The sequence below is a fragment of the Eulemur rufifrons genome, chromosome 30, assembly GCF_041146395.1.
Source record: "Eulemur rufifrons isolate Redbay chromosome 30, OSU_ERuf_1, whole genome shotgun sequence".
Classification (NCBI taxonomy): Eukaryota; Metazoa; Chordata; class Mammalia; order Primates; family Lemuridae; genus Eulemur; species Eulemur rufifrons.
This window is the reverse complement of record NC_091012.1, coordinates 87,358,891-87,420,103: the sequence shown is the minus strand read 5'-3', so window position 1 is coordinate 87,420,103 and position 61,213 is coordinate 87,358,891. Positions and strand designations below refer to the sequence as shown.

The 61,213-nt window shown below is 41.4% G+C and overlaps 1 protein-coding gene and 2 long non-coding RNA genes across 5 annotated transcripts; 2 read left to right on the top strand and 1 right to left on the bottom strand.

The window, feature by feature from the left end:
* Positions 1–838: 838 nt before the first annotated feature.
* On the bottom strand, positions 839–6,276 carry LOC138378142 (uncharacterized). The gene is made up of 3 exons (XR_011231933.1): positions 5,016–6,276; positions 2,205–2,426; positions 839–1,328 (listed from the first exon to the last, which is right to left on the bottom strand). It is a non-coding gene; the product is annotated as an uncharacterized lncRNA (long non-coding RNA).
* A 61-nt stretch (positions 6,277–6,337) lies between these two features.
* LOC138378013 (uncharacterized) lies at positions 6,338–16,394 on the top strand. 2 transcript variants are annotated; one of them, XR_011231918.1, is made up of 7 exons: positions 6,338–6,694; positions 9,282–9,503; positions 10,380–10,614; positions 11,515–11,632; positions 12,530–12,592; positions 13,598–13,694; positions 15,958–16,394. It is a non-coding gene; the product is annotated as an uncharacterized lncRNA (long non-coding RNA). The 2 variants fall into 2 exon arrangements; XR_011231919.1 differs by lacking the exons at positions 10,380–10,614; positions 11,515–11,632.
* Positions 16,395–25,316: 8,922 nt separating this feature from the next.
* On the top strand, positions 25,317–29,492 carry PBDC1 (polysaccharide biosynthesis domain containing 1). 2 transcript variants are annotated; one of them, XM_069463689.1, is made up of 6 exons: positions 25,317–25,394; positions 25,486–25,551; positions 26,862–26,921; positions 27,448–27,588; positions 28,530–28,641; positions 28,960–29,254. In XM_069463689.1, the coding sequence occupies exons 1-6, from the start codon at positions 25,365–25,367 to the stop codon at positions 29,187–29,189; spliced, it is 639 nt and encodes a 212-aa protein (XP_069319790.1). In that variant the 5' UTR covers positions 25,317–25,364; the 3' UTR covers positions 29,190–29,254. The 2 variants fall into 2 exon arrangements, with proteins under 2 accessions (XP_069319790.1, XP_069319791.1); XM_069463690.1 differs by lacking the exon at positions 28,530–28,641 and having other exon boundaries at positions 28,960–29,492.
* The last annotated feature ends 31,721 nt before the right edge of the window (positions 29,493–61,213 follow it).

Below are 61,213 nucleotides of genomic sequence, written 5' to 3'. Positions count from 1 at the left end.
GCAGGGATGGAGGCATGAGAGAATTGAGTAGTTTGAGGATTTGGGCTAAAAACCTGGTGGAAAGACGTTTTTACTTTAAACTGATAGAGACACTGGGTGTTCCAAGATCAGATAATGGTCATTCTTCATGATGCAGTCAGAAAACTGTGACTTTTGCTGGCCTTCCCGCTTCTGAACACAGGTTTGCTCTTGCTGGAGAGGGTGGCACGGGTAGGTCTGAGTGAGAGAAGTGAAGAGGCACAGATAGGCCTAAGACATAACAGAACACAATCCACTTGGACTTCCAGCTTACACAGAACTGCACTTTGAGTTTTGCTTATAAAGGGCTCACACAATCAGGTAATTTGACCCAAATCTGAAAGTGACAGGCCAGAAGGGGCACTCAGAGGATGAAAAGGGAAAGCAAAAAGCCCCACTATCAATGGGAGAAGAGTAGGAGCTGGCTTATGAACAAGGTTCAAAGCCCTGCTGGCCTGGTTGGTCCAAACTGCTCTATAGCATTTACGGCTCCTACAGAGTACTTCATTCTAGACCCAGAAGCCAGTATTAAGGGACCAAGAGCCATTCTACATCTAGAGGAGGGAAGAAATCTCTATCTACTGTCACTAGGTACCTCAGACAGTGGGAACTTATACCCTTTCCTCAGACTGGAACTTTCTTCTAAACTGGAGAAATACAGAAAATCTCTTGGGGGAAAATTAAACACACACACACACACACACACACAGATTTCTATACATATATACGCATACAAACATACATAAATACACACACATATGTATATACATATAAATATCGTATGGATTTTTCTTCCAGACAGGGCCTCCCTGAAATCTTTACCTATGGGTTTGCTGGTAGCAAATTAGATGCCAAGAAGGGTGGAGGTACTGCCTGAAATACACTTGAACTAAGGCCTACAGGCAGACCCCCACACACAGTGTATCAAACAAACAAAAACTCAAGGGAAGAGATAAGGCCATTGGACTCACTGTCTACCCAATTTCCCAAGGTAGTCAATGTTGTGGCTGCAAAGTAGCCTGGAAAAGTTCCTCCCACTGCTCCTCCTCCCCTAAACCAAACTGAAGCCCGGTACCTGGGTCTGCAGGTGGAGGGGCAGCCATGCCCACCAGCTCCTCAGTGGGTGGGAGATTATATCTAGCATCACACTGAGTCTGTTCAGTCTACTCTCTGCCTCTATGCAGTACTCCAGGCAGTGTCTTCTTTCCTTCCACCACCAGATGGAGATCCTCTGCCTCTCTTTAACCTGAGTTTCATTCGCCAGGAAGGCTGGGCATTCCACAACAGTTCTGAGCCCTCCCTTACAGCTCCTGGCATGGCAGGGAGAATTACACAGATGCTTCTGTCCGTCTGCACTGCTGTGAGCTACAGCAGTGGCCAACGTGAGTTTCCTGTAGTTTCCCTCTTCCTTGAGCTCCGTGCAGTGTCGTGCTTCCTAGTCACCATTCCCATCAGCAGCCCCCCAAAGCAGAGATCCTTGTAGCCACTGAACCCCAATGAGGACAATTTTAATACCTGACAACTGGGGGGCTGTATCCTGGTGGTGGCTACAAGAGCTATATCCTTTTGGATACTGGCTGCCCCACAGATTCTACAGAGGCCTTAAGGCACTGGAACCTACGAAGCTACAATTTTAGAAACACTTCGGCCAGGAGGTCTGGGGATTTAAAGAGAGGCATCTCACACTCCTGTACTGTCTGGCCCCAAATAAGGGTATCCTGCAGGTATACTACCTCCTCTAGGTGTACGTGTTACTCGTCGCCTTCTCCACAAAGTTCAGGAAGACAAAAGGGGCCGTGGAGATGCCCAGGTGCCCTCTCCATTCAACACAGCAGCTCTCCACCCCCACCCCAGCCACTGGTCAGAGACAACCCGTTTGCTCCGTGTCCTCATTTGCCATAAATACAAGAAATGCATCCCAAACATCTTACACAGTGAACGGGTAGCTTCCTAGCAAGCAGTCCTATATGTCTTAGAAACCACGAATATGTGCTGTTTATTAGCACTTTGTTTAGCAATCAAGAACATACGGCATTTTCCAAATACAAATTTCTTAGGCCTCCTACACACGCATTTGGAGAAGCACATCAGCCTTATTAATCAGCAGTCTGGTCATAGGATCATCTGGGTAATTGATTCAGAACAAAGCAATCCCCTCCAATATTTCAGAAAAGCATTTTACTTACGTTAGTTAAGGTGATCATCTGTTGCTGCTCCCCTTGGCCAGTTAGCACATCTCATCTCATTCAGGCAGAGAGTATTCTGAGACTGCCCCTCAGCTCTCTTTCCACTCAAGAAAGACAGCCTGCAACTTAAGTCGGTCTGGACTCAGCATCTCTGGAACGACGCTCAGGAGGAGGAGGTAACGGGGTCTGGCACCTGATTTCTCTCCTTATCTCCTCTATGTTCTGGCAAGTATTGAAAAAGATAAACAGAGCGGGGGCAATTAAGAATCCTGTAGCCTGTCCGCTCTCAGAAATCAGGACTTTAAAGAGGCTAAAACTTCACTTAATAGTTCTGCTCGCCTAAGACACACAGAAGTGTGGTATAGCATAGAGCCTTGGTACTCAGAAAGTGTGGTCTACAGACCAGCCCACGAATCAGACTCTGCATGTGATTTGTAAGCACATCAAAGTTTGGAAAGTTCAGCTCTGGTGGTTGGTTAAGAGCTGGGGCATTGGCTAGAGCAGTGGTTCTCAAATTTGAGTGTGCATCAGAATCACCTGAAAGGTGTGTGTGAAAACACAGATGGCTGGGCCCTGACCGCAGAGTTTCTGACTCATAAGTCTGGGATTTGCATTTCTAACAAGCTCCCAGGTGATGCCCACGCTGCTGGTCTGGGAACCACACTTGCAGAAATACTAGGCTAGAGACAAAGCTGGACTGAAACCATGGCTGCATTTGTTTCATCTCAGGTAAGTCCCTTAAACTATCTAAGCCTTAGTTTCCTCATATGTAAATTGGAGATAATTAACAGCGTTCCCATGTTACTGTGAAGATTAAATCAGGGGATATGGAGAAAGTCCTTGGCACGGGCCCGGCACATGGTAAATCCCGAATGGATGTAGGCAATTATTACTACTATGGGTCTAGACATACCATGGCAGACATTTCATCCTCCTCTAACCTCCCTTTTCCCGTGTCTCTACAGGGAAATCTGTCCCCAAAATAATGTCGCTAAATTATATGCAAAGTATGGATAATCCGAAATCTCAGTATTCAGAGCAATAGAGGACGAATCCTGTCATGGCCTGTATCGGGAGGCAGGTGCTGATGGAGAAAGAATTGAAGATCATAGTCAACTGCAGCCCCCCATCCAACACAATGGAGCAAAGACTTGCCACTGCCCTGGACTAAACCAGCTGGGTGTCCCCGATATTCCAACTCAAGGCACGTAGGTAGATGCCTGCTAACAGGGCATCAGGAACTCTTTCCAGGCTTTACCTTATACTACAGAAACCTACCAACACACCTGCCAGTACCACCCCCTCTCCTGTCTTGTCTTCCATCCCCCTCTTCCTGTCTCGGCCCCCCCCCCCCCACCTACTCAGGCCATTCACCTTGCTTTGTCTAGTTACGTGTCTTTTGCCTCAGATCCAATTTTCCCAGGTCATTCGGTCAAGGACCCCAGAATATTAGCTTGGACTGTCAAACCCTGGATCTTATTGTGGCCATTCTTTCTGGAAGCCTATTTTCTGGATTTCCCTTCACTGTGCACCCCATGCCTACAAAAGGAGAACCACACCTAGTGATGGGTCTATAGCTTTTCAACTCCCCTCTTTCCTCCAGACTTGGGATGACTGAGGGGATCCTACCGCTGCCCACCACAGAATATGCATGCATGTATGTATGTATTTATTTTCTACTCAATTTATGATACTATTATCATCATGGTTTTACCTTCATGCGGAGCCACAGAATTCCTTAAAATATCACAGTCCTGATCACTTGTGCCAATTCTATGAAGTCTCCAAAACTACGAAGGACATACTCTACCGTGGGCCCATTCCAAACTCTTCAGTTAAAATTCCACTGGCTTTCCATTGATAGCACTGGAGGACTGTCGGTGACACGTTCCTCCATTACAGGAAAGCAAAGCCTCATAGTGACCTAATGTGGAAGGATAAGATCCCAGGACCCAGAGAAAAAGGAGGCCAGAAGGGAAGGCAGGCCACGGAGGAAGGGAGTCTGCCTTTCCCACCCCCTCTGGACTCTGGACTTCAGTGGAAAGAGGCCTTTAACCTAAGTACTCAAGGCCCTAACCTCAAGCAGCTGTTGTTGTCCATGCTCTAGTGCTGGTGCTCCCTGACCCCACTAAGCCCTTCTATTAAAAATTTTCTGTTCTTATGCTAGTTTTGAGAGTCTAGAAGCAACTGCAGGGAATGAAGCACCAAATATATCTACATTTTGTGATAATCTAAGTCACTGTTAATAAGGCATGAGACAACGCAAAACCAAGAAGAAGCCTTTACCCTTACACCAAGGTCATCAAAGCCATACAGGAACATTCCTAATGTCTGCAACTGTCCTTTCTGGAAGAAGTCAAATCTGACCAAGTCTAAATGGGTATAACATCCACCGCATTCCTTCGTCACATCACCCCGTTTTGTTTTCTTACTATCACTTATCACTCTCTGAAATTAAATCGATAACGTGCTTATCGTCTGTCTCCACCCACCGGAATGAATGGTCCCCGAGAACAGGGCCCTTGAGTCCTTACGTGTCTTGGGTCCCCAGGGTCTAAAACTGTGTCTGGCACATAACGCGTGCTCGCTCAGTGGATATTTGTTTCATGAATGAACGGATGTATGGATGGCTGGGTGGAGGACGCCCTTAGAAGGGGTTCCAGGGCTAGCTGGCTTTCTCTTTCACCCACTCAAGCACCCAGGCCCTGACCCACAAAGTAAAAGAACAGGAGAGAAACTTCCCACCAAACAGCTTCAAGGCAGAGAGAACACAGCCGGGTTGGGAATTCCGTACAGCTCTAATGCACATACCAAGCAGGACTGAGCGTGTGCATCTTCGCATTCCTCCTCCAGATGACTCTTCGAAACGGTCCAGGGACTAATGTCTTCCTCTTCCTCGCTCTCATTCCTCCCAGTAATGTCCGCTCCCGCGGGGAACAGAAGAAACCGCCCACAAAATAAACTCAGGCCGTGAGCGCAGAGGGGCGGGCCGAATTCCGCACAGCCTTGACAAACACATCCACGCTACAGCCCATCAGCCATGGCGCTCCCACCCCCGGAACGGCCGCTTGAACAAAGGGAACTTCCTGCTGCTGTTGCTATGGCTTCCGGGGGCGGGACTTCAGGAGACCGCCAATCTCCCCGTTGCAAATCGACTTCCGGGGCAACCCCTTCCTCCCTTCCCCCCCTCCCCGCTGCAAATAGACGTCCGGGGCAACCCCTTCCTCCCTCCCCCTCCCAACTAGCTGCCGGGTGGGCTCCCTGCTCCGCCTGCCGTCGCTTTACGCTTCCTATTTGTCTTGCTCAGGTTCCTCAATGGACTACTCCGGGTCTAAAGAGCGGAAATCGGGCGCAAAGAGAACGTCTTCCCAGGACTTCTGCATCGCTCGGTGAACTTTTCGCCGTTTGGTGGCAGTATGGATCCACAAATGCGCACAGCTCCGCTCTTCTCCCGCCCTTCGCGTTTGGAAAAAATGCGCACTCCTCAGAGTCAAAAAAATGTCTTCTCTATAGAGGTACACATCTTTTAGGACTACCTTGTAGCTCCCACCTTTTTTTTCCATAAGTCTGTGCCAGTCTGAAGGACAGAAGAGCGAGAGGAAATATTTGTAAATGCGAGTTTCTTGGATTCCTGGCCTGCTTTGTAAACTTTCTCGCATATGCATATGTATGGCTTTGGTGCCAGATCTCCAGTAGGGCGTATTTTAACGTTGTTGTTCATTAAATGAATCTCGCCATGCATACGAAAAAGGTGGGAGCTACAAGGCAGTCCTAAAAGATGTGTACCTCTATAGAGAAGACATTTTTTTGACTCTGAGGAGTGCGCATTTTTTCCAAACGCGAAGGGCGGGAGAAGAGCGGAGCTGTGCGCATTTGTGGATCCATACTGCCACCAAACGGCGAAAAGTTCACCGAGCGATGCAGAAGTCCTGGGAAGACGTTCTCTTTGCGCCCGATTTCCGCTCTTTAGACCCGGAGTAGTCCATTGAGGAACCTGAGCAAGACAAATAGGAAGCGTAAAGCGACGGCAGGCGGAGCAGGGAGCCCACCCGGCAGCTAGTTGGGAGGGGGAGGGAGGAAGGGGTTGTCCCGGACGTCTATTTGCAGCGGGGAGGGGGGGAAGGGAGGAAGGGGTTGCCCCGGAAGTCGATTTGCAACGGGGAGATTGGCGGTCTCCTGAAGTCCCGCCCCCGGAAGCCATAGCAACAGCAGCAGGAAGTTCCCTTTGTTCAAGCGGCCGTTCCGGGGGTGGGAGCGCCATGGCTGATGGGCTGTAGCGTGGATGTGTTTGTCAAGGCTGTGCGGAATTCGGCCCGCCCCTCTGCGCTCACGGCCTGAGTTTATTTTGTGGGCGGTTTCTTCTGTTCCCCGCGGGAGCGGACATTACTGGGAGGAATGAGAGCGAGGAAGAGGAAGACATTAGTCCCTGGACCGTTTCGAAGAGTCATCTGGAGGAGGAATGCGAAGATGCACACGCTCAGTCCTGCTTGGTATGTGCATTAGAGCTGTACGGAATTCCCAACCCGGCTGTGTTCTCTCTGCCTTGAAGCTGTTTGGTGGGAAGTTTCTCTCCTGTTCTTTTACTTTGTGGGTCAGGGCCTGGGTGCTTGAGTGGGTGAAAGAGAAAGCCAGCTAGCCCTGGAACCCCTTCTAAGGGCGTCCTCCACCCAGCCATCCATACATCCGTTCATTCATGAAACAAATATCCACTGAGCGAGCACGCGTTATGTGCCAGACACAGTTTTAGACCCTGGGGACCCAAGACACGTAAGGACTCAAGGGCCCTGTTCTCGGGGACCATTCATTCCGGTGGGTGGAGACAGACGATAAGCACGTTATCGATTTAATTTCAGAGAGTGATAAGTGATAGTAAGAAAACAAAACGGGGTGATGTGACGAAGGAATGCGGTGGATGTTATACCCATTTAGACTTGGTCAGATTTGACTTCTTCCAGAAAGGACAGTTGCAGACATTAGGAATGTTCCTGTATGGCTTTGATGACCTTGGTGTAAGGGTAAAGGCTTCTTCTTGGTTTTGCGTTGTCTCATGCCTTATTAACAGTGACTTAGATTATCACAAAATGTAGATATATTTGGTGCTTCATTCCCTGCAGTTGCTTCTAGACTCTCAAAACTAGCATAAGAACAGAAAATTTTTAATAGAAGGGCTTAGTGGGGTCAGGGAGCACCAGCACTAGAGCATGGACAACAACAGCTGCTTGAGGTTAGGGCCTTGAGTACTTAGGTTAAAGGCCTCTTTCCACTGAAGTCCAGAGTCCAGAGGGGGTGGGAAAGGCAGACTCCCTTCCTCCGTGGCCTGCCTTCCCTTCTGGCCTCCTTTTTCTCTGGGTCCTGGGATCTTATCCTTCCACATTAGGTCACTATGAGGCTTTGCTTTCCTGTAATGGAGGAACGTGTCACCGACAGTCCTCCAGTGCTATCAATGGAAAGCCAGTGGAATTTTAACTGAAGAGTTTGGAATGGGCCCACGGTAGAGTATGTCCTTCGTAGTTTTGGAGACTTCATAGAATTGGCACAAGTGATCAGGACTGTGATATTTTAAGGAATTCTGTGGCTCCGCATGAAGGTAAAACCATGATGATAATAGTATCATAAATTGAGTAGAAAATAAATACATACATACATGCATGCATATTCTGTGGTGGGCAGCGGTAGGATCCCCTCAGTCATCCCAAGTCTGGAGGAAAGAGGGGAGTTGAAAAGCTATAGACCCATCACTAGGTGTGGTTCTCCTTTTGTAGGCATGGGGTGCACAGTGAAGGGAAATCCAGAAAATAGGCTTCCAGAAAGAATGGCCACAATAAGATCCAGGGTTTGACAGTCCAAGCTAATATTCTGGGGTCCTTGACCGAATGACCTGGGAAAATTGGATCTGAGGCAAAAGACACGTAACTAGACAAAGCAAGGTGAATGGCCTGAGTAGGTGGGGGGGGGGGCCGAGACAGGAAGAGGGGGATGGAAGACAAGACAGGAGAGGGGGTGGTACTGGCAGGTGTGTTGGTAGGTTTCTGTAGTATAAGGTAAAGCCTGGAAAGAGTTCCTGATGCCCTGTTAGCAGGCATCTACCTACGTGCCTTGAGTTGGAATATCGGGGACACCCAGCTGGTTTAGTCCAGGGCAGTGGCAAGTCTTTGCTCCATTGTGTTGGATGGGGGGCTGCAGTTGACTATGATCTTCAATTCTTTCTCCATCAGCACCTGCCTCCCGATACAGGCCATGACAGGATTCGTCCTCTATTGCTCTGAATACTGAGATTTCGGATTATCCATACTTTGCATATAATTTAGCGACATTATTTTGGGGACAGATTTCCCTGTAGAGACACGGGAAAAGGGAGGTTAGAGGAGGATGAAATGTCTGCCATGGTATGTCTAGACCCATAGTAGTAATAATTGCCTACATCCATTCGGGATTTACCATGTGCCGGGCCCGTGCCAAGGACTTTCTCCATATCCCCTGATTTAATCTTCACAGTAACATGGGAACGCTGTTAATTATCTCCAATTTACATATGAGGAAACTAAGGCTTAGATAGTTTAAGGGACTTACCTGAGATGAAACAAATGCAGCCATGGTTTCAGTCCAGCTTTGTCTCTAGCCTAGTATTTCTGCAAGTGTGGTTCCCAGACCAGCAGCGTGGGCATCACCTGGGAGCTTGTTAGAAATGCAAATCCCAGACTTATGAGTCAGAAACTCTGCGGTCAGGGCCCAGCCATCTGTGTTTTCACACACACCTTTCAGGTGATTCTGATGCACACTCAAATTTGAGAACCACTGCTCTAGCCAATGCCCCAGCTCTTAACCAACCACCAGAGCTGAACTTTCCAAACTTTGATGTGCTTACAAATCACATGCAGAGTCTGATTCGTGGGCTGGTCTGTAGACCACACTTTCTGAGTACCAAGGCTTTGTGCTATACCACACTTCTGTGTGTCTTAGGCGAGCAGAACTATTAAGTGAAGTTTTAGCCTCTTTAAAGTCCTGATTTCTGAGAGCGGACAGGCTACAGGATTCTTAATTGCCCCCGCTCTGTTTATCTTTTTCAATACTTGCCAGAACATAGAGGAGATAAGGAGAGAAATCAGGTGCCAGACCCCGTTACCTCCTCCTCCTGAGCGTCGTTCCAGAGATGCTGAGTCCAGACCGACTTAAGTTGCAGGCTGTCTTTCTTGAGTGGAAAGAGAGCTGAGGGGCAGTCTCAGAATACTCTCTGCCTGAATGAGATGAGATGTGCTAACTGGCCAAGGGGAGCAGCAACAGATGATCACCTTAACTAACGTAAGTAAAATGCTTTTCTGAAATATTGGAGGGGATTGCTTTGTTCTGAATCAATTACCCAGATGATCCTATGACCAGACTGCTGATTAATAAGGCTGATGTGCTTCTCCAAATGCGTGTGTAGGAGGCCTAAGAAATTTGTATTTGGAAAATGCCGTATGTTCTTGATTGCTAAACAAAGTGCTAATAAACAGCACATATTCGTGGTTTCTAAGACATATAGGACTGCTTGCTAGGAAGCTACCCGTTCACTGTGTAAGATGTTTGGGATGCATTTCTTGTATTTATGGCAAATGAGGACACGGAGCAAACGGGTTGTCTCTGACCAGTGGCTGGGGTGGGGGTGGAGAGCTGCTGTGTTGAATGGAGAGGGCACCTGGGCATCTCCACGGCCCCTTTTGTCTTCCTGAACTTTGTGGAGAAGGCGACGAGTAACACGTACACCTAGAGGAGGTAGTATACCTGCAGGATACCCTTATTTGGGGCCAGACAGTACAGGAGTGTGAGATGCCTCTCTTTAAATCCCCAGACCTCCTGGCCGAAGTGTTTCTAAAATTGTAGCTTCGTAGGTTCCAGTGCCTTAAGGCCTCTGTAGAATCTGTGGGGCAGCCAGTATCCAAAAGGATATAGCTCTTGTAGCCACCACCAGGATACAGCCCCCCAGTTGTCAGGTATTAAAATTGTCCTCATTGGGGTTCAGTGGCTACAAGGATCTCTGCTTTGGGGGGCTGCTGATGGGAATGGTGACTAGGAAGCACGACACTGCACGGAGCTCAAGGAAGAGGGAAACTACAGGAAACTCACGTTGGCCACTGCTGTAGCTCACAGCAGTGCAGACGGACAGAAGCATCTGTGTAATTCTCCCTGCCATGCCAGGAGCTGTAAGGGAGGGCTCAGAACTGTTGTGGAATGCCCAGCCTTCCTGGCGAATGAAACTCAGGTTAAAGAGAGGCAGAGGATCTCCATCTGGTGGTGGAAGGAAAGAAGACACTGCCTGGAGTACTGCATAGAGGCAGAGAGTAGACTGAACAGACTCAGTGTGATGCTAGATATAATCTCCCACCCACTGAGGAGCTGGTGGGCATGGCTGCCCCTCCACCTGCAGACCCAGGTACCGGGCTTCAGTTTGGTTTAGGGGAGGAGGAGCAGTGGGAGGAACTTTTCCAGGCTACTTTGCAGCCACAACATTGACTACCTTGGGAAATTGGGTAGACAGTGAGTCCAATGGCCTTATCTCTTCCCTTGAGTTTTTGTTTGTTTGATACACTGTGTGTGGGGGTCTGCCTGTAGGCCTTAGTTCAAGTGTATTTCAGGCAGTACCTCCACCCTTCTTGGCATCTAATTTGCTACCAGCAAACCCATAGGTAAAGATTTCAGGGAGGCCCTGTCTGGAAGAAAAATCCATACATATTTATATGTATATACATATGTGTGTGTATTTATGTATGTTTGTATGCGTATATATGTATAGAAATCTGTGTGTGTGTGTGTGTGTGTGTGTTTAATTTTCCCCCAAGAGATTTTCTGTATTTCTCCAGTTTAGAAGAAAGTTCCAGTCTGAGGAAAGGGTATAAGTTCCCACTGTCTGAGGTACCTAGTGACAGTAGATAGAGATTTCTTCCCTCCTCTAGATGTAGAATGGCTCTTGGTCCCTTAATACTGGCTTCTGGGTCTAGAATGAAGTACTCTGTAGGAGCCGTAAATGCTATAGAGCAGTTTGGACCAACCAGGCCAGCAGGGCTTTGAACCTTGTTCATAAGCCAGCTCCTACTCTTCTCCCATTGATAGTGGGGCTTTTTGCTTTCCCTTTTCATCCTCTGAGTGCCCCTTCTGGCCTGTCACTTTCAGATTTGGGTCAAATTACCTGATTGTGTGAGTCCTTTTTAAGCAAAACTCAAAGTGCAGTTCTGTGTAAGCTGGAAGTCCAAGTGGATTGTGTTCTGTTATGTCTTAGGCCTATCTGTGCCTCTTCACTTCTCTCACTCAGACCTACCCGTGCCACCCTCTCCAGCAAGAGCAAACCTGTGTTCAGAAGCGGGAAGGCCAGCAAAAGTCACAGTTTTCTGACTGCATCATGAAGAATGACCATTATCTGATCTTGGAACACCCAGTGTCTCTATCAGTTTAAAGTAAAACGTCTTTCCACCAGGTTTTTAGCCCAAATCCTCAAACTACTCAATTCTCTCATGCCTCCATCCCTGCCTACCCTTCTATTTCACAACTTAATTTCTCTCCTCAAGCCTCCAACACTGCCTCCCCCCTCCTCACGATTAGCTGATGACCTTCCTTCCTAATTCATTGAGAAAATTGCATAAGAGTCAACCCAAATTAACAAGCCCAAAATTGAATTCTCCCATCTTCCCCTAAAAACCTTCTTCACCTGCAGTATCCCCCCCGCCCCCATCACAGGTAAGGCCACTCTTTTTTTTTTTTTTTTTTTATTTCAGCATATTACGGGGGTACAAAAGTTTAGGTTATGTATATTGCCCATGCCCCCCGCCCCCCAGTCAGAGCTTCAAGCGTGTCCATTCCCCAGACAGTGCGCATTGCACTCATTATGTAGGTATGCACCCATCCCCACCCCCCCACACACACACATCTGCCCAACACCCAATTAGTGTTATTCCCAAATGTGCACTTAGGTGATGATCAGGGAAACCAATTTGATGGTGAGTACATGTGGTGCTTATTTTTCCATTCTTGGGATACTTCACTTAGTAGAATGGGTTCCAACTCTATCCAGGAGAACATAAGAGATTCTGTATCCCCATTATTTCTTATAGCTGAGTAATACTCCATGGTATACATATACCACATTTTACTAATCACTCATGTATTGATGGGCATTTGGGTTGTTTCCACATCTTTGTGATTGTGAATTGTGCTGCTGTAAACATTCAGGTGCAGATGTCTTTTTTATAGAATGTCTTTTGTTCTTTGGGGTAGATGCCCAATAATGGGATTGCTGGATCAAATGGTAGGTCTACTTGTATCTGTTTAAGGTATCTCCATATTGCTTTCCACAGAGGTTGCACTAGTTTGCAGTCCCACCAGCAGTGTATGAGTGTTCCTGTCTCTCCGCATCCACGGTAAGGCCACTCCTATCCTTCCGGTCATTCGTGCCACAGACTTGAGGGTGATCCTTTACTCATCCCTCATTTCCCTCTGTCAAGAAATCCTACGAGCTCTCTTGTCAAAATAGATCCAGAATCTGACATCCGACCACTTCTCACCACCTCCATGGCTACCACCCTGTTCCAAGCCAGCAGCCGTTTTCCCGTGGATTGTGGGAATTATTTTCTGACTCTTTCTCTGCTTCACCCTCCCCCTCCCCCCACTGATAAACAATCCAGCAGCCAGAGTAATGCTGTTAAATAGATCACGTAATGCCTCCGCTCAAAATCGACAGCTCAAATTTTACTCAGGGTAAATCAGGAGTCCTTACGATTGCTACAAGGCCGTATGTGATTTGGACACTAGTTGCCTCTCTTACCTTATCTCCTTGTACTCTCCTTTCTCATTCCCCTCTGTCTGTAGTGACCTCCTTTTCGTTCCTAAAGTAGGGGCTTTTGCCCTCCGTTCTTTCTGCCTAGAACATTCTTTCCCCCGGTTTCTGCATGGCTACCTCCCTCCTCTCTCTCATGTCTTTGGTTAAACGTCTTCTTTCAACGTGGCTTACTTCTAAACATCTTATTTCAAATGCCACACCTCCCCCGCCCACACACCCAAACGCACACAATTCCCATTTACCCTGCTTTTTGGGTGTTCTTTTTTAAATATATTTTATTCTTTTAACATGCTTATTTCCTTATTATGGTGGTTTGCTTGTTTCTGCCCACTAGAAGGTCTGGCCCACAGGGCCGAGTTTTGTTGTTGTTGTTGTTTTTAGCATGTGTGTCTGATTGTTCACTAATTTATTCTGATAGTGACTGGTGTGTAGTAGGTGCTCCACGAATGTCTGTTGAATGAATAAATATATATTGCCAACATTATCTGTCTTCACTTGATTTTTTTTTTTTTTGATCCAGTGAAGAATGAGAGTGAGATGTTAATGTCCTCCACAAAATTATGTTCCTCTCAATTTCCCCTTATAGGCATACCATCATCGACAAAATCTCAAGGCAAAGAAAAATATTTCCTAATACCTATAACAGGCAAAGGGGAAGCAATCCTAAGAAACAAACGCCAACAGTAAGTAACATGCCAAACAGCCAAACACACCCACAAAGAAAACACATGAATACACCCATAAATAAATGAACAATGTTCACAAACAATTTGGTGGTGGTAGTGGTGGAGGGGAGTTTTTGTTTAACTGTGCTCACACTGAGGGCCCTGTAAAAAAAGATCTCCATGAATCTCCTTGTCGTATTTACCGTTAGGACAATGTTGAAGAGGAAGTTCACTCATTGTACAATATCCTCCTCAGGGTGACTCATGGGAGAGACTCATCTCAGGGAAAAGCATAGTTGTCCCTTCTGAGCCGTTCGTCAGGTTTGATCTCAGGGATCCTGTGTGTCCTGCCGGGGAGGAGCACGTTTCCCTCTTTACATTGTGGCAGCTAGAAAACTGAGATCCACACCTGTGGCCAACTGGTAATCAATGTATAGAGCCTTATGGCGTGCATTTTGTATTAGAATCGGTCATCTGATTAGACTTCCTCATTGTAATTTGGACTTGATTTCCTCACCCAATATGGTTTTTAAAACTTGAATTCTCTATGTTGATGTATTCTGTGAGCTGTATAATCCCTCAGCTCAAAGCCCTCTGCTGGCTTCTCATCTCACTCAGGGTAAAAGCCCAGTCAGTCCTGGGCTGGTAAGACTCTGCAGGGTTTAATCCCTGGCTAACTCTCTGGCTTCACCCACCAACGCTTTGCCCCCCTGCCCTTCACTCACTCTGCCCTAGTCAAACTGGAATCAGCTTACACTTTTAACAAAACCTTCTGGGGTGGTTGAGCTGCATCATGCATGCCCACAGCCACAGATGTTTTTTTTTTCTTTTTTGCCTAGCTTTTGATGGCAACATAGGATGGCTTTCTAAGTCTGCTCACCCCTTGTGCGTGGCAACATTTGGCAATAGCTTGTCTGCCAGTCACATCCTCAAATACTCTGTATATTGCTATACTTCTCACCAGTAGCATTACTCATATACCTGTCTGTTCATTAATAACTTATTGTTCTAAAGCTCGCCATCTGTGAAAAAATACAACCACAAACCGCAGGTGAGATCATTATATTGGTGATGACAACTACCCCCCATCTTAGCACATCCATATCACTTGCCAGAAACATAAGCTGTGAGACTGCCCAGGGGTGGCCATCCATCTCTTATTTTTTTCTGTCCACGTGAATCCACCAAACTTCCACAGCTCCCTCCTCCTGACTGCCCATTTTGACTGTACCCTCCCCATTTGTATTATCTCCAGCAGCCTAACCAGGATGGGGAAGTGGTGTATCAAATACAAGAAGTGTTAGACTTTCAGTGGCACTGGGGCATCTCCAAGCCTTCTCTACTTTGAAAGATCCTGCTTAATGTACTGATCCTCAGAACCCCTTGAAGAATGCCCTGGTCAGTTCAAAACATTCCAACCAGTAAATCCTTGGAAATCCTGGCCTCTAGTATACACATTATGATATTTCCTTAATTTAGTGCTGCTCTAGGTAGCCTCGGGGCATGGATAGATTAAGGGTCAGGAATTATTACCTGCTGGTTTAGGGTCAAGGCCCAGAAAGTTTCTCTCTCTTGCTTCCTTTTACTTCAAGCGATGGCTTCAGGCAATGCTGGAACCAGTTTCCTCAATCTTCTGTCAGTATTGCCAGCCCTTCATTCTAGGTATTGTATTTAACCTGCCACATGAACTTGACATCCTTACTTGAGAAAACCTGGAAAGTTGTGGACAGTTTCCACAATAAATGAAAAATTTGCCATAATTCCACAACAAATGTATAATCATTCTTTGTTTTTAATTTACTTCCAAATCTCTTTTCTATGGCAATAAGATAATGTTGTATGTATTCTACAACCATGAGATTAAATGGTGTTGCTTCCTGCATTCCGGGCATTGTTTTTTTTTTTTTTTTTGGTTTTTTTTTTTTTTGTTTGTTTGTTTTTGAAAGTACTCTCATTAATTTTTTAAATTTTTTTATTATAATACACTTTGAGCCATTTTTCATTGTGGGGTCTTCTGTTACGGCAGTTATCCTACAATACTAATACTGTTTAATAATACTAATTATACTAATTATTATTAAAAGTAATTATTAATGTAATAATGCTGACATTGTTTAGTTTTTTCAGCATGTTTCAAAATATTTGAACATTACATGTTAGCCAAAAAAAAAAGAACTGAATACTTTTCCTTCTGTGGGAACATTTTCAAAATTAACATGATATCCAGAGTTTCCTCCATGTTCCTGGAAACTAACTCTCAGGCCTTTTGTTCCTTTCCTAGGGCTGCTTTGACAAATAACCACAATCTGGGTGGTTTAACACAACAAAAGCTGATTCTCTGGCAAATTCTGGATGCTAAACGTCGTGGGAAATCAAGGTGTCAACACAGCCTTCTCCCTCTGAATGTTCCAGGAAAGAATCTTTCCCTATTTCTTCCTAGCTGCTGGTGTTTGCCCTCAATGCTCGGCATCCCCTGGCTTTTAGCTGCACCATTCCAATCTCTGCTTCTGTTTTCACATGGACCCTGTGTGCATCCCAGGCATTGTTTGACATATGTGGTGACCCACAGAAATGGCCCCACTGCCCTCTTTCATCAACCCTATCCTTCATGGAAGATGATGCCTAAAATCAATGTTAATCAAGCCAATAAAAATTATAATCACAGTGAGATACTATTTCTGTCAGAAAACTGATAGAGGGACTAAAAAACATGCTAAGAAATGACATCCTAAGGAAGATATAGCCAGGCAGCCCAACTTGGCCCATTAACAACACTGGCTGTTTGGTGATTTTGGAAATAGGAATATATGACTTACATTTTTCTCCTGGCCCAGCTCCCATAGGATCAAATGTGAATCCAATGAGGGCTGAGAGTAAAAGCTGAAAGAGTTGTTTTCAAAAGAGTGCTGAAGCAGTGCAAGTCACTTGGCACAACCTAAACAATTACATCTTAGGGCGAGTGATCAGTGCAACTGGTTAGCCTGTGGTCAAAACAAAGATTATCCTTTCGCTACCAGCACCATGGAGTCATTCTCAGAGAAATCTAGTGATTCCTGAGTCCAGAGCCCTTAATTATCCTGTAGAGGTTGCTGAATCAGAACAAAATAAATACCAGGTCAGCAGGACAGTCTCATTACTAATCTCATTTCTACACTTGACCTTAGCCAAAAGGCCGAGAAGCGATACTACTAATCTCGTTCCTACCTTTCCTTTGGATTCTCAAGGACTCCTAGTGACCTCTGTGGCAACATACTCAATAGCCCCAACCCGAGTGTAAGAGCCACCAAGCTTATCACGAGGCTCAGGCAGGGGACAGGCTTGATGTCATATTTTGACACAGTTCTATATTCTCACCCAAGAATGGAATGAAGTGAAAAAGGAGATCTGAGATACGGATATAAGCAAGGCTTCAGAAGGTTCTAAGTAAAGAATTCATCCAAGTCTTAAATGACCAAGTTGTTCTGATTAGTTAGAAAACACAACAACTGAGGCAAAAACTTTTCTACATTTCTACCTGAGAAAATTTCAATATGGGACTTGAATTTCCAAGTGTTAATTACATTAAAGGTTGTTTTATGTTTGTATGAAAAACTGTTCTGTGATTACAAGAAAGCAAAACAGGAAAGAAGGAAGAGAGGGAGAGTAGATAAATAAAGCAGAAAAAGGAAAGGAGGGAGGAAGAGAGAATGAGTATATATAGAGACAAGCCATGGGTTCAGTTCATTTTTTTCTTAAAACACAGGACTGCCTCTAAAGCCTAAAGTCTTGTCTATAACATCCTGGCATTATGCTTTCTGAGTGAAGCTTCCAGAACTTCCCTAAGGGGAAAGCCTATGATGCATTGCAACAAGACAGGCATGACTGGGGTCTATGCCCATCCAATGTGACAACCCCGGGTCACCATAGTACTAAGGAGTTGCAGCTGGACTCACAAGCACCAGAGCTAACATATGCCTTTGTCTCCCCCTTGCTCAACCCAGGCCTCTCCCTTAGCAGATGTGAAACAAAAAAAAAACTGTTGCAAAAAAATAATCTCAGAGCTTCAACCTGAGCTAAGTCTAGAAAGTCCATGGCATTCTGAATGATCTAAAACTTACTGAGCATTTGCTATGTTCCAGGCCCTATGCTAAGAGCTCATGCATTCACTTATATATTAATAATTCCATCATTAAAACACCTAAGAAAGCAAAGTGTGAACGTAATCTTCACTTTCGAAGTGAGCAAAACAAAACTCAGTTTTTAAGAAATCTGCCTAAAGTCACATAGATAATAAAATTCAGGTGCCTCTCAAATAAAAGATATAACTTTAACCATAAACTGTCATGGCCCTGAGACTAGGAGAGTAAATAGGATTGGTAACTTCCAAGAAAGAGGTGAAGTTAAGGCTGACCTGATTTCAGATCACTTGTACTGCCCCTGTTGTGCTTGGAGAGGTGTTCTCTTTCTTAAACACATTCACATGCACACACACACACACATATGCATATAGTAACACACAGACGGGTATGGGACAGTCTGAGTGCCCTCCCCTGTGATCCATACTCAGCAGTTAACAGAATAATTATTTCTCTACCCTTACCCACGGGTGATATTAAGCAAAGGTGGCAACTGCCAGGGTTTTCATTGGAACTGAACTTAAGGTGTGTTCACTTCAGAAGTCAAGCAGGTTTTACCATGCCCACATGATAGCTTAGATATCTTTCTGTGTCTTCCCATGATGCCCTGGATGTGTTATCATTAATCCATTCATCCAGCAAATACTCAGGGCATTCCTCTAATGTGTGTCAGCCATTGTGTTACTCCTTGGAATCTCTATCATTCTGATTACTACTGTCTTTTTTTATAATTGTCAGTTTTAGTATAACAATATATCTCTTCATGGTGGAGCGGGGGCAAGGGCAATATACGTAACCTAAACTTTTGTACTCCCATAATATGCTGAAATAAAAATATATATATATATATCTCACTAGGATGAACGCATTGTAATAAGGTACTATGTATTATTCATCATTACATATCTAGGGCTTAGCCACATATGAACATAGCTCTGCGTAGGCTGTCAACAAATAATCAGGGATTGAATGAAAAATGTAGTGAAGTATATAGTGTGTATAAAAAGTGAGGAACACAAGGAGATAAAACATAAAGTAAATGTAATACAAACTCCTCTAAGGGTAAAGAGATGGTGGAATTCCATCGAAGGTGGAATACCAAAAGGAAAGCTCTTCTATCCCAAAATAATCGTTGCAAAATAAACCATGGTCTCTACACTCAGATAAAAATGCATCTTAGGTAGGATGACAAAATAACATCCTGCCCTCTGTTTTCAACCTTGGGCCTGCTTTATTGGGCCTGGTCTGCCTATCATACCATTACTGATTGTGACACAATCCCCTGGAAAACCAGGGACAGCACAAGTGAGATGTGAAAAATGAATATGCAAGCCCTCCCTTCTAGGAATAAATATTAAATATATTCTATTCTGATTCAATGGCCTTTCTTGCCTGTTCCCCAAAGTATTAGAAGTTCTGAACCCTCAAAACCTACTCAGAAGAAATGTTTCCATGCTCCCTAACGATGCACAGAGTTGAAGGGCTGACTTTGCTTCCCAGTTCTCCCAGAGATAGCAGATTATATCTGTGAGTTCTGTTGATGGGGCTCATCTCATATTCTTCAAGTTCCATTCATTTATGAGACATTGCTACTTTGATTGTTTTACCCTTTTTTTTTTTTTTTTTTTTTTTGGTGGCTAAGGAGCCTGAAATGTCTTACGGTCCCTGGCACAGTGTTCAAGGACCACGCAGGACTTCTGAATTTCAGTTGTGCTACAGATAGCATGAGGGAGCAGCCCATAGTTTCTCTATATGGCTGCTTATTTATATAATGGTAAATAAAAGCATAGTATCTTAGTCCGTTTGTGCTACTACAAAAAGTACCACAGACTGGGTAATTTATAACCAATAGAAATTTATTTTTCACAGTTCTGGAGGCTAAGTCCCAAGCTCAAGGCACCAGGTGGTCAGGGCCTGGTCTCTCAGCTTCTGAGATGGCGCCTTGTGGCTATATCCTCCAGAGGGTAGGAACGCTGTGTCGTCACATGGTGGAAACGACGGAAGAGGGAAAAATGGGGCAAGCTCCCTTTGTCAAACCCTTTTATAAGGGCGCCTAATCCTATTCACGAGGGCTCTGCTTCAATCACTTCCTAAAAGCTACACTTCCCAGTATGATTGCTTTACGGGTGAAGTTTCAACATGAATTTTGGAGGGAACAAAAACGTTCCCAGTGTAGCGCATAGCTTCCATTCATTGAGCAGCTCTCCTAAATTAGGTTATGTTCCATACTACATCACTGATTTCAGAATAATGCTGCAAGTATTTTTGTTCCCAGTTAATTTTTTAAAATGAGACCCTGTTCAAAAAGAGTAAATGGAGGAATTAGGACTTGAATTCAAGGTCTAAATTTATCACTAGTTGGTATCATGGATATTGGGTGGTGTTACTTGAGTTTTCCTTCCTGAGAAGCAAATCTGTTCACCACTACAAAAGAGCAATAGCTGGAGTTCATGACCAGCCTGGGAGCACTATCTTACTACAGCACCCTTGGGAGCATTAAAGCTACTATTAGTGGCAAGGGGGCAGGATGGAGGTGGGAATTGTGGACATGACACAACACTGAAAGGGGTTTGTGGAGACTAGTGAATGTGAAAAGGAGGGGTACTGGTGGCATCTGTGTCATGATGTCAACCCTTCTTGGCCACTGCACTCCAAGACAGAACAAGATCTTCATGGGTTTGTGAGTCCCTATGTCAAAATTGGGGATGGAATACATCGTGTCATCTCCTGTAACAACTGTGTTATGTTGACCAGAATGGCATCCTGAGGAACTGTTGTACTTACTTCTGACCACAAAACAATCCTGGAATATGATCACCATTCTCATGTGTACCAGCTTCAGCAAGATGGCACATCTCTTTCACCTGTTCCTTGTTACATTTTGGTAACCAGGTTTTCTGCTTTCATGGAATACTGTCACAAGATTTCTGACCACAGCCTCATTTTTTTTTCTTCCAGCTTTTGGTGACAAGTTTCAAGACCAACTGAGTTTGCTTTCTTGTCTGTAGTCCAATTGCCAAACAGACCATAAGAACCATACCCCTGAAGAGTGTCTACATGGCCTATTTTCCTATTCAATTCATGTTCAACAACTCAGTGGCCTCATCATCCCTATTTCATACCAGGCATGGTTTTTACCCTATCTGTATGAATTGGACTCTTTATTACTTTTTGGGACATACTTTATCACATATTATAATGTAATTATTATAACATTTCCATGAATGCTTGAAAATAGTGCATATTATATAATTGTTGCATTCAGAGTTTAGTATCCATTAAATCAAGTTCATCATGTTCAAAACTTCTAAATTCTTACTAATTTAGTGGCTGTTTGAGTGATCAGTTGCTGAGAAATATGTTAAAATATCCCACTCTTTTAATGGATTTGTTTATTACTGCTTAATTTTTTAAGTTTTTACTTCATGTATTTTGAGGCTATGTTACTGCAAGGTGTCTGGGACAAGAGCCAATCTGGAGAGGCATCCTGAGGTCACCGTTGCACTCCCTCCTGACTGTAGGACATACCCTATGAACATGATCACTAGAGATGTCCTCTTTAACATCCTGCTTTTACACTAATAAGCTTTATGAGATGATAGGAGTCATCATCCCCTGTACATATCATAAATCTCACGTGTCACAGCAAATACCTTTATTATCCATATTATATATTTTCATAGTAGACTAACTTACATGATTTCTGACTATAGCCCAATTTTTCCTCCTAGCTTTTAATAACCAATTTCAAGGTTCTTCAAGTTTGCTTTTCCCATATAATCTGACAGCCACCAAGACCATGTTCTTAAGGAGTATTTACATGGTTTAACCACCTGCAAATAGTAGCACTCATCTAACTGCCTTGCCACTGACAAACTCGTATTCAATAACTCACTGCCTTCCTCTACCCTATCTCCTAGCAATTGTAGCTTTCACCTTCTCCACACTTCCGGGATTCCTGTCATTACAGATACCTCAGCACCTTAATCTGGACTGGTGATGCCTTCTGGTTCCACCCATGGCATGTTCACATTACCTTTCTAAGAAGGGAGCTGAAGAACAACTCACTGGAGCCCTTCCAAAAAATAGGGGGAATCATCTCAGTGGATTTCCATCTGGTTTTCTTACCCCACACCAAAAGGTCTTTCCTTGATATAGTTCTTAAAGTCCACCAAATCTCTCCTTTTATGTACTACCTTTTGTTCCTGGCCAATTCCTTTCTTCCCTTCTTTTAATAGCTAACTACTTGGAGTCCACCTAAAACAATAGGTGTGGGTGCAAGGGCAAACACTTATTCTGATAACTCTGACTGGGCTGGTTCCCTTGCCTGGCAATGAGAAAAGCTCTAGGTGACAGTTTTATATCCTGCTCTTTCAGGGTACAGAAGCAGTTGGCTTTTCCAATATTGAGAAGACCCAATTCTTGGTCTCTGAAAGTATGTAAGGTTGTGAGTAGTTGAGTAGTGATTAATCACCTTATTTAAAAAAATTAAAAATAACCCTGACAGTGCACATGTATTTTAATGCGTTTTTAAAATTTAAAGGCAGTGAATTTCCCCAAGATATTAGACAAAACAAATTACCCACGTGCTTCCTCAAGTAAAAGGCCAATAGGGTCTCCTGGATGTATTCATGTCAACTTGTTACACACCAATTTGGCCAACAGCTTGGGTCTACCCCTCTATGTTACTCTGTTGACCTCTTGTTCAGGCCTCTGCATTCATTAACATTCAGCATCCATGTGGATGATTCATCTTACATTCAGATCTCTGGGCTACGTACAGACTGCAACCCATGCAGAATCATGTCCTCCAGCTTTAGCTGTTTCCTGAAAACTTCCCTCCATCTTTCTGTTAGATTGGTTCTTCCACTCCTCTGAGCTGCTATTCAGGACTTCTCAAGACAAGACTTTAACACATCCCTTCTTGCTCTGAGCTGTCCTCTTCTACTTTATAGAGAAAGCAGAAGGCATCTGGAGAAAACACCTCAATTCCCTACCTTTGCTGCCTCTCTTCATTCAGTTTCTTTGGATATATACCTAGCTCACCCTCCAGGACAGTATTTTGTATAAGGCCAATTCCTCAGTACACTTAAGTCTCTCCAAACCTAAAACAACAATTTTAAAAGTCCCCAAGTTTCCTCAAAAAATTACAATCCCTTAACCATATGATTAACTATATAATCCAGCAATCCCACTTCTGGGTATATATACAAAAGAATTGAAAGCAGGGTCTTGAAGTAATATTTGTACACTGATGTTTATAGCAGCATTATTCACAATATCCAAAAGGTAAAAGCAACCCAAGTGTTTATTGATGGATAAACAAGATGTGGTATTTACATACAATGTAATATTATTCTGCCATAAAAAGGAAAGAAATCCTGCCATATGCTACAGCATGAGTGAACCTCAAGGACATTATACTAAGTGAAATTATCCAATCACAGAATGACAAATACTGTATGGTTCCACTTATATGCAGTATCTAACGAAGTTAAATTTATAGAAACAGAAAATAGAATGGTGATTTCCGGGGGCTAAAAAGTCCCTAGACCTCATGTCTTTTTCTAGCTGCAGCTCTTTGGAAGAACAATGATCACTGTCATCTCTTGTTTACCTCTCACTTCCTCTTCAACCCACTGCCATCTGACTTCTGCCCTCACCATTCCTCTAAAACTGTTCTTGCTAAGGTTATCAATGAATTCTCTATATTTCTGAGCTTAGTGTACTTAACCCAGGGTACTGGGCTCTGTTCACCACTTCTTCCTGGAAGTTCTTTTATCCTTTGGTTTTTGTGAGACTCTGCCTTGTTCTTTGCTGATGTCCAACTGACAACTTTTTTAAATCTTTTTTAAATATTGCTGTCATTTATTCTTCATAAATGGTTCTGCCCCTAACCTGCTACTCTTTGTGTTTTTACAGTTCTTTATAGTTGCCTTGGGAAAGCTCAACTAAACCTGAAGTATCAGCTGTAAAATTTATATCTCTGATCAGATCTCCCTCTGCCTGGTCAGTTCTGTCTGAATGTCTCATAGCCTTTTCAAACTCAACTCCTCAAATTAAACTCATCATCTCTCCTTCAGTGTTTTCTAGCTCAGTGATATTCATCCTCAAATCCTATTCTGAAATCTGGGAGTTACACAAGAATCCTAATTATCCTTTATCCTCCACATCCAATTAGTCAAAAAGTCCTATAGGCCGGGCGCGGTGGCTCACGCCTGTAATCCTAGCACTCTGGGAGGCCGAGGTGGGCGGATCATTTGAGCTCAGGAGTTCGAGACCAGCCTGAGCAAGAGTGAGACCCCATCTCTACTAAAAATAGAAAGAAATTATACAGACAGCTAAATATATATATAGAAAAAATTAGCCGGGCATGGTGGTGCATGCCTGTAGTCCCAGCTACTCGGGAGGCTGAGGCAGGAGGATTGCTTGAGCCCAGGAGTTTGAGGTTGCTGTGAGCTAGGCTGACGCCACGGCACTCACTCTAGCCTGGGCAACAGAGTGAGACTCTGTCTCAAAAAAAAAAAAAAAAAAAAAAGTCCTATAGATGCTAAGCTTTATTATTTCTCAAAATTCATCTCAATTGTCATTGCCTCAGTTTAGGTTTTCGTCACCCACTGCCTTCGAGCTGATCTTTCTGCCTCCAATTTTGTCTTCCTCAAATTAATCCGCCATATCATGTCAGAGTGATCTTAAGTCTGATCATGAGGCTGGCCTACTTAACCTTCACTAGCTTACTGTTGCTTTTAGGGTGAACTCTCAACTTCTTAATGTTCAGCATACAAAGGCCTTCTGCTCCCTCAAAGGATTATAGAGAACTGCATTCTTGTTCCAGCTATTGTTTTCCCAATTCCCGGCAAGGTGCACAATGTTTAATTCATTAATGGCTTTGCATATGCTGTTCCCTCTGCCTGGACTGTCTTTCCCTATCTGCTTGGCTAAGTTCTCTTCATGATTCAGCTTAGGTACCTCCCATTCATGCTTCCACAGCATATGATGCTATGCTATAATTATCACTTTATCTGTTCCCTCACTAATATCTAGTTCTTCCAAGGCAAGGACTAAATTCTGCATCCCTGTACACCACCCCCTAGCACTATGCCTGTTTGTAATTTACTCCCTGGTTTGAGGTACTGGGGGGTGTGTGTGTGTGTGTGTGTGTGTGCGTGTACGCGCGCACAAATGGAGAATGTGAATTCGAATTTCTGTGGGGCACACAACATAGTGAAGACACGTGAGCTGCACTATTTTAACTCAGACTTTCCCCGTGATCACCACCATTTTAACTCAGACTTTCCCCGTGATCACCACCGAAATCACCGAGCAATCAACCACCTCTAATCTCGCCAGCAGCTCAGTATGCAACAGTATGCTACTTCTGCGCCTGCGCGGGGAGGGTAAGGCGGGGCCAGGAGTGCGAGCAGGCGCAGCCTGATAAAGACTCTGATTCGACCCTTGTTTCCAATCAACTGCAGAAGGAGCACGCAAAAAAAAAAAAAGAAAGAAAGAAAAAGAAAAAAAAAAGCAAGCACTTCCGGGAAGGAAGGTGAAGCCGCGCTTTCTGGACTGCAACATGGAGGCTACCGGTGGAACTGATCAGCTGGTGAGACATTGCTCTGGGGTCGGGTGAGTTGGGAAGTCGAGTCGGGTCGAATCTTGAATTTTTTTTTTCTCCCTTCTTTTCCCCTTCCCAGGTTTCCGGGGAGCTGGTGTCTGTGGCACATGCCCTTTCTCTTCCAGCAGAGTCGTATGGCAACGATGTGAGTATGACTCACCCACAACTCCCGCCCACCCAGTTAGCCTGGGATCTCTGCAGGGCCTTCCAATAAATTCTGACTCCTTGTTCTGATATCTTCTGCACACCCTCTCCGCGTTTTCCAGACACCGCACCTTCGTTCAATTCATTCGAATCTTGGTCCGCAAACGCAGGACTAATGCCCGTGGAAGTGGTTCCCCAACTTTACTATGCTTTAGAACTCACCTGAGAAGATTTTAAACATCCCGATTCCTAGATTGCAGTTCATACGAACTAAATCCGAATGTTTGGAGGATGGAGAGCCAAGAATTTTAAAGTATCAGTATTTTTTTTTCCAAGTGGTCAGACTTGGAAGGGTATCAGTATTTTTTAAAGGTCCCCAAGTGATTCCATCGTGCAGCAAAACTGTACTGGCTTATGGTTTGTCTGGTTTAGACCCTCAAGGCAAAAGTACATGATACATTTTGAGAAACAAGACAAAGGGACGTGAGAATAATAATAACACCCAAATGAGAATGTGATGCATACTAGATGAGTGGGTCAGGCCATAAGATCCAGGGAGTTTAGCTGAAGAACAGATCCTTAAGGACCGAGGCAGAAGACGACTTAACTGAGGAAGTGGAGCTTTAACTGGATCCTCAAAGCGTAGGTAGATAAAGGACATGGATTGGCGGGTAGGAAAAGTGCATGGTCTATAAGGCATGGAGGTACAAATGCAAATGGCTTTTTTCTGGAGTCACTGAAATAGATCTGTCTAGTTGGAGTGGGAGATGCCAGTGGAATAAGTGATGGGTGCTTGGTAAGACTTATTTGTAACCTGACTTCTTTCATGATGCTAATTCATTTCTAGGTGTTACAGGGTGGGGAATGGCTATCTGATAAACACAAATGATGATTATGATCTGCTTTAGTCTTAAACATGAAAAAATAGCTTTCTGTTCCATTATCTTTGTTCTCCCAACAACTTGGTGGTGTAGATGGGTATATTATTTCAGCTTTACAATGATTTAACTCAGTCCTGAGAAGGTGATTAATCTGCTGCTTTATTTAGCCTCCCACACTTTCACTAGCTGCTGGGAAAAGATAGCTAGTGCCTCATTGTATTTATTATACTGCGTAGGGTAGCTTCTTTTGGTTGCCATAAGGACAAAATAATTATTGTCCAAATTCATAGTCTAGTTTTTATCCTTTGACAGTAATATCAAGTTTGGTAGCCTTCTTGAGCATTAACTAGACATCCACGTACTTGCTTAATTTGTTATCCAGTAGCAGGATTGGGAGTTTTCTGACCTGGCATTCTTCACTCCTTTGCAGCCTGATATTGAGATGGCTTGGGCCATGAGAGCAATGCAGCATGCTGAAGTCTATTACAAGGTGAGTTGTCTGCCTTCATCATTAAGCAGAATTAAACATGTAATTGTAGTGTATGGTGCTCTGCTAATAACTCTCTTAGCAAGTTAAACAGTTGTGTTTTGAATATAGTTTTTATTACTATATGATCTTACCCACAGACAACAGAGGGATGGGAGAAAACTTATTTTGGCAATGCGGAGTTCTGCTGCTTTCCCTAGTGTTCTGTTACTAGCTGGCAAACGGGTACTTGGCCCATACATAGAAGGCACTTAATAAATGTTTGTTGAATGAATGAACAAGCAAGAGAGCATGATAGCCAGGCATTACTAGGGCCAAATGGGCCAATTGGCCAAATTGGTGGAAGAGATTGTAATATATTATGGCACTTTAAAACTATGTCATGATTTCATCTAGGACCTAGGCTGTCATACGTCCTAATGAAATCTTCTGTCCTGAGGATCCATAAGGATATTCTGGCAAGGGTTGAAGCGATAGAAATACAGTGAGTTAGAGACTAGCATCTGTATGTTGTCTTACTATCTGGCAGCTGATTTCATCAGTTGACTCACAGTTCCTGAAACTCACCAAAGTGGATGACCAAATCTACTCTGAGTTCCGGGAAAATTTTGAGAAACTCAGGATAGATGTATTGGACCCAGAAGAACTCAAATCAGAATCAGCTAAAGAGGTAAGAATTCTCTTTCCTAAATATTATTATACCTAGCATTTGACCAATGATTTTTTAAATTTTTTTGTTTGTTTTAAGGAAAATATGTAATAAAGAACCAGCATGCTTTTTTTGTAATTATAATCAACTAAGTTTGGAAATGAATGTTTTTCCATTTTATGGATTTTTCATATTCATTGAGTGTACTTTTTTCCCCTTTTTAACTTGGATGTCTCAAATCTCTATCCACCCAGCCCTTTCAGGGGAGGAGGAATCAGTTTACTTAAGTAGGTAGTTTAGCCAGAAGATTTGGGTGGGGACGTGACAAACAGGTTACAGAAAGGTGTTTCGATTCTCTGGATTTATGTTTACATTATCATAGGCCATGGATAATTGGAAAACTTGTGCTTTTGTTGCTTATGTGATTATCTTGTACCTTGACAGGGTACTTAACACTTACAGTTAAGAAAAAAAATTTCCCTTGGCTAAGGAATAATCTAAACTTTTAACTCCTAGCAGACTATTACTACTGATCTTTAGAAAATTACTGCTACTGAATAGGCTTCTTTCTTAAAATCTAACTTTATGACTTTGGGCCAAATTCCTGCCTTCTTTGTCTCATTTGTGCTTTAGTGAGGATGAGTAACCATTTTGGGCTGAGCTGACCAATAACTTCAAAATAAAGCAGAATCTATTTAAGAAATCACATTTTAATTTTGTAATAAAGGATTTATATATTTTTTTCAGGTTAAAATATTGTTTGTGTTAGGAAATAGCCTAAAAACAATAGGTAACACAGAAACACTGCTAGTTTCACTGTCAACTAGCAATCACCTCAATTCTAGTCCCTTCCACTATTGTTCTTTTCCTTACTGGGGAAGTGGAAGCCCCTCTCCTGGCCTGAGTACATCAGCCTCTTGCATTTGTCAGCTACAGCATCATTTTTTTTTTTGCCTTTATAGAAGTGGAGGCCATTCTGCTTGAAGTTTGATGGGATTGTAGAAGACTTCAACTATGGTACTTTGCTGCGACTAGACTGTTCTCGGGGCTACACTGAGGAAAACACCATCTTTGGTGAGTTTCTTGCTTCTGGAATTGTTTCTGTATAAAGAGAGTGAGGAATCTTGTTTTACTGATGAATCAGTGGCATGTATAGTTAGGTTGGAGGTCATCTTATTTGTTATATCTTTAAAGATGTTTCTATTTCTTAAGTAATTGTAAAATAATTAAGTATTTTCAGTCTTGTTAGTATGAGGTTAGAATTCAAGATCTCTGAAGCTTATGACTATGCTTGAATGATTTACATATTAGTTCAGCTTTGTCAATGGATTTCCAATAGATTAAGGGAATTAACTGATACTAGGACAATAATCAATTCTGTTCACCTTCCAGCCCCCAGGATACAATTTTTTGCCATTGAAATTGCCCGGAACAGGGAAGGCTATAACAAAGCAGTTTACATCAGTGTTCAGGACAAAGAAGGAGAGAAAGGAGCTGATAGTGGAGGAGAAGAAGAGAAAGGAGTCAACAGAGAAGGAGAAAAAGAGAAAACTGACAAAGGAGGAGAAAAAGAGGAAGAAGCTGACACAGAAATCAACAAAAGTGGTGAAACAGCTATGTAAGGTAGACAGGAAACAGCACTGTCAAAGCTGTGGCTCAACTGAGCCTACAAGTACCATGGTGTTACTTGCACAGACCCCTTAGGTTAAATATATGTTCTTGTGCAGTTGAAGGACACTCAGAAGGACATCTTTCTAGTCTGATAACCAGGAGTTGCTCTGGTCATTTCCTTAGTGGCTTACAGACTATTAGTGGGTCTTAGTTGATTGTTTCTTGGTGTATTATTTCTTGGCTCTCACCACTGGTCAAGTAAGAAATTTTGTAAATAAATTTCTTTTGGTTCTTATCTATATCTGTGACTGACTTTAAAAAGGTATTTAAAATTATTTGACACTTTTAATTATTTTCAGGTTTATAATTTCATCACCATGTCTTATGTAAAATGATTTATGCCTGTTTCTTAATTCTTCTGTTTCCTGTAGTAAAGTTCTCTCAACCTGTTAAGTTGTTTCTAGTGTTGGGATTAGAAGTCCTTAATGTAAGAATTGACTCTTACTTTCTGAGTGACTATAGCTCCCTGATTTCCTTTGCTATATATGACAGAAAGTTTGATAAATACTCTGTGGGGATAGCAACAGCAACCTGAACCTGTCAGACTAGTGAATGCAGCCCCGTTCTTACTAGAGGAGCAAAAGACTGGACCTGCTTCAGTACTTAGGTCTCTTCTGGTAGCCAGGTTGTTACCTGAAAGCTAGCAAAATAAATAAATAAATAAATAAATAAAACCTGATAGATTGGCTTCCCTTTTATAATGTTATGGACAATAGCATACATTTATATATTAACACAATATGAACATACTTTTAAGTGACATTTTATCAAACTCCAAAAATAGACAAATTGATTTTACATGGATAAGAGGTGTATTAAGAGTACGTCTTCAGTAACCTTCATATGTATATACAGGTTCGTGCATATCCCTGTAGACATACTGAACTTGACTGCTGAAACTAGTTAGAGGAAATCACAATGTTTTATAGTACATATAGTAAATACAAGTCTGACCACAACATGATCATGTAGGAAAGATTTACCAGAGCAGAGAAGGGAAAATGAGGTTTTTTTTTTTTTTTATTCCAGTGGTCACAGGAGAATAATAAAAATTAAAACTAATTGATGAATTCTGCCTTAGGCAAAAGCTGAACTATAGATGCATACAGCTAGCAACAACAATTTTGCACAAAGAAAATAGGTTTCTCCATGAATTCTCTTCGGCAAAATATTAAAAATATTTAAAACATTGTTAGAGTCTTCATTTTATAAAAATGTATGTTTTGAAAGGGGTAGGAGATTTCCAGAGAAAAGAATCCAATTAAAGAAAAACAAAATTAAAGGGGTAGGAGAGTGTTAAATACTTCATCCTAGGCAGACTTTGTTATTAAGAATCTTTACTGTATTGACTTTCTCTAGTTCATGCATTTTATATATCTAGAAACATGCATCCATATATGTTGCCTCAGGCTGAAGAAGAGTAAGGATTATTGACCACATACAGTTGTACCTCTGGTGACCTTTTCCAGGTTACTTACCAGCAAGACAACTTGCTTAATGACTTCTCTCATCAGTTTTACAGAGAACAAGAAACAAAATTGAAAGACTGCCTTAAAGCAAGAAGCATTTGTCTAAGGACTAGACGATGAAAACTGAGGAAAGGGAGGGAAATACATACACCAATACTTCAGCTGCACTGTAAGAGACCAGGAATCCAAGGTTAGAGAGGAAGGAGAGGGCGGAATGGTACTCTGGTGTGGTGAACAATTCTTAAGATGGCCCCAAGATTCCCACCCCCTGGCATATGTACCCTGTATAATTTCCATCTATTCAGTGTAGGCGAGACTTATGAAAGGATTTCATTCTTGTGATTAAGTTATGGACCATTTGCTTTTGAGTTAATCAAAAGGGAAATTACCCTGAGTGAATCTGACCCAATCAGGTGAGTTCTTAGACAAGCAGTGGCAGCAGATGTTTCTGTGTTGGCCTTGAGGAAGAAAACAGCAATGTGAGAGGAAGGGGGCACATGGCAAGGACCTGAGAGTGGCCCTCTAGCAGCTGAGATTATTCCCTGGCTCACAGCAGGAAAATGGGGATTTCACTCCTCAGTTGCAAGGAACTGAATTCCGCCAACAATCAGTGAGCTTGTAGAAGACCTCAAGCCTCAGATGAGAGTGACACCATGATATTGGCCCTGTGAGACCCTGAACAGAGGATTCAGTTAAGCTGTACCTGAACTCCTGACCTATAGGTCAGTGAAATAATAAATGAGTGTTGTCTTAAACCACTAATTATGTGGCAGTTTGTTACAGAGCAATAGAAAACTACTGTGAACTTTGGTACTGGGAATGAAGTGCTGCTGTAACAAATACCTAAAATGTGAGAGTTGGCTTTGGAATTAGGTAGTAGGTGCAGGCTGTAAGAATTTTGAGAAGCATGATAGGGAAAACCTAAATTGCCTTGAACAGACTGTCAGTTGAAATAGGGACTTTAAGGATGTTGCTGGTGAATGCTCAGAAGGAAGTAAGGAACATGTTATTGGACAGTGAAGAAAGGGGAATCCTTAGTAGGTGGTAGCATTGTAGTTAGAGGCCAGGAAGTTTGAGATTTGAGCCCTTGCTCTGAATTATTTGGGGGATGTCATGCCAGGCTTAACTGCATGTAAACATCTGATTTATTCAGAATGTGGGACCATTCTGGCTATTTATCTCCATGACATCTTTTGGAGGCAGGAAAAGGGCACAGACCAATTTTTACATTTACAGAAGGGAAAACTACATCCTCTTTTAAGTTTTAAACCACTGATTTTGTGGTAATTTATTACAGCAGCAATAGGAAATTAATAAGGTATGTTGAGCCCAACCCCAAAAGTAGAGACATTCACTGCACTGTCATTGTTTATTCTGAAACTATAGTTTAAACACAGGGATACCAGAGGATTGGACCCATGAATTGTGCCCAAAGTAAGCTTGAATGATTGTAAACCATTTGAACTTACTCTTCAAAGGAACTCCTGAGCAGAGTCTGTGTGTGTCAGGTGCTATTGGTATAACTGGGAGTTCTCTAAATTTACCTCTATGTACAATACAATGCTTATTAATGAAAATGTGCTTATATATATGTAAGCTATATAAAGCTCATATATATACTAATACATAAACTAATATATGTATGTAAGCTTTACATAGCTTACATATATATATTAATAAAACACAATAGTAACTTCATCAATTGTTTAGAACTTGGACCAGGAAAAGATATTTTTGGGAAGGAGTACTTTATCATTAACATTGTTTCAAATTGCCAGAGCATGGTGATAATTAAGGAGACCAAGTTTTTGTTGGGTTTTTTTTTTTTATCATTTTTAAATCTTCTGAAGATAACACACCTTTTACTGCCTGCACCCAATGTGCACAATTCTTACCACCCAACCTTAGTGCATCACTGTTGTTTTCATACAATCTTTGTTCAGGTAAATAGTATCATAACTGATCATTCAAAATAAAGGCATGTATGTATGTTATGTGAATGGTTGTTTCTCCATGCCTAAATGTTTCTATCCCTAGAATTACAAATACCAGCACATTGTTGTTGGTCTCCTGAATTGCACTGCTCTCACACAACCGTATGACTGGATAGTTTTAAATTTTCCCTGCTCTGCTCAATGAATTCTTCTGAATTCCTCAAATATAAATTGCACCTTCTTGAAGTTAATATTTATGTTTTTGTTTTACAAATTGAAAAGCAGAGATTCAGAATCATAATTGGTCCTCTGTCACATAAATGGTGGTGTTGGGACTCAAATCCACATCTTTTGATTATGAATCTCTGTTTTTCCACAATCCAAGTTTCCACTCTATTCAGCTTCCTGTTAGAATAGAGACAAAAATAATTTGGGTGAGGAATCGAAGTATTTAATAAACAAGTAAGAGCATTCTTTAGTGTAGTGATGTACTGAGCTAGTTTAAGCTTCTCAAATATTTTCAATCCTTTTCCTTCTATCTCTGCAAGAGAGGTTCCTTGTTGCATATGCAGCTGAGACTTGTTTAAAAAGCATAGGGCACAAAGTTTTATTTAAGATAAAATATGTTATAGAGATCTGTTGTACAGCATGGTGATTATACTTAATAATAATGTATACTTGAAAATTGCTGAGAGTAGATCTTAAATGTTTTCACCACAAAAGCATGATAAGCATGTGAAGTGATGGATATGTTAGGCAGCTTGATGTAATCATTTTATAATGTACATATATCAAAACATCACATTGTACACGGTAAATATATACAATTTTTGTCAATTATACCTTAATAAAGCTGGGGGAGAGAAATGAAAAAAAGAGACCGCAACAGTCATCTAATTAGAAAAGCATTATAGTATAATCACTATAGTGTATCACTAATATTTCTTCAGTTTCAAAATTACATTTTAATTTCTTAAACTTTCTTATGAACTGAGATTTGGTTGACACATTTCCCTCAAGTGTTTTGTATTTTTTTTTTTTTGAGGCTTTACTCTATCTTCATGAAATTCATTTAAGTCTTTTCAGACTAAATCATTGGAAGCTCTAATCTGTATTACTGGTTGGGCTTCACGTTGTAAAGAGAATAAAGGAAATAAAAAATGCCTTAACTCAGAGAAGGGTACTCCTTTTTAGCTGGAAGATATTTCTGAAATCTAATACAACAATATCATTTTTCTGGTGAAAAAATAAGACATCAAAGCATGTGCTTTACCCAGTTGAAAGTCCCCTATGTAAAGACCATTTATTTATCTATTTATTATCTTTCCTATTACACTAAGAACATCCCACGAGACATCATTCCATAAGGTTCCCTTTGTCCTAGATAAAACCTGCATAAGAAACTTTTCTCTAGAAAACAGATAGTTTTAAAATCATCATCATATTTCTCCAATCTTTAGGGTTCTTGTGATGTCCTTTCTGTTTAAACTATATCTGGACAGTTTAGGCAATTCTGGAAATTGGAATAATGTTTAAAATAAAAAATAACATTACTAAAAATTTACTTGTTCTTTTCTTTTTTATTAAAGAAAACAAGTTTATCAGTCCTGAAGTCATTTTTCTTCTTCATAGTTACTAAGGCTTACATGCTGTCCTTGCTTTGATTTATGAAAGACAAGGAAATTCTCACTTCTGCCTCCCGCTCCCCCATTGAAATAAGTTAATTGCCACATAACCCTGGATGAGGTCATGAACTCTAAGAATACTTACATGATAAGCTCACACTCACCACATTTATTTTAAATGGCACATTTATTTTAAATTATCGTTTTTATTATAAAAATTTTGAACATATACAAAAGGAGAAGTAGTAGTTTAATGAGCCCTTGTATACCCATCACCTAGATTAAACAGTTATCAAGGTTTTGCCACATTTGCTTCATCTATCCTTTTTTCTTTGTTGAAGCATTTTAAAACAAATCTCAGACATCGTATCATTTCACCACTATATACTTCAGTGTGTACCTCTAGAAATGGGCATTTTCTTTTTTTTATTTCAAAATATTACAGGGGTACGAACGCTTTGATTACATAAATTGCCTTTGCACCGCCCAAGTCAGAGCTACAAGTGTGCCCATCCCCCAGATAGAGCACACCGCACCCGTTAAGTGTGAATTTGCCCGACCCCTCTTCCCGCTCCCATCTGCCCAATCCCTGATGAATATTACTTCCATATGTGCACATAAGTGTTGATTGATTAGTACCAATTTAATGGTGAGATGGTGAGTACATGTGGTGTTTATTTTTCCATCATTGTGATACTTCACTTAGGAGAATGGTCTCCAGTTCCATCCAGGTTAACACAAGAGGTAATGCATTTTTTTATGGCTGAGTACTACTCCATGGTGTACATATACCACATTTTATTAAGCCAATCATGTATTGAAGGGCACTTGGGTTGATGCCACATCTTTGCGATTGTGAATTGTGCTACAATAAATGTTTGAGTGCAAGTGTCTTTTTGATAAAAAGATTTATTTTCCTTTGAGTAAATACCCAGTAGTGGGATTGCTGGATCAAATGGTAGGTCTACTTTTAGTTCTTTGAGAAATCTCCATACTGATTTTTATAGAGTTTGTATTAGTTTGCAGTCCCACCAACAGTGTGTATGTGTTCCTTTCTCTCTGCATTCATTCCAGCATCTATTTTATTGGGATTTTTTGCTAAAAGACATTCTCACTGGTGTAAGGTGATATCTCCTTGTGGTTTTGATTTGCATTTTTCTGATTATTACTGATGTTGAGCATTTTCTCATATGTTTATTGGCCGTTCATCTATCTTCCTTTGAAAAGGTTCTGTTTCTGTCTTTTGCCCAGGTTTTTTTTTTTTTTTTTTTTTTTTTGACAGAGTCTCACTCTGTTGCCCAGGCTAGAGTGCCGTGGCGTCAGCCTAGCTCACAGCAACCTCAAACTTCTGGGCTCAAGCAATCCTCCTGCCTCAGCCCCCCGAGTAGCTGAGACTACAGGCATGCACCACCATGCCCAGCTAATTTTTTTCCATACATATTTTTAGCTGTCCATATAATTTCTTTCTATTTTTAGTAGAGACGGGGTCTCGCTCTTGCTCAGGCTGGTCTCGAACTCCTGAGCTCAAACAATCCGCCTGCCTCAGTCTCCCATAGTGCTAGGATTACAGGCATGAGCCACCACGCCTGGCCTTTTACCCCGTTTTTAATGGAGTTATTTGATGTTTTCTTACTGATTTGCTTGAGTTCTTTGTAGATTCTGGTTATTAGCCCTTTATTGGATGTATAGCATGCAACTATTTTCTCCCGTTCTGTAGGTTGTCCGTTTGCTCTGATGATAGTTTTCTTGGCTGTGCAGAAGCTTTTAAATTTAATCAAGTACCATTTATTAATTTTTGTTGTTGCTATAATTGCATTTGGGTTCTTCTTCATAAAGTATTTTCCCGGGCCAATATCTAGAAGAGTTTTTCCAACATTTTATTCTAGAAATCTTATGGTTTCATATCTTAGGTTTAAGTCTGTTATCCATCTTGAATTAATTTTTATAAAGGTTAAGAGTTATAGATACTGTTTCAATATTCTCCATGTGGCTGTCCACATGGCTATCCAATTTTCCCAGTACCACTTACTGAATAGGGATTCTTTTCCCCAGTGTATATTGTTGTCTGCTTTGTCAAAGATCAAATGGCCATGTGGGATGGTTTTACATCTGGGTTCTGTCCTGTTTCATTGATGTGTGCTTCTATTTTTGTGCCAGTACCATGCTGTTTTGGTTACTATAGCCTGGTAGTATAGCTTAAAGTCCAGTAAAGTGATGACCCCAGTTTTGCTTTTTTTTTGCCTAAGTTTGCTTTGGCTATTTGGGCTCTTTTCAGATTCAAAACAAAGTGTAGAATTAGTTTTTCTAGATCTGAAAAAAACAACGTTGGTATTTTGATGGGGATTGTATTGAATCTGTAAATCACTTTAGGTAGTATGGACATTTTAACAATGTTGATTCTGCCTATCCATGAGCGTGATATGTTTTTTCATTTGTTTACATCCTTTGCAATTTCATTCCTCAGTGATTTGTAGTTCTCTTTGTAGAGATCTTTCACCTCCTTGGTTAAATATATTCCTAGGTATTTAATTTTCTTTGTAGCTATAGTGAAAGGTACTGAGTGTTTGATTTGACTCTCAGCTTGACTGTTGTTGGCATATAGGAATGATACTCATTTGTGTACATTGGCTTTGTATCCTGAGATTTGCTGAAATTATTTATAAATTCTGGAAGTTTCTTGGGGAAATATTTGGGGTTTTCTGTATATAAGATAACATCATCAGCAAAGAGCGATAATTTGACCTCCTCTTTCCCCACGTGGATACCCTTAATTTTTTTCTCTTGCCTAATTGCTCTGGCTAGGACTTCCAGCACTATGCTGAATAGAAGTGGTGACAGTGGACATCCTTGTCTTGTTCCAGGTCTAAGTAGAAATGCTTTCAATTTTTCCCTATTCAGTATGATGTTGGCTATGGGTTTGTCACATATGTCTTTTATAATTTTAGGATATGTTCCCTGAATGCCCTTTTTGTTGAGTTTTTTATCGTAAAATAGTGCTGAATTGTGTTGAATGTTTTTTCTGCATCAATTCCAGATGATTATATGATCTCTGTTTTGCTTCTCTTTATGTGGTGAATCACATTTATGCATTTACATATATTGAACCATCCTTGCAACCCCTGGAAGAAGTCCACTTGGTCATGGTGAATTATTTTTTGATATGCTGCTGAATTTGACTTGCTAGAATTTATTGAGAATTTTTGCATCTATATCCATAAGGATATTGGTCTATAGTTTTCTTTTTTGTGTGCCCTTTCCTGGCTTTGGTATCAAGGTGATACTGGCTTTGTAATATGAGTTGGGGACAATTCCTTCCTTCTCGATGTTATGAAATAATATCTGCAGTATGGGTACCAATTCTTCTTTGTAGGTCTGATAAAATTCGGCTGTGAAACCATCTGGTCTGCAACATTTTGGTGGAAGACTTTTAATTGTTTCAATTTTCTTTCTCATTATTGATCTGTTTAGATGTTCTATTTCTTTCTGATTGAGTCATGGGAGGTTGTATGTTTTCAGGAATTTGTCCATTTCCTCAACATTTTTGAGTTTATATGCATAGAGATTTTTATAGTATTCACAGATGATATTTTGTATTTCTGTGCTATCAGTTGTAATATCTCCTTTTCAGTTCTGATTGAGCACATTTGGGCCCGTCCTTTTCTATTTCTGATAAATCCAGTGAGAGGGGTATCAATTTTGTTTATCTTTTCAGTGAACCAAAGTTTTGTTTCATTAATCTTCTGTATTATTTTTTTGTTTTCAATTTCATTTAGTTCTTCTCTGACCTTAGTTATTTCTTTTCATTTGCTGGGTTTGGGTTTGGTTTGCTGTTCCTTTTCTAGTTCCTTTAGGTGATTCATTAGATTGTTGATTTGTGATCTTTCTGTCTTTTTGATGTAGGAATTTAAGGCTATGAATGTTTCCCTTAGTACTGTTTTCAGTGACTCCCATAGATTTTGATAACTTATGTCCCCTTTGTCATTTAGTTTGAGAAATCTTTTGATTTCCATCTTGATTTCCTCCTTAATCCAATAATCATTGTGCAGTAGGTTGTTTAACTTCCATGACTTCACATAGAATTGATTGTTTCTGTTGCAGTTGATTTCTAATTTTATTCCAATGTTGTCTGAGTATGTGGTCTGAGAATGTGGTCATGGTATAATTTCTATTTTTTGAATTTGTTGAGACATGTTTTATGGTCTCAGATCTGACCATTATTAGAGAATGTTCCATGTGCTGTTGAAAAGAATGTATATTCAGTAGTTTCAGGGTAGAAAGTTCTGTAAATGTGTGTTAGACCCATTTGCTATAGAGTCCCATTTAAGTCCAGTGGCTCTTTGTTTATTTTCTGCTTGGAGGATCTGTCCAGTTCTGTCAGTGTGGTATTGAAGTAACTGGCCATTATGATGCTGCTCTTCATCACTTTGTTTAGATCTAGTAGGGTTTCCTTTATCAATCTGGATACACTTGTGTTAGGTGTATAAATATTTAGGATTGTTATGTCTTCTTGTTGAATTGCTTCCTTTACCATTATATAATGGCCATCTTTGTCTTTCCTTACTATTGTTCATTTGAAGTTTATGTTATCTGATATGAGAATGGCTACACCAGCTTTCTTTTGGTTTTCATTTGCATGGAATATTTTTTTCCATCCCTTCACCTTGAGTCTGAATGAGTCCTTGCAGGTTAGATGTGTTTCTTGGAGACAGGAGATACTTGCCTTGTATTTTTTGTCTATTCTGCCAACCTATGTCTCTTGAGTGGGGAATTCAAGGTCTTCCCATTTGTTGGAATTATTGATAAGTGGGCTGCATTTCTGTTAATCCTGTTGGGTAGAACCTTATTGCTTTGTTTTACCTATTGAGCCTTTATTTTATATGGGCTCTAAGCTTTAGCTTTTTGGCAATTTTATAATGGGTGGGTGTCTATTGTGATGAAGGATGTATAATGCAGATCTGAGCACTTCCTGCAGGGCAAGTCTGGTCTTGACAAATTCCCTCAGTCTGCTTGTCTGAAAAGTGTTTATTTCTCCTTCATATAACAAACTTAGTTTTATAGGATACAAAATTCTATGCTGGCCATTATTCTGTTCATAAAGAGTAAGGATGGTTCCCCAATCCCTTCTGGCTGTATGATCTCAGTTGAGAAGTCTGTAGTTAGCCTGATGTGTTTTCTTTTGTAAGTTACCTGATGTTTTCACATTATGGCTCACAGCAGTTCCTCCTTTGTGTTTACTTTGGCCAGTCTGATGACTATGTGTTGTGGTGATTGCCTGTTTGTGATGAATATCCCAGGTGTTCGTTGAGCTTCTTGGACCTGGATATCTAAATTTCTAGCATGACCAGGGATGTTTTCATCAATTATTCCCTCAAATAGTTTTTCCAACCCTTGCGTGTTTTCTTCTTCACTCCCAGGGATGCCTGTGATTCTTATGTTTGGCCTCTTTTCATAATACCATATTGCTTGTAGTCTTTGTTCATTGCTCTTATTTCTCTGTTCCTTATCTTTGACTGACTTGTTTAATTCGAAGGTGTTGTCTTCAAGTTCTGAGATTATTTTTTCTGCCTGGTCTAGTCCATTTTTTAAACTTTCCACTGTGTTTTGTATTTCCTTGAATGAATTTTTTTATTTCCAGAAGTTGTATTTGATTTTTTTAAATAATTCAATTTCTTTAGTGAATTTTTCATTCATTTCCTATATTGGTTTTATGGTTTCTTTGTGGTCATTTTATATTTTCTCTTGTATTTTGTTGAGCTTCCTTATAATCCATATTCGGAATTCTTTATCTGTCATTTCAGTATGTTTGTTTCAGTTGGTTGGTATCCATTGTTAAAGAGTTGTTGTTTCCTTTTGAGGGTGTCCTTTTGCTTTGATTGTTTATATTTCCAGAGTTCTTTTACTGATTCCTTCTCATCTGGCGGTACTGAATCCTGGTGGTACTAGGCCTGCCTTCCAGGCCTGTCCCTGTGTCCCCCAAGATTAATCCCCGACTGTGTCAGGGAGTGGAGTGCTGGTCCCGAGTTGCCTATGGGGTGTTCAATCAGGTTTGATGACCCTCTTGGGTTGCCTCTGTTTTTCTGTGTTCACCTCTTCCCAGTAGTGTGAATTGTTTTGTGTCCCCCAGCTTAATCTCCAAGCAAGTGGTTGGTACTTCTGAGTATGAATCAACAATGCCCTATTTGTCTGAGTTGAAAGAGGCTATGATGAGCTATAGACATGTTTTCCCTGTCATTGGTAGTTGTTTGTGTGAACAAACCAGATGCTGAGATCTTCTTTTGTGCCTGTTATTTCTCCCCCAGGTGGAGTACTTGAGTGTCTGAAGCTTTAGGAGGGACTCTGTAGCTCCCAGGGAGTTCACTGTTCTCTGCCTCCACTGAGGTGGGGGGAGGAGCAAGGCAGTTAGTGTCTAGGTTGAGGGAGCCTGAAAGGCTTTGCAAAGCCTTGGCATGGCTCAGAAGTTACTTTTATGGCCACTAGGGGGAGCTGTTGGTAGGAGGGTCAGGACAAGCTCTCCAAACCGAGAAGGTTGTTCACAGGGGAGGGGCCTAAACACTTAAGTACTAAGGCCCAGAGCTGGGATCTTTCTGCCCTTATCCAGTAGTGCAGTTTTTCTGCAGGGAGGGGTGGGAGCTTTCCCAAATCACTGTTCCTTGGACCCCCACAGCACACTCCCAGCAGTTCAGTCCGTGTGTGCTCCCTTACAACCCGACTCCAGTTCTCACACCTACCCCCTGTTCTGTATGTCTGACCCACTAGCGTGTGTCTCTGCAAAACGCTGGCAGGCAGGTAGTTCCCAGATTGTGCACTCATGTTCCACTACAAGTCCTCAAAGGAAGAAGTACGAGACCCTTCATCTGTGGGGACCTCAGCCAGGAGCATGCACCCACTGGAGGGAAGACTTCTCAGCACAAACTGCTCTCCCTGTTACAAAGAGTGGGGTGAGTGGCTGCAGCACCTGGTCAGCTGGCACAACTGAGTGGCATTTGGTTGCCATGGAGCCAGGGGCTGATGCCACATCCTTATCCTATATGGTGGTTCTCCAGCAGGGGGGATGGGCACGCTCCCAGATCTTTGTTCCTCAGCACCCCGCCACACTCTCCAATCGGATGTGTCTGTGGGGGCTACTTTGCCACCTGAGTCCATCTCCCAGACTTCTCCCCTGCATCCTCTAGCACCCCCTCCTGTCCAGGGGGCACTGGGACTGGCTTCCTTATCTGAGTCACTGGCATGCAACCCTGCAATATACCGGCAGGCAGAGAGTTCCCAAATTGTGCACCCCTGTTCCAACACAAAGAAAGAAGAGTGGGCCCCACTCTCTGTGGGGACCTCAGCCTGGAGTTCGCACCTGCTGGAGAGAAGCTGCCATTCATGAACTTCTCAGTTCAAACTACTCTTGTGGTTGTAATGGGTGGGGGAGGGGCCGTGGCTCCAGGTCAGCCCAGGCTCAAACTGCTTTCTTGGTTTCAATAGTTAGGGGAGGTGCAGGAGAGGAAGTGTGTGTGTGGAAGAAAGCCAGCACTCCTGCTTCTCATGGCTTCTCATGGCACTTTCCTGCAGGGAGCCTCTCACAGACTGCCCAGCCTCCTGGGGCTCGCTAATTCACCCCACTACTCCTTATTTGCCACTCCCCACTACTCCTTATTTGCCACTTCGCCTGGGCTCATGGAGGGTGGAAAAGCCTTCTATAAACTTAGTGGCCTGCTGTTCACCAAAGGCACATAGGAGGGGGAGAGGAATCACCCCTTACCCTTTCACTAGGCTCCAATCCTCTTTGGGTTTTATCTTCACTAATATCTTCCCCTCTTTATCTTCCTCTTTCTCAACTTTGCAGTTTTTCTCCATGGGGTCCCCAGCCATCTCTGTCATCTCTCTCTGTGATCCACACCTGAGCTGTGACTCTTCTCCCCTCTCCTCAATCCAATATCCCACCTTCCCATCAGGACAGCCTGACAATCAATGTCTCCAGTAGACCACCTTTGCTCTGCCCCTCATTATTCTATTTCTTATTGTTCTGATTGTTCTGTCCTTTTTTTGAAAGTGGTGTACAGAAATATCCAATTATTCTTAAATTGTCTATTTCTCCCTTCAATCTGCCAGGTATTACTTCATGTGTATTGTGGCTCTGTTGTTAGGTCCAGCTATGTATATCATTTTTATATCTTCCTCAGAGATTGACTTTTTTTCATTATACGGTATCCTTGTTTGTCTCTAAGGTAAATTTTTTTTCTTAAAGTGTATTTTGTCTGGTATTAGTATAGCCACTTCAGCTGTGTATTAGTTCATGTTTGTTTGGTAAGTTTTCCCCTCCTTTTACTTTCAACCTATTTTTACCCTGGCTTCCAAAGTCCGTCTCTTTTTGACACCATGTAATTGGATCACATTTTAAAATTTTATATTTTGATAGTTTTAGGGGTACAAGTGGTTTTTGGTAACGGATGAATTGCATAGTGGTGATGTCTGAGTTTTTAGTGTACCCATCACCAAATTCAGTAAATTGAACACAATAGGTAGTTTTTCTTCCTGTACCCTCTCTCATCTTCTTTCTTAATCAGTCTCCAATATCCTTTATACCACTCCGGATCCCCTTGTATACCTGTAGTTTAGCTCCAACTTTTAAGTGAGAACATGTGGTACTTGGTTTTCCATTACTACATTACTTCACTTAGGATAAAGGCCTCTAGTTTCATCCAAATTGCTGCAAAAGATATTATTTTATCCTTTTTATGGCTGAGTAGTGTTCCATGGTATATATATACACCACATTTTCTTCATCCAGTCCTCAGTTGATGGGCACTAGGTTGATTCCATATCTTTGTGATTGTGAATTGTGTTGTGATAGACAAATGCAGGTGTCTTTTTGATATAATGATTTCTTTTCCTTTGGGAAGTTACTCAGTAGTGGGATTGCTGGAGTGAATGGTCTATTTAGTTCTCTGAGAAATCTCTGCTTTCCGTAGAGATTGTACTAATTTACATTCCCACGAAGAGTGTATAAGTGTTCCCTTTTCACCACTTCCACACCAGCTATTGTTTTTTGACTTTTTAATTATGGTCTTTTGACTGGGATAAAGTGGTATCTCATTGTGGCTTTAATTTGCAGTTTCCTGATCATTAGCGATATTGAGCATTTTCTCATATGTTTTTTGGCCATTTCTGTCTCTTCTTTTGAGAAATATCTGTTCATGTCATTTGCTCACATTTTAACGGAATTTTTTTTTGTTTGTTCTTGCTGATTTGTTTGACTTCCTTGTAGATTCTGGATATTAGTCCTTTGATGGACATAGAGTTTGTGAATATTTTCTCTCATTCTGTAGGTTGTTTTTTTACTCTGCTGATTATTTCTTTGGCTGTGAAGAAACTTTTAGTTTAATTGAGTCCCATTTATTTATTTTTGTATTTGTTGCATTTGCTTTTGGGGTCTTATTCATAAATTCTTTGTCTAGGCCAATGTCCAGAAGAGTTTTTCTTAGGTTTTCTCCTCAAAGTTTTATTGCTTCAAGGTCTTACATTTAAGTCTTTGATCCATCTTGAGTTAATTTTTTTAATATGGTAAGAAATAGGAATCCAGTTTCATTGTTCTTCATGTCACTCTCCAATTTTCCCAGCATCACTTATAGAATAGGGTGTCATTTCCACACTGTATGCTTTTTCTGCTTTGTCTGAGGTGGGGTAATGTGATGCCTTTGGATTTGTTCGTTTTGCTTAGTATTGCCTTGGGTATTTTTGGTTACACATGAAATTTAGGATAGTTTTTTCTAATTCTGTGAAAAATGACAGTGGTATTTTGATAGGAATTGCATTGAATCTGTATATTGCTTGAGGCAGTATGACCATTTTCACAACAGTGACTATTACAATTCAGGAACATGGAATGTTTTCCCATTTGTTTCTGTCTTCTACTATTTCTTTTATCAATGATTTGTAGCTCTCCTTGTAGAAATCTTTCACCTCGTTGATTAAGTTTATTCCTAGGTATTTTATTTTTTGAAGCTATTGTAAATGGAATTGAATTCTTGATTTGATTCTCAGCTTGGTCATTATTTATGTACAGCAGTGCTACTGATTTGTGCTCTTTGGTTTTGTAACCTGAGATGCACTGAATTCATTTATCAAATCTAGGAGTTCTTTGTAGGAGTCTTCATGGTTTCACAGGAAAAAGATCATGTCATTGGCAGACAGACATAATTTGACCACCTCTTTTCTAATTTAATTGCCCTTTATTTCTTTCTCTTCCATGATTGCTCTGGGTGGAAGCTCCAATACTATGTTGAATAGAAGTGCTGAGAGGGGCATCCTTGTCTTGTTCTGGTTCTTAGGGGAAATGCTTTCAACTTCTCTTCATTCTGTATGGTCTTGGCTGTGGGTTTGTCATATATAGCTTTTATTATTTTGAGATATGTTTCTTTTATGCCAAGTTTGTTGAGGATTTTTATCATGAAGGATGCTGGATTTTATCAAATGCTTCTTCTACATCTATTGAAATGATTATATGATTTTTGTTTTTAATTCAGTTTATGTGGTGAATCACATTTATTAACTTGTACTTGTTGAAAAGACCTTGCATCCCTGGGATAAAAACCCACTTGATCATGATGAAGTATATTTTTGATGTGCTGTTGGATTCAGTTTGCTAATATTTTGTTGAGTATTTTTGCATCTGTGTTCATCAGGGACATTGGTCTATAGTTTTCTTTTTTTGTTGTGCCCTTTCCTGGCTTTGGTTTCAGGTTGATACTGGCTTCATATTAATAGAATAATTTAGGGAAGATTTTCTTCTCAATCTTTTGGAACAGTTTCAGTAGGAGTGGTATCAGTTTTCCCCTGAATGTCTGATAAAGTTCAACTGTGAATCCATCTGGTCCTGGGAGATTTTTTTTGTTGGGAATTTTTTAAATTAATGATTCAATCTCACTACTCCTTATTAGTCTATTCACGTTTTCTATTTCTCATGACTCCAGCTTGAGGAAATGTATGTTTCTAGGTTTTTATCCATTTCCTATAGATTTTCTAGTTTGTGTGCATAGATGTGTTCCTAGTAATCTCAGATGATCTTTTGTATTTCTGTGGTTATCAGTTGTAATGTCTCATTTTCATTTCATATTGAGTTTATTTGAATCCTCTCTCTTCTTTTTTTTTTTTTTTTTTTTTTTTGGTTAATCTAGATAGTGGTCTGTCAATTTTGTTTATCTTTCCAAAGAATTAACTTTTCATTTCATTGATCATTTCTCTTTTTTTTTGGTGTGTGTGTCCATTTCATTTAATTCTGCTCTGATCTTTGTTATTTATTTTCTTTCACTAGTCTTGAATTTAGTCTGTTCTTCTTTTCCTAGTTCCTTGTGATGTGATGTTAGGTTGTCAATTTGTGATCTTTCTGTCACTTTGATATAGGCATTTAGCCCTATAAACTTCTTTCTTAGCACTGCTTTGTCTATATCCCAGTTTTGATATCTTGTTTCACTGTTATTCATTTAGAAAAAAATTTTAATTTCTATCTTGATTTCATCATTGACCCATAGATAGTTCAGGAGCAGGTTTATAAACTTCCATTCATTTGTATAGTTTTGAGATTTCCTCTTGGAATTGATTTCTAGTTTTATTATCCTGTGCAGTTTTGGGATAGAATTTCTGTAAATTTCTGTTAGGTCCAGTAGGTGGCACTTATGCATATAGACCAGCTGTAGCAGAAGCTGATGGGTAGGTGTGTGAACTTTGTTTTCTTATGAGGGTTCTCTATTGTGTCAGGCAATGGACTAGTGTGTAAGTGGGTAAAGCAATCTGCTTACCTATCACATCTCTGTCCTTAGGTTCCTGATTCTCAGTTTAGTCGGACCTTATCATCTATCTCCAGGCCACATCATGGCTGAGATCTGCATGAAATACCTTTCTCATAGCTCTCTGCCTAAATTGTTTCAGAGAAAAACCTTTTCTGTCAGCTCAAAACAGATAGCTTTGTGGGTTGCCTTTTCTCCTCTGTGTGTAACACTGCTTCTCCCTGTAGAGAGGGAGAGATGCACTGCCTTTTGGCTCATGCGAGTACCCTCTGTGTTGTTGCTGGCAATTTGGATTGACTATATCTCAGACCCTTGGGGGCAATGTTCAAACGTCAATGGTGGTGGACTAGGTTAGGTAATTTCCAGTCTCCAGGCCCCTGAATGGCATGCTTGAGTCCTGGGGAGATCAGACTGAGACTAGGCTGGCAAACTTGTCCTCCAGCTTCTCTGGGTCCAGGCACTGGTGTGATAGGGAGTGGGAAGGATGATCTCCTGGTCTGGAAGAATGCCCAGACAAGGGAATGGAGGATGCTTTGTGAGCCTGGAGGCAGACAGGTGTGGGGTACACAAGCTGCTCACTTCTCCCTCCCTCAGCAATGACAGTGGCCTCTGTCCTTTGGAGGCACAAAAGTGCCCAGATTTCCAGCTTCCTCCTTGGCCCTGCCACAGTAGAGGTGGAGGAGGAAGCTCAAAGCATTTTGTGCTGGGCTCCCCAGATGGCTGCAGCCTCACCCTGAAATGCTCAGGTGAGGGAGGGGCAGTTGTGCCACAAATTTGCCTCCAGGGTGGGTAGGGTTCCCCTAGTAGAGGCAGACAGCTGGGGACGCAGACTACTCACCCTGTCCTGTCTCACTGGAGGGAGTAGTTTTTGTCCTTGAGGCACACAAAAGCACCTGGGTTCCCAGCTCTTTCCCTGGCCCAGCTACAGCAGAGGTGGTGGAGAAAGCAGAAACTGCTGTGTGCTGGGCTTCCAGAATGGCTATGGGCCTCTGTCGAAATGTCCCAGGGAGAGGCAATGGTGCCACAGACTTGCTGCCAGGGAAGGTAGTTTCCTCTAAGTAGAGGCTAGCTGCTGGGAGTAAGCATTGCTCATCCCATGCTCCTTCAACAATTTCTGTCTTTGGGGTGCACAAGAGTGCCCACTCCTCCGCCCAACTATTTCAGAAACCCTGCAGTTGTGCCTGCAGTGGCATGGGTGGTGGCCCCAGAGCAGGACAGAAACCTCTGGAGTTTGTGCTTTCTGAATGGCCCAGGGTTCAAAAGCCTGTGGGACTCTGCTGCTACTCAGGGCTCAAACACCTGTAGGGGTTCAACTGAGTTACAGCAATGCTTCTGCATACCCTCCGTGCAGCTCCATGCCTCAGTCTGGCATCCCCCTCGGGCTTAGTGTTCTCCTGTAGCTAGAATTCCAAATATCCTCAGCAGAAGGGTGGAAACCTAGGAATCTCTCATTCACATTTTCCCCGTGTCAAGGAGACTCTCCCCTTTTCTCACCAATCCCAGCTGGTCAAGGCATTGGTCTTTACACCTCTCCACTTTGTTGGCCTCTACACTTCTCTGTTATAATTTAGTATTCTCTCTTTGTCTATCTATTTGAAGCATGAAAATCTACTCCCTAATTTTAATTTCTTTCCGTGGGAGAGGTGCACATTAGCTGTATCTAGTCGGCCATCTTGAACCAGAACCAGATCACATTTTAAAATCCATTTTACCTAACTCTGCCTTTTGATTGGAGTCTTTATTGCATTCCCATCTAATGTAATTACTGACAAGGTACTATTTTCATTTGTCACTTTGCTCTTTGCTTTCTGTATGTTTTATGTTTGTTGTGTTAGTGTTAAATAGATTTTTCTAGTATAAGATTTTTCTCCTGTTGTTTATTTTAATGTATTTTTGAATTATCATCTTAGTTGTTTTCCTGGATCTTAAAATTAACATTTAAATTAAAAATAATCTAGTTTTGATTAATACCAACTTAGTTTAAATAGTACACAAAATTTTTACTCCAGTGAAACGTTCTCTACTCTCTCTTTTTATAATACAATTATTCCATACAAATTCATACATATTGATACAAATTCACACACACAGATACAGATTATAATGTATCGTTATATTGTAAATCTGTTAATACACTTTTATAATTATTGGTTTATGCAATTATATTTCATATAAGAAGAAAAGTGCCAAAATATGTATATTTATACATGTCTATATAAGATGTATTTTATATTTCTCTATATAGTTGCCTTTATTGATGTTCTTTATTTCTTCATGTGGATTTGAGTGTCTAGTGTACTTTCATTTCAGCCTGAAAAATTCCCTTTAGCATTTCTTTTTTTTTAGTTTCAGAATATTACAGGGGTACAAATGCTTTGGTTACATATATTGACTTTGCACTGCCCAAGTCAGAACTATAAGCATGCCCATTCCCTAGAGAGAACACACTGTACCTACCAGTGTGAATTTAACCATCTCCTCCTCCCCACTCCCACCTGCCTGACAGTGATGAATGTTACTTCCACATGTGCACATAAGTGTTGATTGATTAGTACCAATTTAATGATGAGTACATATGGTGTGTGTTTTTTCATTCTTATGAAATTTCACTTCAAAGAATGGGCTCCAGCTCCTCCATCCAGGATAATATAAGAGGTATTAGATTACCATTTGTTTTTATGGCTGAGTAGTACTCCATGGTGTGTGTGTGTGTGTGTGTGTGTGTGTCTATACATGCTACATTGTATTAATCCACTCATGTATTGATTTTTACTTGGGTTGTTTCCATAACTTTGCAATCATGAATTGTGCCACTATAAACATTCAAGTATAGATGTCTTTTTTATAGACTGTCTTTTTCCCCCCTGGGTAAATACCCAGTAGAGGAACTGCTGGATCAAATCGTAGTTCTACTTGTGGTTGTTTGTGGTATCTCCATATTACTTTCCATAGAGGTTGTACTAGTTTGCAGTCCCACCAGCAGTGTAAGAATGTTCCTATCTCTCTACAATCACACCAACATTTGTTATTTTGGGACTTTTTGATAAGAGCCATTCCCACTGGAGTTAAGTGATATCTCATTGTGGTTTTGATTTGCATTTCCCTGATGATTACAGATGTTGAGCATTTTTTCATAGGTTTATTTCCCATTAGTCTGTCTTCTTTTGAAAAGTTTCTATTAATGTCCTTTGCCCACTTTTTAATGGGGTTGTTTAATTTTTTCTTGCTGATTTTCCAGAGTTCTATATAGATTCTAGTTATTAGCCCTTTATAGGATGTGTAGTATGCAAATATTTTTTCCCGTTCTGTATGTTGTCTGTTTGCTCTAATGATAGTTTCCTTGGCTGTGCAAAAGATTTTTAATTTGCTCAAGTCCCATTTATTTATTTTTGTTGTTGCTGTGATTGCCTTTGGGGTCTTCTTCATTAATTCTTTCCCTAGGCTGATGTCTATAAGAATTTTTCCAACATTTACTTCTAGAATTCTTATAGTTTCATGCCTGAGGTTTAAGTTTGTTATCCATCTTGAGTTGATTTTTGTGAGAAGTGAGAGGTTTGGATGCTCTTTCAGTATTCTACATGTGGGTATCCAGTTTTTCTAGCACCATTTATTGAATAAGGATTATTTTCCCCAGTGTATGTTTTTGTCTCCTTTGTCAAAGATCAGATGGCTATATGAGGATGGTTTTATATCTGGGTTCTTATTCCTGTTCCATTGGTCTATGTCTGTTCTTGTGGTAGTACCATGCTCTTTTGGTTAGTATAGCCTTGTGGTATAGCTTGAAGTCTGGTAGATTGACGCCTCCCAATTTGTTCTTTATGCTTAAGGTTGCTTTGGCTATATGGGGTCTTCTCTGGTTCCATACAAAGCATAGAAGTATTTTTCCTAGATCTGTGAAAAATTATGTTGGTATTTTAATAGAGATTGCATTGAATCTGTAGATCACTTTAGGTAGTATAGGCGTTTTAATATTTATTCTGCCAATCCATGAGCATTGCATGATTTTCCATCTGTTTATATCCTCTGAAATTTGTTTCCTCAGTGTTTTGTAGTTCTTCCTATATAGATTTCTCACCTCCTTAGTTAAATGTATTCCTAAGTATCTTATTATCTTTGATGCTATTGTGAAAGGTATTGCATCTTTGATTTAATTCTCAGCTTGACTGTTACAGGGGTACATGAAAGCTACCAATTTTTTGCATTGTTTTTGTAGTCTGAGGGTTTGCTGAATTTATTGATTGATTCCAGGAGCCTCTTTGTTGAATCTTTAGGGTATTTTAGATATAATATCATATGGTCACTGAAGAGCAACAGCTTGACCTTTTCTTTCCCCATTGGATACCCTTCATTTCCTTCTTTTGTCTGATTGCTCTGGCTGGGACTTCCACCACTATGATGAATAGAAGTGGTGATAGTGGGAAATGTTGTCTGGTTCCAGTTCTAAGTGGCAATGCTTTCAATTTTTCCCCATTCAGTATGATGTTGGTTGTGGGTTTGTCATGTATGTCTTTAATAATTTTGAGGTATGTCCCATCTATGTCAATTTTGGTTTTTTTAATTTTTTTAATTATTATTATTTTTTTAATTCAGGATATTATGGGGGTACAAACATTTTGGCTACATGAAAGGCATTTGCCTTGCTCAAGCCAGGGCCACATGCATGTCCTTCCTCCATACAGTGTGCCCCGTCTCCATTGGCAAATTTTTTTTTTTTTTTTTTTACAGATTATTGCTTCTTTTTTTTTTCTTTATTTTTTTCTTTATTTTTTATTTCAGCTTATTATGGGGGTACAAAAGTTTAGGTTATATATATTGCCCATTCCCTCCCATCCCCCCGAGTCAGAGCTTCAAGCATGTCCATTCCCCAGACAGTGCGCATCACACTCATCATGTAGGTATACACCCATCCCCTCCCCCACCCCCATTGCTTATTTTTTAATTTAAAATTATAAAGGGGGTACAAATGTTTTTGTTATATGAATACCTTGTATAATGCTTATGTCAGAGGTTTAGACACACCCATCACCAGAATAGTGTTCCTTGTCCCCAATAGGTAAGTTTTTATCCCTCCCCTTCTACCCACCTTACCCCCTTCTTATTTTCCAATGTCCTTTACTTCTCTTTGCGCCCATCTGTGCCCGTCATTTAGCTCCCAATCATTAGTGAGTACATGTGGTATTTGTTTTTCTATTCCTGAGATACTTCACTTAGAATAATGATCTCCAGTTCCATTCAAGTTGTTGCAAAACACATTATTTCATTCCTCATTATGGTTGAGTAGTACTCCATGGTGTGTGCGTGTGTGTGTGTGTGTGTGTGTGTGTGTGTATAATATCACATTTTCTTTATCCACTTATGAATTGATGGGCACTTAGGTTGATTCCACATCTTTACAATTGTAAATTATACTGAGATATTCAGGTGCAGGTGTGTATTTTATAAAATGACTTCTTTTCCTTTGGGTAGATACTTAGTAGTACGATTGATGGGTTAAATGGTAGGTCTACATTTATTTCTTTGAGGAATCTCCATGCTGTTTTCTAAAGAGGTTGTACTAATTTGAAGTCCCACCAACAGTATATAAGTGTTCCTTGCTCTCTGCGTCCATGCCAGAATCTATTGCTTTTTGACTTTTTAGTAACAGCCATTCTGACAGGGGTAAGGTGGTTTTGATTTGCATTTCCCTTCCATTAGCAAATTTTGTTAAGAGTGCTTATAATAAATGGGTGCTGAATTATGTCAAATGCCTTTTCTATATCTATTGAAAAAATCACATGGTCCTTGTTTTTGCTTTTATTTATATGCTGAATTACATTTATAGATTTGCATGTGTTGAAACATCCTTGCATATCTGAGATGAATCCCACCTGGTCCTAATGTGTTATTTTTTTCATGTGCACTTGAATTCAGTTTGCATAGGTTTTATTGACAATCTTTCCATCCATCCATATTCATAAGGGATATTGGTGTGTAGTTTTCTTTTTTTGTTGTGTCCTTTCCTGTCTTTGATAACAAGGTGATATTGGCTTCATAAAATGATGTGGGGAGGATTCCTTTCTTCTCAATGTTGTGGAATAGTTTCTGCAGTGTAGGTACCAGTGTTCTCTGTAGGTTTGGTAAAATTCAGGTGTGAACCTGTCTGGTCCAGGACTTTTTTTTGTTGGAAGGTTTTTTATTGCTGTTTCAATGTCAGTGTTTGATAGAGGTCTCTTCCGAAATTCTATTTTTTCCTGATTGAGCCTTGTGTGTTTCTAAGAATTTGTCCATTTCCTCTACATTTTCAAGTTTGGGGGCACAGAGATTGTTTTTATAAGATATATTTTATTTTATTTATTTTTTTGTTTCAGCATATTATGGGAGTACAAAAGTTTAGGTTACGTATATTGCCCTTGCTCAGCCTTCTCCCTCCCCCCAATCAGAGCTTCAAGCGTGTCCATCCCCCAGACAGTGCATATCACGCTCATTATGAATGTATACACCCATCCCCTCCCCCACCCAATCTGCCCAACACCCGATCAATGTTATTCCTATATGTGCTCTTAGGTGTTGATCAGTGAAACCAATCTGATGATGAGTACGTGTGGTGCTTGTTTTTCCATTCTTGGGATACTTCACTTAGTAGAATGGGTTCCAGCTCTATCCAGGAAAATACAAGAGGTCTTATATCACCATTGTTTCTTATAGCTGAGTAGTACTCCATGGTATACACATACCACATTTTATTAATCCATTCATGTATTGATGGGCACTTGGGTTGTTTCCACATCTTTGCAATTGTGAATTGTGCTGCTATAAACATTCGAGTGCAGGTGTCTTTTTTATAGAATGTCTTTTGTTCTTTTGGGTAGATGCCCAATAATGGGATGGCTGGATCAAATGGTACTTCTACTTGTATCTCTTTAAGGTATCTCCATATTGCTTTCCACGGAGGTTGCACTAGTTTGCAGTCCCACCAGCAGTGTATGAGTGTTCCTATCTCTCCACATCCAAGCCAACATTTATTGTTTTGGGACTTTTGATAAATAGCCAGGCTTTTCCCATCCCAATCCACAAACCTGGGCCCTTTCCCCTCTGATCAGTCCCCCTGTGTCCCCTCTCTGCCCAAGACAGGCTGTCAAGCTACCCCACAATTGATGTGTCTGACCCACCGGCATGTGTCTCAGTGTGACACTGGCCAATAGGGGGATCTCCAATTATGCACCCCTTTTCCGCTGCTAAACCCCAAGGCGAGTCAGGTGAGCCTCTCTATCCACAGAGGTCTCTACCAGGGGGATGCTCTCATCACAGGAATAGTGGCAGCTAAAGAAACTCTTGGATCAAGCTGCGCTCCCTATTGAAGTAAGTGGTGGGTGGGGTAGCTAATCCATTCAGCCTGCAGTGCCCAGGCATTCGGTTACCATGGGAACTAGCACTTCTGCAAATTCAGTCTCAGTGCCACAGCCTACTTCAGTTTGGCAGTTCTCCAGCAGGAGGGAGGGAGGTGGGTGATGAGGCACACTTACAGTCCCCTGCTCTCCTGTGCTCCTCCATACCCTCCTGATGGGTAAGGGCTCTGTCTTGTCGCCTGACTCTGGAACTGGGACCTCTCCCCTATGCCACCCTGCCCCACTCTCTGTGCCGTTAGTAGGTGAACATGCCAAATGCCTGTGGGCAGGAAGATAGCAAACTGTGGCTGCCCTGATGTCTCTGGCAGGAATGCACCCCCAGTGTTGAAAGCAGGTCACTCAGCACAGAGAACTCTAGAAGCTGCTATGGTGGGGGAGGGTAGGCTGCAGTCTCCCTGCCCTACTCTTGTGCCTGGGGTGCCTCAGGTCCGCCCTTCTCTCTGAGCCACTGCCACTCAGATGTTCAAGACTGGACATCTGCATCCAGCTGTTCCCACTTATGGCGGAACGCAAAGGAGAGAGACCACATGGTAAGAGAGAAGGCAAGAGAAAGAGGTGGGAGATGCCAGGCTCTTTTTAGCAAACATATCTCATGGGAATTAATAGAGCGAGAACTCGCTCACCCTCCTGAGGGAGGGCATGAATCTGTTCATGAGAGATCTGCCTCCATGACCCAAAAACCTCAAACACTTCCAACATTGGGGATCAAATTTCAACATGAGGTTTGGAGGGAACAAATACCTAAACCACAGCATTCTTCCCTTGACCCCCTGAAACTTATGTCCTTTTCACATTCAACACACAATCATTCTATCCCAAAGTCTTAACTTGTTCCAGCACCAATTTAAAAGTCCAAAGTCTCATCTGAGACTCGAGGTAAGTTTTTTCCAGCTACAAGCCTGGAAATTTTTTTTAAAAAGCTATTTATTTCCAAGATACAGTGGTTATACAGGCATTGGGTAAACATTCCCTTTCCAAAAGGGAGAAATCAGCCAAAAGAAGGGAGTAACAGGCCCCATGTGAGTTTGAAACCCAGCAGGGCAGACATTAAATTGTAAAGCTTCTAAATAATCTCCTTTGACTGTATCCTAGGCACATTTGTGGGAGTGGTAGGTTCCCAAGGCCTTGGGCAGCCTTGCCCCTATGGCTTTGATGGGTGCAGCCCACATTGTTGCTTTCACAGATTAGAGTCAAATGCCTGTGGCTTCTCTAGGATGAGGTGGTACAGTGTTAGTGGCTCTATAATTTTGGCATCTTGAAGGCGGTGGCCCTGCTCCCACAGCTTCATTAGGCATTGCCCCAGTGGGTGCTCTGTGGTGGCTCTGACCCTGCTGCAGTTTTCTGCCTAGGTACCCAGGCTTTCCAATACATCCTGTGAAATCTAGGTGGAAGAAGAGAATGCTCCCACAGCTCTCGTATTCTGGGTACCTGTAGATTTAGCACCATATGGATGCTGCCAAGGCTTACTGCTTTTGCTCTGCATAGCACTGGCCTAAGCAGTACCTGGGGCTGTTCAAGTTGCAGTTGGAACCAGAGTGCTGAGATGTGGGAAGCAGCATCCCGAGGTGGCGCAAGAGAGTTGCACCCCAGGCTTAGCCTCCAAAACCATTCTGTTCTCCTAGGCCTCTGGGCCTGTGATGGGAGAAGCAGCCTCAATGATTTCTGCTTGGGGCCTTTGGGGCCTTTCCCCCTATGTCTTAACTATTAGCACTTGGCTTCCTTTTAGTCATGCTAATGTCTATAATAAAGGGTATCTCAGCTGCACCCTTGGATTCCTGCCCTGAAAATGCTCTTTCCTTCTGTACAACATGGCCAACCTGTGAATTTTCCAAATTTTTAGGCTCTGCTTCCCTTTTAAGTATAAGTGGCACCCTTAAGTCTTTCCTTTGCTGCTGTATTTGATCATAAGCTGTTAAAAAGTAACTATACCACTTCTTTTTTTTTTTTTTTTTTTTTTTTTGAGACAGAGTCTCACTCTGTTGCCCGGGCTAGAGTGAGTGCCGTGGCTTCAGCCTAGCTCACAGCAACCTCAAACTCCTAGGCTCAAGCGATCCTCCTGCCTCAGCCTCCCGAGTAGCTGGGACTACAGGCACGCACCACCATGCCCGGCTAATTTTTTTGTATGTATATATTTTAGTTGTCCATATAATTTCTTTCTATTTTTAGTAGAGACGGGGTCTCACTCTTGCTCAGGCTGGTCTTGAACTCCTGACCTCGAGCGATCCACCCGCCTCGGCCTCCCAGAGTGCTAGGATTACAGGCGTGAGCCACCGTGCCAGGCCCAACTATACCACTTCTTGAATGCTTTGCTACTTAGAAATTTCTTTCATTAGATAACCTAGGTTATCATTCTTAAGTTCAGGCTTCCACAATGCCCTAGGGCATGGTCACAATGCAGTCAAGTTGTTTGCTACTGTGTAACAAGGGTGACGCTTGCTCCAGTTTCCAATAAGATTCTCATTTCTAGCTGAGACCTTGTCAGTATGACCTTTACTGTCATTATATTTATCAGCATTTTGTTTACAACCACTTAACCATTCTTTTTTTTTTTTTTTTTTTTTTTTTTGAGACAGAGTCTCACTCTGTTGCCCAGGCTAGAGTGAGTGCCGTGGCGTCAGCCTAGCTCACAGCAACCTCAAACTCCTGAGCTCAGGCGATCCTCCTGTCTCAGCCTCCCAAGTAGCTGGGACTACAGGCATGCACCACCATGCCCGGCTAATTTTTTTTTTTTTCTATATATATTTTTAGCTGTCCATATAATTTCTTTCTATTTTTAGTAGAGATGGGGTCTCGCTCTTGCTCAGGCTGGTCTCGAACTCCTGAGCTCAAACGATCCGCCCACCTCGGCCTCCCAGAGTGCTAGGATTACAGGCGTGAGCCACCGCGCCCGGCCCACTTAACCATTCTCTAAGAAGTTCCAAACTTTCCCTCATCATTTTGTCTTCTGAGCTCTTCCAAGTCTTCCAACCTCTTCTGATTACCCAGTTCCAAAGCTGCTTCCATATTTTCATATATCTTTATAGCAACAGCTTGGTTCTCAGTACCAATTTTCTGTCTCAGTCCATTTTGTGTTACTAGAAAGGAATACCTGAGGCTGGGTAATTTATAAAGATAAAAAGGTTTATTGGGCTCATGACTGTGCTGCCTGAAGAACTTCAAGGTTGGGCATCTGCATCTGGTGGGGGCCTGATGCTACTTCCACTCAGAGTGGAGGGCAAAGAGGAGCCAGTATGAACAGTGACAATATGGCAAGAAAGGAAGCAAAGTGGGGAGGTGCCAGGCTCTTTTTAAAAACTAGCTTTCACGGGAACTAATAGAATGAGAACTCACCACCTGAGGGAGGGCATTAATCTATTGATGAGGAATTCACTCCCATGACCCAAACACCTCCAACATTTGGGGATAAAATTTCAACATGAGGTTTGAAGAGGACAAATACCTAAACCATAGCAGTAAATAACTTAAATACAGCTTCTTATCTATGCTTAATGTCATTGTGCATTATTCAATTATTGACTAATTACAATTGGTACTTTTACCACTTCCCAGAATGCAAAGACCTCAGAATATTTTAACTCCATTTTTTCCCCTTTCCACCTCTTAATGCTATTGTATCTGTTATATATATATGTGCCAAAAGGCCTATGTATATTGGTCCTATGTTGTTTACTTCTTCAGATCAGGTTGTGTTCCATTAGCTCAAAAGCCCACTGGTGACAAAATCAAATTTTTATACATCCAATTATTTAAAATATAGCCCAAATAAACAGATTTTAAGCCATTTAGAAACTGGAAGCTTTACATACCTTATCAAACTGCACTCAACATCTACTAGACATAACTAAGATAAAGCCTGGGAATGAAAGACTCCAAGTCATTGCTGACCTTCAGAGTTCTCTGACTCAGTGATTCTCCATCATGCTTCTGAGCAACATCACCTTGACATATAAGCCTTCTCTTCAATTCTCCTTTCTCCAGAAGTTCTCTCGTCTTTTTCCCTTCTGGTTGCTTCCCTTCCCTTCCCCTGCACCCATAGCCTCTGGAAGGTCTCATGTTATGAGAAACTTCCCCTTCTATGCCTCCACTCACCCTACTCCCTGCATAAAAATTTGTCAAAGTGTTCCCCAAATAATGGTCATTGTGTGCTTCTGATTTCTGCCAGTGGCAGGGACCTGCCCCCAGACACATAAGGATCCAGTGGTTGCTGAAGTAGGTCTTTTCTGGCAAACAGTTGCCCTTTTACCACAGTAATAGTAGTTTTGATTTCAAAAAATACACAGCACTGGCTAGAACTGTTGGACATGGGTACTCAAAATCTCCCTAATCCCAGGAAGTATTCATGCTTTAAAGTATCCCACTGAAGAGATGACTGGCTTGTAAGGAGGATAATAAAAGAGGTAATTAATTACCTCCTTAACTATTAAAACTGGCCCAGTTTTGACAGAACATGGCTCTGTCCTGGTTGTTACCCTCCAGACTATCCCTTTTCCCATTATTGTAGTGGAACCTCCTCAGGCAGCAAATAACCTCATAGATCAAGGCTTTTATGCTACTGGTGGGCACTGACTGATAGAAATCTGTTTATCTTCCCTTGTTGGTAGGAGTGGCAAATATGCCACAGCACTGGCTAAGGCAAGGCACTAAGGGATATAGATGCTCATAGATTACTTAATTAAGGAAGGAATACTGACTCCTATCATTTCACTTTTCAATTCTCCATTATGGCCTATGCTTAAAACCACTATTGGGTGGAGACTAACTGCAGACTATAGAGTGTTAACAAGGCTGTTCCCTTTATTAGATTACCTCTACCAGATATTGTCACCTTAACAAATGCCATTCAAAATAACATGAGTAAGTAGTTTAGAGTTATAGACTTGGATAACACATTCCATTTAGTGATGATTTCATAAAAGAGTCAACCACAATTCCTCTTCACATTGGAGGGTCAACAGTATACCTTTTCCTGATTGCTTGTGAGATACTTAAATAGCTCTGGAATTGCACATGAGCTTTGCCAACAGGCCCTAAATGCCTGCTCCTCGTGCCCACCAGAAACTCAGTTTCAGCATTATATCAATAACATCCTTGTCACCGAACCTGACCAAAAGTCTGTCTCACAGAACATCATAACTATGAATAAACATTGAGAAGAGATGGGCAATTGTCCTAAATAAGGTACAAGACCCTTCCCAGTCTGTTAAATTTTGGGGCTACATTTGGAATTCAGAAGGGTGAACTTTTCCCAATCTGGCAAAACACAGGCTCCTAGCATTCCAACCTCTCACGTTGGTAAGATAGGCCCAACATTTGGTAGGAATATTTGGATTCAGCCACCAACACGTTTCTCAGCTCTGGTGTTTTATGGCCCCTTTCTATTGAGTTATATGTAAGTCTTCCACTTTTCAGTGAGGACTTGAACAACAAAAGGCACTAGATAAACTAAAGGAGGCTATAATTTTGTACTGAGGGTAGGACTTCCAATTAGAAGTTTCAACCACCCCAAAATTTGCTTCCTGGAGCCTCTGGACTAAATGGACAGATCAGTGTACACTAATGGGCTTTTGGTGTAAGTGGCTTCCATACTTAGCCCAGAGGTATTCACCACTAAAAAAGAGACCCCTGTGTCTTCCTGGACACTTATCAAAACTGAAGCCTTTACTGAGGCAGAGCCAATTACCATATGAACTGAGATTTCTATTATGCCCTGGATAATGGAAAATTCTTCTTGTAAAAATGGATCAGCAACAGAGGCTACCTTATTTTTAGAGAAGTGGGGTGGGGCTTTAGGTTTTCTTTTTTAAATTAATACAGATGGTTCCTGACTTATGATGGTTTGACTTAAGATAGTTCAACTTTATGATGGTACAAAACTGATAAGCATTCAGTAGAAGCAATAAAAAATTTTAATATTGACCTTCTTCCAAGCTAGTGATATGTGGTACAATAGTCTCTCATGATGCTGGGCAGCAGCAGCGAGCTTCAGCTCCCAGTTAGCCATGGGATCACAAGGGTAAAAAACTGATACTGTACTCTACAGTATATTGTATTCAATAAATTACATGAGATATTCAACAAGTTATTATAAAATAGGCTTTGTGTTAAATGCTGCCCAACTGTAGTTATTTCTAAAATGTTTGATAGAATTTAGCAAAAAAGCACTCTGGTCTTGGGGTTTTCTTTAATGGGAGACTTTTTATTACTGATTCAATCTCTGAGCTTTCTGTATCTGGATGTTTTTGTCTTTCTCCAGGTTTGGGAAATTTTCAGCCATTATTTCTTTAAATATGCTTCCTGATCTTTTTCTTTATCTTCTCCTTCAGAAACTCCTATTATGTGAAAATTAGTTCTCCTTATGGTATTCCATCATTCCCATAAGGCTTTCTAAATTTTTTTAAATTCATTTTTTCTTTTTGCCTTTCTAAATGGATAATTTCAGATGTCTTATTTTCAAGCTCACTGAATCTTTCTTAAACTTGATCAAGGCTGCTGTTGAAGCTTTCTATTGAATTTACCATTCAGTTATTATATTATTTATCTCTAGAGTTTATTTTTATTGTTTCTATTTATTTGTCAAACTTCTCATTTTTTTCATGAGTTGTTTTCCAAATTTCATTAATTTTTTTTTATTTTCTTGTTCTCTGAACGTCAAGATTATGCTGAATTTTTTGTCAGTCATTTCATAGATCTCCACTTCTTTAGGATACATTACTGGAGCTTTATATTAGTTTCTTTTGGTAGTGTCATATTTCCCTGATTTTTCATAATCCTTATGTCTCTGCATTGATGCTTGCACATTTGAGGAAATGACCCTCTCTTTTGACCTTTGAAGGTGTTGTTGGTGGTGACAGACCTTCACTATTTAGTTTGCCATGGGATTCTGGATGAAACAGCTGGTAGAGACTCTGGACAGGCAGAGCTTGAAGTTGGGTTTTCTAGTTGAGCTGGGACACTGCTTGTGCTCTGAGGTTGAATGGAACTCCTAGTTATGCTCCATGGTCTGATGAGACCACTGGCTCAACTCTGTGCTCAAGTGGGGCTACTGGCTGGGCTCTGTTATCACCTATGCTTGGGCAAGGCTATAGGTTGTCTCCATGGCTGGGGGGTACTGTATTTGGAATATGTACTTGGGCAGTGCCATGTGCTGAGCCCTGACACTGAGTAAGGTCTCTAGGGTCAATCCTTGGCCACTCAAATTGGGTAGGGCCAGAGGTTATGCTCTACAAATATGTGTGGACTTGGGCTTGCCTCCCAGCCTAGGGGAGCCTTAATAGAGCACTGAGGTTGGTTGAGTCACCACTCAGCCACTGAGTTTGAGTGGAATCAGGTGTTCCCTCCACAGATAATTAGTGACCTGTACTTGTTTCCTGGCCTGGGAAAGACGTAAGGAGAGCACTGGGGCTTGATTGGGTCACTACTCAACTGCAGGGTTTGACTGGGGCCAGATCATCCCTCCATGGATAATTGCTGACATGTACTTGCTTCCCATTTTGTGGATGGCTTAAGGAGATGACCAGAGCTATGTGAGGAAGCTGGCTAAGGACTGGAACCTGGAAAACCTGCAGAACATGCTTCCTGTAGAGAAATGCTATTGGCTAATCCTTATGGTGTGACACCTCCATTGGCTGGAATGCAGAGCCACCACCAAGATCTGTGTGCTGATTGCCATGATCCCCACCCTCATTCTTTGTTTCTAACTGACACTAGGTGGTCTAGCCCATCCCTGATGATACCAGTGTTTTCTGTGCATGTGAGATAGGAGTAGGCCTCCTGCAAAGGGTTCCAGAATGG

Coding starts and splice junctions, on each gene's coding strand:
- PBDC1 (XM_069463689.1), top strand. CDS start 25,365: ATGGAGGCTACCGGTGGAACTGATCAGCTG. Junction 25,552..26,861: donor CAGAGTCGTATGGCAACGAT/GTGAGTATGACT, acceptor ACTCCTTTGCAG/CCTGATATTGAGATGGCTTG. Junction 28,642..28,959: donor TGAGGAAAACACCATCTTTG/GTGAGTTTCTTG, acceptor TTCACCTTCCAG/CCCCCAGGATACAATTTTTT.